Consider the following 71,056-nt stretch of genomic DNA (forward strand, 5'->3'; position numbering starts at 1 on the left):
ATTTGCCAAATCCAAGTTAAAATCCTTGTTTGCTGAAAGTGTATTGCTTTGAGTGTATAAACAGTCCTGCAGATTAAAATAATATTAGTTCAGCCATCAAAGTATTTATATATTTTCTTGCCATAGTTTCTTCTCACACATCAAGTCACAGGATTGATCTTTACAATTTTGACAAATGCTAAGCCTCAGGCTTCACAGGCCAGTGGGAACTTTTCAACAGAAGCTGCAGAACATGCTGTGGCCTCGACATACCAGACCCCTGGGATGTCCTGGGTGCAGTTAAGCCCAGCACTGCAGTGTCTCTCTTTCCAGGTAGACACAGAAGGTCAGCCCCCCCCCCAAATCAGTACAGAGTCCCTGAAGTGACAGGGAGGTGTCCCCCACGCCTCCTATGCCAGCTGAGATCTTAGCATGGAAGTATCACTGAGGCACTTGAAAGGTATTTCATTTGACCTGAAGTCATGGGAATAAAATTTAATTACAGGCAGAGTAAAGGTACAGTCACGGATATATGTATCCATACTAACACAAAATCCATCTCTGAGGTGCAGTGTTTCAGTCATGTGCCATAAATGCATCTCCAGGACACATTTCTGTCTTGTATCATAAATACAGAGTTGGCATGAATTCAAGCGAGGTACCCTTTCTTGATCCCCATTCCAAACCTCTTGTGATAATAATGGTAACAGAACTACAAGGCTACTACAAGGCCCCTCTTGTACTGAATTTTCCAGTACGAGAGAGGAGTTGGAAAGCATTAACAGCACCCCAGACACCGAGTCAAAGCTCCCACGTCTGATTTGCTTTTGCTAAATCCAGAAAAGGCTCACTTTGGCTAACCCGTGGCTTCTCAGCAGGAGATATCAGTATACACAATTGCTCTTATTGTGGGTTTTGGTGTTGTTTTTTTTTGAAAATTGAAAACTTTTGAGGAAACTATGAAGTCAGGTTTGGGAAAACGTCGTGATTCAAGTTTCCTTGCTCATACCAGGTATGACTCTAAATGTCTGGCATTTCTATATTAACAGCCCACCCCACAGCAGCGCACAGCCCAGATCCAGTGAAACTACTCAGGACAAAGCCAAAATTCCCCACAGAGCAGAAGCAAACCAGAGCTGCAGCTTCCCTGTATGCCATCATTGTCTTCAGAGCTGTCAGGCCCGCAACTCCCATGAGTCTTGGTGCTTTAAAGAAAACAAAAGCTATGATGTAGGGTGGCAAAAATGTTCGTTGTACTCTTACTCTATACTCTCCTACACAGGATGTGCAGGATGTTTATGTTACCACCTGGAGGTCTTTATCCTGCAGGGACTGGAAGTTTTTGAAGAACTCCTCTGCCCGTTAGAGCCAGGCCAATGGCAGCACAGCTGAGTCAAAGAGCAGCTCTCGGGGCTGAGGTCTGCGTGGCGTGTGAAGGATGTCTGGGCGGCTGTACGTGCTCAGCTCCTGGAAAGCCAGTGGGAGGCTGGGATCTGTCAGAGCAGCCCGGGCTTCCTAAGGGCCTTTGTTCGCACACACAGAGCTGCTCCCCTCTGCCGATGGCGATGGGACAAAGCCCAGCTCCACACAAAGCAAACACCCCAGCGGAAGCTGTGATTTTGCAGAATAGGTCCCACTGCCAAGATCTCACAGGAGATTGCTTGCCGTTTACTCAGTAGACAGAGCGTGTCATTGCCCGCTTGGTCTTCTGCCAGGCACACTCAGACACCGGCTGCTGCCCGTTGCTCTGACACGCCGACCGTCTTCCGAGGTGTTACAGGAACCCAGCTTGTATGGGGCCAGCTCCTTCCTCCCTAATTTGCCTTCTGCTTTGATCCTGAAAACACCGAGCAGGCAGCGCCTGTCTCATCTCCTTTTCCTCGTGTCTGGCTGCGATACTGGAGGGGCTGAGCAGCTAGGGGCCTTGCCCAGCCCGTGTGAAGGGACACTGTCCGTAGGCCACAACTGCAACGTGGTCCCCATGTCTCTCCCCACTGAGGAGGCTTTTCCTCTAACCCAGCAACCTCTCTCTCTCCTGGTTTCTCTCTTTGGACAAAGAATAGAGAATTGAGTGATTGAAACTGTTTTACCCTGTACTCACAGAGGTGTGAGGGAACTGGAAGGAGGCTGTGGTGAGGTTACAGGAGGCACAAGCATCATCTGAGAGTCTCAAGAGTGAGGACATTCAAAATGGGGATTTTCCTCCCCTTCTCCCGAGGAATTCTCTAGGAACCTGGTATTTCTTTGAGACCTGGACAGATGCAAGATGCACATGCCTGGAAAACTGACTGGAAATTCAGTCAGAGAAGCAGGGAGAAATGAAGTGTGAGCACTGTGCTGCAAGAGTTCCTTCAGAACCTGCTCCTTGCAGGCAGCACAACGTGGCTCCATGTGGTGCGGACAGCCAGGGTTCATGCATGTCACTGAGTGCTGGATGCAACAGACACTTAGAAGCACATCTCCATCAGCATCACACGAGGCAAGGGGTACTGCTTTCCCCTGCTGGCAGAGAGGATGGGGTGTAAGGATTGGTTTGGGCAGAAAGCAGGGCTCCTCTGTGCAGTTCCTGAGCTTGCAGCAACTCAGAGCTGCTGTCAGTCCTGTCATGTAGCGAGGGAGAGATGTGCTACGTCACCAGGCCTGGTGCCTTGACACTTCTCTTGGGAGATCTTTCAGGGAAACACAGCAGCAAATCTGCAAGTATCAGATAATTGTAGATAGGTCATTCCTGAAGCAGCAGGTACCTGGAAGCAATTGTTTTGACTAATATCCTGTTGCATACCGTGAAGCAACAGAGAGGAAAGAATAACAGGCACATTATCTGCTCAATCAGAAGTCAGCACAAACTTCTGATGAAGAGCTGGGAGCATCACCAGGAACATTCAGACAGGAATTGAAGGATGAGGAAAAATACTGTATAGCCATCCCCATTGTAAAAGCTACACTAAAAAGGTAAAAGCAGAAATGGGGGGAATTTCTCACTTCAGCTTTTCTGTTGCCTGCTGAGGTCACAGCAGATTTCTAGAGCAAAGGGCAGACGTGACTCAAGAGTCTACGAAACTTCACCAGGAAGTTGTCTCAAGACCCCAGTAATCACATCAGAGCACTTCAGCACAGAGCTGGGCGCAGCTTGGACACTCGCGTGCTCTCTGTGCATGGGAAGAGCACTCCTCTGCAGAGGGCCAACTCAGGGATTTGTACAGATGATGCAACCAGCCCAAGAGTGCACATCAAGAAGATAGCTTTGGATATAGGGTATCTCTTCTAAGTTGCCAGGTGTCTGACATATCTGCCAGAAGACCAGATGACTCCACGGGCATGCAGAGCACAGAATCACAGAATCATCTAGGTTGGAAGAGTCCTCCACACAACAAACAAGTGCAAGATGTGACACTTGTTGTAGCTGGGAGCCCTTCAAGGCCACCAACAGAGTGCCAGAAAAACCTAGCACTGCTTGCAGCTCCCCTCGGTAGCATCCATCATTCAGGAGATACTAACACAGAGTCCTCGAGGTGGCCCACAAAGTGGCAAAACTCCCAGCAGTTTGAGCCCCCTCAGGCCCCCGTCCAAACGCCATTACCTTTGGCATGGCAGCCAGGCCTGTGGCTTGCAGCTGCACATGTGCTTCAAAATGCTACGAAAGGCAGGTTGTCTGCGTCCTGCCAGGAAGAGCTGTGAGTAATCAGCCACCTGAAGCTGAGGTTGCGCAGGGTGGAAGCCTTGTATCAGTTGCCCAACCGTCACCCCCTTCCTTTCCATTGAAGTGCACAGCATGCGAGATAAAATCAGTTCCAGACAGATTATGACAAAAAGTGGAGTGTATAATAAAGTACATTCTTATCCAAGTGGATTTCCTGGCCTGATGAGTGAACCTGCGTGTTTCTGCTCTACCTTTGGCGTATGCCTGTGCAGCTGGGCTTGCTGACACAACCCTGTCTTTTCCTGCAGCAAAAGGATCAGTTACCCTGGCAAGTGGCCTGCTGATGTGTTCTCTGTCCTCGCCTCCGCTGGCTCAACCTCAGCACCAGCCCTTGTGAGCGTTTGCTGTGGGGCAGGTACACAGGAGGGAGAAGGGGCGAGCCAACATCCCATTTTTTGTATTTTAAAGCGCCTTGGCTACCTGTAACAAGATAGCTCAAACACTTTCACCTACTGCTCACACCCTCTGTGATCTCAAGCATGCTCATATTTCCGGTCAGATAAAGCATTTCATTCAGCCTGGGTGATTTTTACTAACTCCTTGATTTACTGCGTCCTAAGTAAACGAGCAGCCCTGCAGTCAATTTTGCAATGCACACCAGAGCAGCAGCTTAACAAAAAGGAGCTGGTGAGAGGGGAGAAGAGGGGACTGGATGGGCAGCTCAATTCCTGAGCTTGTCCCAGATCAAGCTACTCGTGTGCAGAGGTCACGCAGTGGTGCAGGGGAAATTTTAGGTCTTTTAACTTGGTCCAGCGCTCTTCCTCTGAGACTGTGTCACCTCTTCATCAGAGAATGGACAGACAGGCCTTCAGGTTTCCACAGACATCACCACAGGTTTCTAAGTCTGAACCTAACCTGACAAAGTGCTGGCATTGGCCTGATGCCTGAAGCATAACAGGATCCCTCCTGTTCCACCCAAGGAGCAGGGACAGGGGGACTGGCCATCCCACATCTCCCAGGGACACCCATCTTTACCGGAGAATTCAGCAAAAGTTCCATGTTTGCTGCTTAAGAAATACACAACAGAAATTTCTGGATTTCACAAGCTGGAAGGCAGGAGCACAGTAACAGGGAACCACTGCAGGAATGCAAAAAAGTTTCACTGTAGAGAAGGAGGCAAGGCTTTTCTGATCCTGGAGACAAAAGGGGATGTCTTGGCCTGTCCTCTACAAACCCAGGCAGTTCCGCTACAGGCCACAAGCTTAATGCCACACGGGCCTTCCAGAGAATGCTCTGCAAGAACAGATCAGAGGAGATGGGACAGGATGGGCCAGCCCTGAGCCTTGTGTGCCCACAGTGTGGTCATTTAATACAGGACAACCACTGAATGTCTGTGAGATGTGCTACCTTCTGCCCACTGTGTGAAGGCCCAGAAGCGTGGCCTCACACTGACTGCAGGGAAGCCCCACTACACCGTTTGCCTGGAGCTGCTAGCTCCAGTGCAGCAAGGGTGAGAACCTGCATCCCACAGGATGTCCAGCTATGCCAACCCTGCCCAAGGGCTTGAGCTCATCAAAGCTGCAGCCCTACAAGACATGAGGGGCTGCCAACCCAGCTCTGTGCAAGCTTGGAGACCGTCTCACTTCAGTCTTTCCTACAAACAGAGCACGGCTTTCTGTAGTCCTCCGTGTATGCTGAAGCCCAGAGATGTCCAAGGTTAGCTATGCATGCAGGAACAGTCTCCTTACCTCTCACCTAAGGTATAAAACCACACGGTGCAACACTGCACCAGTCACAACGAGCCAGCAGTCCCAGGAGGGAAAGCACGTGGGACCTGGTGCCTGGCACAGCATGTATCTTCTCCATGCATCCAGATACCTCTGGGGACTATAACAGCCAAGACCCACAGCAGCAGCCTGCAAGCAGAGAGTAAAAAGTGTGTGTCCGTGCGTTGCTGAACAGGGCCCCAGCTCCAAGGAAAGCCTTGCGTTACGACCTGGCAGTCTGTCCTATTTTTCCTCTTTCTGTGAGTACCATACTAGAAAAAAGAGAGTACGCATGTACACAACACACACACACCACTAACAACACTCCCACCAAATCTGTCAAAGCCAACTCTTCCTCAGCATCTGTGCTACCACTGGACAATGCTGTGCAGGTTTGAACTGGCAGCACAGCCCATGGTAAGCTGCTCAGCAGAAGATTAAAATTGCCTTTTTTTAGGACAGCAGGGCAGGACAATGCTAAAAGTTAGGCTGAACTGCCTAAAGCCAGCATGGTCATCAGCAAACACAAGCAGCACAGTAGCAGATGGCTCCGGGGCTCCACACAGCTACTATGGGCTGAGAATTGCTAGATTTAGGGATTTAGGTAGCATTCTAACAAGTTTGGTGGACTTTTTTATTTTTTTATTTTTTTTTAGTAGCGTTTGCCTTAAAGCTCTGCTTAAAACCAGAAGCTACCATCTAGCTGGCTCTGGAATGCTGACACTGGTTTAACCTTTGTAGCTCCTCAGCTCCGGTTCCCAGCACCCAGCTCAGGGCTGCTGTAGCAGGGTTTTGGTGCCGTCTGTGGGAACACCATGACCTCTGGTGGCCACGCTGGAGCTCGACGAGTGCTACCCTCGGCGCTGAGTGCTAGGCTGCAGGAGGATTCACACCACAGGGACTGAGGAGCAAGGATGAGCAAGGCACACCCTGGACTGCGCCCATTGTCCAGTGCCACTGGTTTGTGCAGAGGGGTGGAACTGGTGCAGACTGGTGCCCGCTGCCCCTTCCCCACAGAGGCACACACAGTGCCAGGGGAGCAGCTCCATGCTGGGGCTGCCGGTCACTGGAAGGGACTGGGCAGGAGCGCAGCCAGCAAGCAGCTCCATGCCCACGCCAGGTGGTTTTCTCCTGTTTATGAAAAGCAGCTCGCTGCAGCCCAAAGCAGAAAGGGTTATAACTAGGCTTAAAACCCTCCTTTCACATCTATTTCTTTGGCTAGCCTTCACCACACAAGAGCTATTCCTGCGTCGGCCCTGCTGTGCTTTTCTTTGTCAGGGGAGGTGGTGGCAAAGCGCTCTCCGGTATGGCTGTGGTAGGCCCAGACGGCTACAGAGACGTGCCTAAGGATAAACAACTTTAACTAATTACCTCAGCAGCTTTCTCCCTCCCAGCCACACGCACACCTTCCCAAGCCACCGGGAGAAGAATGCAGCCTGCAGCAAACCCGCTGTCCCTTGCATCATCATTTTGGGGCTGAAAGCACGCAGGTGAGAGTCTGGTGTCCCCCAGGAGGGCAAGTGGAGTTGGCGTGCGACCAAACTCTCATTACCAACTTGTTCAAATCATCAGGAATGACATGAAATCAATGTTTAGCTGTACTTTGGTCTCAGCTCAGTATTAATCTCAGTGTGTTCAGCATCCAGAGTCTATCACCAAATGAGGTCAGGAAGGCTTGTGCTGATAGCTTCAACCACTGTGTGTCTCGGGACTTCCCTAATTGCCAGGAAAGCCCCATTTCTCCTTTGCTTTTGGACTACATTTATCAGGGAGCTAAGCTGACTAGCCAGTGAAACATCCACACCTGATGCTTTTTTTTAGCAGCAAATGCAGTCATGCAAGTGCTGGCAAAGCTTTGCCCTAGACTTGTGCTCTTTTGCAGGTTGCCTCCGATTTTGTTGGAAGTTGGGATCCGGCCCTACTGAGAAGCATGAAAGCATCAACTCGGTCTTTGGCTCCTCCTTGACCCAAATGGGAGCCAAGAGGCCAAGGAGCAAGCTGGTTTCCTTTTGTGGCTGCAGAACTTTTCTTATTTGGGCTCACCATCAGCTGAATTTCTTGACAAGGCTTCCAGGCACAGCCAGGGACTAGCAGAAAAGTCAGACCATTCTGCTATTGCCTAACTGGAGATACAGCAACGGGAGAGCCAGAAATTGTTCATTCCTGCAGCCACGAGCTGCATGCTCCCTGTCAGCCCTGTGAGCTGGGAAGCACCCCTCTCACCCGCACTGTCACGTAGCCCCAGCACCCCGGGTCAGCCAGGAGATACAGATCTGGCTGGGGGAGTCTCGGCTGCCCTGTGCCTCAGGTCACCGACAGTCAGGGCAGGGCTGAGTCTTTTTTCTTAGGGCTGTGTCTTGGGGCCCAGCTGTTACAGGGGTCACTCTGAGGCCCCTGTATAACACTAACCCCAGAAAACTTGCTTTCTGAAGGATCTTCACACACGTGTATGCATCAGCCCCTTAGCAGTGGCTCTTCTTGATGGGCATTCATATCTCCCTCCAGTCAAGCAGGCTGTCCACCTGGTGATTTATTACACTGCTGCTAGCGAAACACGTGTGGCCTGGAGCAGCTGTCAGTGACCACTGACTGCCCTCTCTTTCCCCAGCAGTGAAATTTTCAGCTTTGAGGCATGACACTGTGCAGCAAGAGTATTTTCTGCCTTGGCCTGACCTTCACCGTTAGCCTCAGGATCCACGTCTGTTGCATCACAAAAATTTGTTCCCACTATGATGTCCTTTATCAAGAAAAGCATCAATGTTATTGCCTTCTGATATAAGGAGTAGGAAGTGATCACATGCTTGTGCAGGCCAAGAAAAGTGCACAACTCAGGCAACCACAGGGACTTTGTTCTTGTTTGATGGTAACCACCCCTCTGTACTGGGGCCCTTTTCCTTGTGAATGAATGAGGCTGAGGTAACCTGGTCCCCCACTTCTTTAACGTGAGGATGCTGTTTGGGCAGTTGAAGAACATAAAAGGCTGTTTTTCTCCTCCCCTTCCTCTTCAGACTGAGGATGTCATCTCCAGGCCCCATGCATTTCTCAACCCTTTGTTATCGTTTTATTTTCTAGGATGAACTTCACAGAAATAAACAGGATTTGATCATTTTTGAGCTTGCCCTGACCCCATGAGGGCTGGACCCTTCCTGAACACCCTTTTGCCTGGAATAGGTGCATAGAAATGAACCCACGCTGCCTGCTCTGGACACTCAGTGTGAGTTACAGTGCTTTAATATTACCATACAACAGTCAGAATTACTTTATTATTATTATTATTATTATTCACTCCTGATCCTCTCTACAACTTAGTGTCTCTTAGCCTGTTAATGTGTGCTGTTCTCACCATGTGTAACAATCAAGCTAGAAATCTTTGATCTATTCACCTCCTTGGTATCAATTGCTTGATTTGACAAAGAGTGTGGAAGCGCTTCACATCCTGCTCAGAGAGAGAAAAAATACCTGCATTCATGATGGCTTGATCATGATGGGACAAAAAGAGATTCCACAAAAATTAAAATCTCTTTGTATTCTTGACTGTGTCATGACACCGTCAAGTGAATACCTGCAGGGCAAAGGCTACCATGACAATTGTACAGTTACAATCTAGACACATCTACTACCAGGATGAAGAGGCACGGATGGAATGGTGCAATAAAATAATCAACAAAAACAGGTTTTCTAGTTGGGAAGAGAGCTTTGAATAAGCCTCTTTGAAACCTGTTTGTAACCTGTTTGTCTGTCTCCTGAACTTTCCACCTTGCCTAGTTTTTTTCCTTTCCAATTTCAAACATTTTCAATTTGCATCCAAAAGTAGAAACTTCCCAAGTATAACTGCAGAGAGTGGCAATAAAAAAAAAAATGTTGTGATGTACCATTCTTTGGGAGAGGCACTGATGCTGGGGTAAGGGTGCCTGGTTAACTGTTTCTCACTGACATCAGGCCAGACCATCAATCACATGCCTTGTGCTTTCTCATCCTGAATCTGCATTCATGTTGATTTTTCAGTGATTCCATCGCATCAGTGGAATGACCAGGTTTGTTCCGCCCCCCCCCCCCTTCTCCTTTCTTTACTCCCTTTCCCTGTAATTGAGAGGTACTTTTGATTTCTAGGGCATGTTTAGATAACATAGCCAACTTCAAAAGTATCTCTGCCCACAGTGTTTTTATAGACTTGGTGCAAGAAGCAACCAGAAATCAAAGTAGAAACATCTGGAAAATATAAGAAGTGCATAGCCTGGACAACAGGTTTGCAAGGCACAGATCACCCAGCAGGACACAGGGAGTAAAGAGCCAATTTCCCTGCTGTTTCTACTTCACAGGCCACATAAGTTACCAAACTTGTCATAGGTAACAAAGCCATGAGGCTTCCTGACACCAATCCTTCTCCATAGCTGCCTTTGCTCTCCACTGAAGGAGCCAACTTTTGCAAAGAACAGCACATGCTCCACAGGACAATTAACAGTGATGGGGAAAGGGTTTCAATTAGATAGACTCATTATATCTTCTCAAAATAGTAGGACAAATTGTCACCAGCACCCTGGTGGTGGTATTGCTGACAAAAGCAACCAGCAATGCCAGTGCTCACAGGACACAAGGGTACTGAAGCTGTCACTGCCAGCAGTGATAATGGAAAAAAAAAAAAAAAAAAAAAAAAAAAGCCACAACACTTAAAACTTGACTTTTACTTGATAACAGTTGTGACTGAATCACTTGGTGGAAGTTTCATCTCCTTACAAATTGAGCACGTCCTTCCTTTCCACTCCTCTGTTATGAAGGACCTATTCATAATGGCACATGGGCACAGTCAAATGCTTTGCAACTCCCATCATAGCTCTGGTTAGACTCAAGCCGATCTCTCTGAGCTCTGGGAACACCCAAATTACCATCTGGGCTGGAGTAAAAATTCCACCGCAATTCTTATCAACGCCGTTTACCTAAGGGACAGGGAAGCCATCACAACAGCTTCATCCTCAGCACAGATGAGTACCTAATTTGTGTGTTCCAGCCACAATGAAATAAAATCCAGCAGGCACAATCAGGACAGACAGTAAGTGGAATTATCTAGGTCACCAAATAAAATTCATACCCTAACATCTTGATTTAAGTTTCTGACACAGTTTACAGTCAACATTTTACGTCAAAGACTTGGTGGGTGTTGTAGCCCGCAAACATCCTGCCTGATGACTCTCATAACATTGTACCTGAGGAAGTACCTGAGGAAGAAACTGTCACATCCAGAATTTTCAGGGGGTGGTAGATATTTCACCCTATATCCGTGCACACAGTGGGAGTTAGGCACTTAGATTCTTAAGCTATTTTTAATAAGAATCCAATCCTGTGACAATAGTACCTTAAAGTAAGGGTGGTAGCGTACCATTTCAGAGACTTGGTGCCAAATTCAACCACAGAGCTTGGGCAGAAGCAACATATCAACTGGCAAAAGTCACAATATTTAGTTATTAGTGCCTCTAGTGATTTTAAAAGCCATGCATCCCTCCATCCAGTTTTTCATCTTCAAGAACTCCAAAATACTCTTGGCAAAGCAAATACTCCTCAATTCCCCCCATTTCCATAGAAATAAAAATACAGGAAAACCTGTCAGCTCTCAAAGCCACAATTGTGACTTGTGAATCCTCCTCCTTGTGTTTCATGTCAAGAGAGTTTTGGTCATACCATGAAGTGAGATTTGTCTAGGTAAATGGGGCTTAATTTCTACAAAGTGTTTCTTGGGAGGTTTTGCAAGCAGACAAAACCTCACTTTTAGAACTGTCACATCACTGAGCAAAGAGTAAGAGCACTTCACAACTTATTCTCTGGCTTTCTTTTTGTAATTTGTGCATCTCCTGCTTCCCCCCCCCCCCTTTTTTTTTTTTTAAGGAAGTACTGCCTACGAAACAAAAGTAAATTTATCAAGAACTATCCACAATTCTCGCTGCATAAGGTGGTAAAGCCATCTAAACAGCCCCTGGGGCCTGTATGCCTTCTTCCCTCATTGTTGAATTTTGTATGGCCAGCTGCATGGTCACAGCTCCTTCATATTTCATCACATTCAGCAGAACTCAAGTCACACTGATGACAACAGCCAGGCCATCATCTGTAGGAGTTCTTCTCCCCATACGTACTCGCACACAAACACAATTCAGCTCCTATGCTAACATTGTTTCCGCTGCTTGCTCTTCTCCCACCAGTTCTAAAAAAAACTGTCCAAGGATGCAATGCATGAGTGGAGCTTAATTTAACACTACTTCCAAACATTTCTTGTTACACAAACTATGACATGTAAAAATATTTATATTAACAAGCCAGTGTTCTCTGGTCTACATCAAATAATCTTATGATCAAGTAACTACTGTGTGTTTACAAAAAAAGTTCTAAGTTAAGCAGCTACTGAAGTTGATGCTTTTGGAAAAAGCAAAAACTGAACTACCCCACTATGTGCTCATTTGATTAGCCCCCCAGTTCAGTGTATTTTATTCATTTAATTTGTCACACTTGACTGGATTTTAAACCATTTCAAATATGTATTAAAATATATTTTATTAAAACAAGACAAGAGAATTAAATGCGTGCTAAGTGGACATACCTATTTTTGTTACCAAGAACGGATGCGTTTACTCTATTCATTTTTTTCTTTTAAAATTCAACCTTTTATTCACTCATCAAGAGCCAATAAGTTATATAAATCATAGTAGTTTTCATTTCCTTACTGAAGTAGTCAACAGATTTTTTTTAACTTATCTTTATGCTGACTTGGTAGCACATTAGATCCTTAGAATGAGTATATTGGTCTTTGTTTTTCCAAAGAGATTCTTCTTAAAAACACTACCTTGCTTGTGCACATTTCTGTGAAGCCTCTTCCACGTTATTAGCATAACGTTGCAGTTCCCTCGGGTTCCCTCCAGGAGGTACCAAATGCAGCTGTACCAGGCGTCAAGGCACTCGATGCTCAGGTCCATTCACACCTAGAGAACTAGCTCAGGAGGGCAGCAGAGTGGCCAGCGCACACCACAGCCACCCCAGCCCTTCCACCTCGCCACTGCTCTTTAAAGGAAGCCACAAATTACACTGAAGCTCCATGCTGACAGCAGAGGCAATGATTCCATTTGACAGATGTTAAACCAAATACTTCTGTATTTAATTACGTTAAGAGTTCCAGAAGGTTAAAATGGTAAACAAATGCACAGAACTCTTGTAATGACAATGAACAGCATTGTCATCCCCATAATTTAAACAGTGTCTAAAGCAACTTCTAAACAAGTAAAGTTTGGGATACTCACATAGAACTTAGTAATTTTTGTTTGCTTTACCTAGTATGAAGGGTTTCCAGACACTTCAGTAACTTATAACTTGTCCCATAGTTGCCACTTTCCCCTCTGCTTCTTGTAAGCAGATGTTTTGGGTTGTATACCAATAATGGATTTTTTTCCCCCCACTAACAATGCAATCTAGTTTTCATTGTAACACACAAAAGAACATTAGTCTTGCTCCTCTTCATCCCCATCCTCATCTTCATCTGCTTGATCTCCAGATTCAATATCATCCTCATCTTCAACCTGAAATGAATGAAGATCTGTTGTGAGCAATAAGGTCCTTTCCGTCAAAGGATCCAATCCTTTGAAGATGAAACAAATGCAGAGGGAGTGAAAGCAGGCTTAAAAGGTAACCTAAAATCATCATGCTGTATCAATTAATTCTTCAAATTGTCATCTTACAATCTCACAGTTTAACTTCTACACATGCTACAAGTACCCCCCCCCCAGACTAACATTTTATCCAGATATCAGAAGCTAGACCAGGTTAACTTAACTACTAAGAAGTAATCTTTAATACATAAATGATTTGCATCAGAAAGAATGATTGCTTTTGGATAAGAAACACAGGCTCAAGTCTGGCATTCAGCCACAAGAACTGCAGCATATCACCTAGTGACATCCACCTTACAGTCACAAGTTCAGCTGCAAGCCACAAGGGTTCTTAAAATCAACTGCCCAGAGTTGCTCTCAGATGCTGCAGTGACCATTTGCAGCAGAGCTAGAAAGCTTTAGTTGCTTGCTAAGTTATCACTTGGATTTTCTGCAGAGCAAGCCCTTGCTTGGATCATCACAATGCCACCCTTTGTTTTCTAGCTGGCAGCCAGGACAAGCAGCAGCAAGGGCAGATGGTCAGATAGCATTCCAGACACATGGATATAGTATAAGGTGTTTTCATCACAATGCTTATGCAGGTACCTCTGAACACTTCTTCCAAGAGGCAATTTTCTTGCTAGCCACCAACTTAAGTTCAGAAAGCAACTTTGGTAGATCCAACAGCCCTACATTTATAGGAGGATGCCTCACCAGATGTGTTGGATAAAGCACTGTCATACCCTGACTGCTCAGGCGAGCCTTGGACCTGAGAACTTACTTGAAACATTGTTTTGCTTACCGGTACACCAAGATCCTTCAATTTATTCTTCAGGGCAGATAGTTTCTGATCCTGGTCAGCCAAAAGCACCAGAAGATCATCCTGTTCTTTTTTTGATTCTGCAACTTCTTGCTGAAGTTTGCTTTTCTCATCTTGCAAGATGGCAACTGTACTGTTAGATGAATCTAGGTGCTGTTTTAGTGATGCTTTTTCTTCAGAAAGGGCTTGGACTTCATTCTGGCAACAGGAAAGAGCCCACACCAAGTCACACCTTAAGCAAGGAAAACTGCTTTGTTTCCTACAAACACTTCCCATACCCTACTTGTAACAGCTCAATCCCTACCAGCGGTCCTGTGGCCTCACTCCTACAGTTCCTTAACCAAACTCCCCCTATTACCAGCCAAGAGAAAGGTAGGTAGGAGTTTTAAAGAATGACTACCCTCCCCCAGTCAAGTCAGGTTGTCCATGTCACGGTAAAGCTATTTCCTAGACCCTTCTTACTAAATCTTTAAAGGCTTCAAAGGCAGGCAAGGCCTAAGTTCCACAAGTGAAAAACAACAGAAGAGATGCATTCAACTTCCCTTCTGTTGTCTAAAAGAGAAGATCCTGACAGCACAAACCCCCTCCATCCAAAGCGTTTCCAGTTGCACAAGTCCTAACTGAAGGCTGAGCGTCAAGTGACCTGGTCTGGCGTTCATCCACTACTGACCTTCAGATCTTTCACTTCTTGCACAAGTCGTCCCTCTAATTCCAAGTTCTTTGCTGCTGTTGCACTGCTGTCACCTAATGCAGGATCTGTGCTTGTGTTCTGTGCAAAAGAAAAAGCAGTGTCAGGAGCACTGAATGCCTCACAAAGTCAGCATGCCAAGACATTACACAATTACCTGTAGATGTTAAAAGCTTACTTTCTTGCTACAGCATAGCCAAGGTATCGTAGTTATTTACATCATACACTGGAAGGCATCAGAAAACAGACATACACTTTCTGGGGTCTGAATACATGCATATGCGTACACAAAAAAGAAGGTATAACCTTTAATTCACAGAAATTATGGTGTACAGAGTATTTTCTACGCCAACTCAGTCACTTACAGGCCACCAGCTCTCACCTCAAATGGTTCTTAAGTGCCAAAGGGTTGATTTTTTTGTTGTTGTTTTGATTTTTAATTAGGCTAAATATCCAGCATGGTTGAACCTTAAACCTCACCTAGTTGCAACCCCCTGCCACGTTCAGGGACATCTTCCATTTGTGCAAAGCCCCATCCAACCTGGCCTTCAATACTTGCAGAGATGGGGCAGTATCTGCATCTTTTATGTGACTACTGAAAATAGGAATAGTGTGGTGTAAGCCAGCCCTTCCCAAAATTGAGGTTACCAAAATGTGGCAGCTGTCTTTCAGTTAAAACTACCAACACAGCATGAACGTGCTACAACTGCTTCTGTTGTAGCACGTTCAAGTCAGAGCTCTAGGAAAGGCTAGCAGTCTGTTGGATGGCAATGAAATGGCCTGACAGCTGATGATAGCATGAAACACTTGAATGTGCCTTTGCCACACAAGCACACACAGCCAACACATGTTAAATGGAATCTCATGTGGCAGCTGAGCCTTTTTACACTGGAAAATATCAAAACCCTTCCTCACCAAGCTCATCTGTACATTAAACACTTGATCTTCTCCCCACACAAAGTTCTTTTCTTGTGATGTTGAAATCATACTGTGATGCGTAAGTCAGAACAAGCCAGCCAGAAGCAAGAGTTTCAGCAAACCCAGCTTCCTTATCTTTGTCATTGCAGAGCTACAAACAGGGCACACAGCAACTACTCCTGTTCTGCTTGAGCACCATCACTGAATGATCTCCTTCCAGTTGTTCACGTGGCCCACAGACCTACAGCTTGAACCATGAGCTCTGCTGCAGAAACATGTCAGTAGGATGTTCACACAACTCTCTAATGAGGTATGCAGGCTCAACATATGCTTTCTAATGCCATTAGCTAGTTCTGAGGACAGGATTGCCTTTTTTTCAAAAAAAAAAAAAAAAAAAAAAAAAAAAAAAAAAAAAAAACTTTCCTCAACAGCTTTCTTGGCCATTTTTTTCAATATATAATATTTAGTATTCAACATGTAACATATTATGTTTGGAGGTCTGCACAGACAGTTGTACCTGTTTGCCAAACAATTTTATCTAAGTTTCCAAAGTAGTATCCTCCAATAATTGAAAAATAATCATCCCTCTAATGTATACTATATCATGCATTGTGCTTCACAGAAGGGGTTTGTTTGTTTTTCCCCTTTGGTAACAGTAGAAACTTAAAACACTGAAGGACTTCTGTAAAAACACCAATGACCAATGGCTTCACAATTCGCAAAGCACTAACTAAAGTAACATCTACTCTTTCCTCAGGAAGGATTTGTCTAGGTAATACATTACTTCATTTAAAACAATATTGGAATCACTTTCTGACATGCATGTTTTAAACAAGCTCGGTTTAGGACAAATGCTACTGACAGCACAGGCAGGAAAGTTTGTCTCAAAAGAAAAAAATAAGTATTTTACTAGTACCATTACTTGTAGCTTCTGATTCTCAGCCTGAAGCTTAGCGATTTCTGCAGACTGTAGTTGTATCTGAGTCCTGAGCATTTCCAATTCCTTTGGAAAACAAAAAAGGAAAATACTTTCAGTTTTAGAAAGCAAAGCAGTTCTTCCCACTAGGTTTTTGTTAGGTTAAATGCTACCAGAAAAATTGCTTTGCACTAGCTACATGAGTGGAAGGGTGCAAATGTCTTAGTGACAACACAGCAACCATTTCTCTAGAAGACAAAGCTAGACAGCAACAAACATCACTTCCACCCCATACTCTGAAAAATTTATTCTTTATGCATTGCTCAAAGCCACTTGCCAGACTGATGTTTATAACAGGTTTTCACCCCACTAGCACTCCCACCGGCACCCTCTGTGGATATCCATCCACTCTGTGCAGAAAGTCACTAAGGCACATCAGCCTGGGCATTCTTTGTTTTCCAATCACAATTCTCAATCAAGTTTTTGCAAAACTGCTAGGTATTTTTTTGCACAACAGCTATCCTAAATCATTGAACCTACAGATACATCAGCACTCGTTCTGTGCTGTACATCTGATACGTGGAAGCTTTCTTATGAACACTTAACAATACTTGGCAATGGGTAAACACAAAAAGTGTGCACAAGTTGACATTTCTATTCCTGGCTTAAAACTGCTTAGCAAAAGCAAGCAATTCATTTTTGGATACATGATCTCCACGCTCCAAGATCACTCGTATCATCACAAAGGAAGGCCATGAATATTATCAGGAAGCACAGAAATCCTGACACTCCCTGAAACATGACCCTTCCCATCCCAAGCTACTGCTGTTCACTACAGCTTTGCTAAAGCAACACAAGTTCACCTTCTGTAGTTCATTATTGTGCTCCAAGCCACTGGATTTGCTCATCTGTGAAGACTGTTCTGTTCCCATTTCCAACTGCGAAGGCTTCTGTAATAGCAACAGAAAAATCAATCAGACAACTAAACAGACTATAGTTATGTTGTCCAAACACACAGTGAACTGTGTGCTTGAATCACTGTTCCCTGGTTAAAAGGTGAAAACAGGTTAATAAATGCATGTCATAAAGCTCTGATAGCAAGAGCGCAACTGAATCGTCTCCTCTAAGGTAGAAGCAAAATATATCTTTCACCAATTGAGACACAGAAGGCAAGCAAAAGAAGGCAGATTCTACACTACAGCAGATGAGCTAGAGAGGTTACTCCTGGGAACAGTGTGAAGCAGAAAACAAGTAAGGAAAAAACACACGCTCCCATTAAGCCATCCTGCACTGTATTTCTTATTATCAGCACGCAATCATAACTGATTGCATGACTGCCATCACAGTGATGACCTTTGCAGCATAAGGCAAATAAAATTTTAAAACAAAAATGGAAGCCCTGTCAAGATCTGCTGAGACAGTAGTTAGACCTTACCAATTTTTCAATCAAAGAATCCTTTTCCCTCAACTGCCCTTGCAGCAGCTCATGCTTGTTTTTCCATTCTTCCAACTCCTCTTTCAGTTTGCTCACTTCCTCCACCTGAATGCCATTCATCTGAACTGTATCACTGTGGGAGTTATGATGCTGATTGTCCTTTCCTAGGAGACAGATTATAACAAAGTTCACTAACATCATTTTCAAAGTTGTTTTTTAACACAAAAATCAAAGAATTCATTGCTCCTCCTCCCCTCACACTACAAGGCAATACAAGTTATTTGAAGTAAAGAGCCCAAGTACAGAGTTTTAAAATTCTCTATCAGAAGTCTAAGGACAAGGTCTAATTTGCTATTCCTTATTTGTGACTAATCTGCATGCTGCTCTAGCCATTCAGTTCAACCCAAAGAAATACATACACAGTTCATTCTATAATGATTGGCATGACTGGCAGTTGTTCCCTTACCTTATGTTTAATACTAACAAACCAGGTCAATGGCACACACAGCTCGTCAGGCATCTTGCCCTTGGATTAACTCGCATGTGCTGTCCTGATTTAAGCATTCCATTAGCCCCCTCTACTGACAATGACATGCTTCATCTTGTGCATCTGCCATACCACAGATTCTTCCCTGACTCAAATTTTCACTCTGAGACACAAGCTGTAGCACACATGGACTCCCTCTGTTTTAAGACTGAACAGGGCACAACGGTTTTGGAATAAGCTTCTACCAGCAGTTCCCTAGTAGCCACCACTTCCCACAGCATCAGCTCCAGCCCTTCACCCAGCACAGCTGCAGCTAAGGAGCTAGGGTTGCAAGGAAGGGCTTGTCTTTTCATGGCGGGCAACTGAACTACCACCACCATCAGATCAGAAGCTATTTCTAATCCCAGTATTTCCATGTGTCCACGGAAATGGATTGTCCGGGCTGTAGCCATCTTCTCTAGGTGCTTGTTTTCCCAGGTAGCAGCATGGCAGGTAGGCCCTAGCTCAAGATACGCTAACAGGCCGTTCTGAGAAAGGAACTAGTATTGCAAGACACCTAAAACTTGGGCACAAATCAAAAACAAGTGATACTTCCACCACATTTTCAGGTTGTCCTTTCAGTTCTCACTGCACATTATTCTGTAGTTTGAAGGCATTTAAAGTAAGATATTTTAAGTATTATTAACTTATGATTTAATATTTTATATTTATTATTTATATTTATTTCTATTTTATATTAAATTGTATTTTAATATTATTAAAAATATCTTACTAATATTTTTAGTTAAAGCAAATCTGATGCTTAAATGAAGTTTATAGCAATGCTCAACATCGACTTTCCCCAAAGTCTTCATCTCTATGGGAAATTTTCATATACTGTGTAATAAAGCAGCATGTCTGCAATGACAAAGGATTATTTGCTGCACCTGTTCTATAGCTTGGCATAAACTACATGCAATCTTCAGCACTAGCAAGGTTACTGTTATTCTTTCTGAAGCATACCTAGCTGTACTTTAAGGAGATTATATTGGTCTTTGTGCTGCTGGATCTGCGACACTTGCTGTGTAACAGTTGTTTGAAGCTGCTCATTTTGAGATTTTAAAGTGTTAACCTGTTGTTTCAATTCTTCAAGCTCCTGGTCCTGTGAAAGGAAAAGAAAGCACTTTCAGTAATAACATTTGAATACAATGCTCTAAGGTACAAAAAAAACAGATGAAAAAACTTGACTCCACCAGTAGACATCACTAGTTACAGAAATTGTCAGTGCTACCTATGACAGATTAGCAGAAAAGTTTCATACAAATGTAGATAGCTTTCCTAGGGAAAAAGGCAGGGGAAAGATAGAAGCAGTCTGTCACACAAAACCAACGCATTCTTAATCTCTCAGAGGAGAGCTCCACCATCTCCATACCAGGGACAGCAGGAAGAGTCAATGATAAAAAAATCTTTGAATTTTTCTCCCCACCCCACTGAATCCTGCACACATTTGGTCTGCTTACAAAGTCTTGAAAGAAACAGTGGTAATTGCAGTCATATGTTCAATAAAGCCTCACTGGAGGTTCAAAAGTGTCCCTTAATTCCAGGTATACTGCAGCAGGCTGTGTCCAGGAACTATGAAAACCTGCTGCAGTTCCCCTTTAGCTAAATTACTTAGCTTTGCTCCTTTACTTCTCAATTTAAGCTGTGGCAGGAAAAAAAAGAAAAAAGCAAACTACCATTGGAAAAGATTCACCAAGTATACCCAAATTTGATCAAGGAAACTTTGTTTCCTTTTGAGTCACATTTCATCTATTATCTTTTGAGAAGCAAGAACATAGAAATAAAAATTTCACCTTTTTGAAAAAAGTTGCTGCACATTTCTCAGTTACTTAGTTGAAGAGAAATAAACACAAAAGAGAAAGATGTACCTCAGGAAAGGAATTAAACTTAACCAGTATTCTAAACACTGACACTTGAGTTCAGCCAGTTATTCTTGGCCTTAGTGTTTTTAAAGCATACCCGCATTGCTAGAATCCTTCTTACTTGTTTTACTACATCTGCATTGTGATAGTTCCAAAAGCCAGTATAAACAGCTTCCAAAAACAGGGATATGGAGCGACTGCCTCTTACCTGCTCCCTGATGACTTTTTTGTAGTGAGTCACAATGTTGTCATGCTGTTCCAATGTCTTCTTAACCTCCTCCTCTTTTTTATCTTCTTCACTGGACTTGTAAATAGCTTTACTTATGACACCTGTTGACAAGAGTTTGTCAAATCTTAAAAAAAATAGTCTTAAAAATAGGAAAAGCAGTGTTTTTTTTTTTAATAGGAAGGTTTGCATGCTTACTGCTCGACAGTTTCAGAACAGGAAATGTGTGTTTTGAGTCCTTTCCATCAGCAAAGGTGTGTTTCACTTGCATTATGCTCCATTACAACTATTTGCCTAAGTGGCTGCACAAGTAAGAGATTTAGGACTGTGAAGGCAATATGTAGATGAAGCCTTATTAAGAATGGAGTCCCCATTATTTTCTAACAAGCCAGGAAATTCATTATTCATAATTTGTCTTAACAAATCTGCAAAGTGCTGGCTTGTGTACTTCTGTGAGTCGAGCTTCCATCACCACCCATTTCAGTCTGTGTGAACACAGACAAATACACTCCTTTGCCACAGTGTGGCAACTCACAGCACATAGTAAGAATTGTTTTATTTAACAGTAAGTCTAATTACTAGAAGTCCTGATTACGGATGTGTACTGGGAATAATTTTACAAAATATTTGAACTGCAAGTTTGGATTTATGATAGCTTAGAGCAATCCATGTCCCGTGCTTCTTAGAATGCTGTATTTTCATATAATCACACTACTTTTAATAGGACATTCAGCACGTTTGGTAATTCAGTCATCAGCTCATCACAAGGAAACCCACAAATTAAAATACATCTCACCTTCCAATTCCTTTACAAGCTTGGTAAATTCATGATCAAACATCATGTGGTCTGGGCTAGAAAAACTAGGCTGTGGTTTCTGAGCAGCTCTGGAATAAAGTTCATGTTTGCTAATGAAGCCAAGCTTCTCAATGAAGTTCTCCCTGCCAATCCTCTTCTCAATCAGCTGTTTCAGTTTCTCTCTAAAAAAAAAGAGGAGAAAAATCAACCACAGTGCAACACTTCAGGAAAAAAACATTCTTAGCTCATAGAATCATTCAGATTGGAAAAGACCTGTAAGGTCACCTAGTCCAACCTTTATTAACCTAGTAGTCAAGTTTAGCACTATACCACACTAAGTTCTCAAACTACACATTTTTTGAAGACCTCCAGGGACAGCGACTCAACCACTTCCCTGGACAGCCTATTCTAATGCCACACAACCGTTTCAGTAAAGACATTTCTCCTAATACCCAGCATAAACCTCCCCTGGCACAACTTGAGGCCATTTCCCCTCGTCTTAGTGAGGCTTTTGTTTTCCCAGTTACAATTTTGATTATCTGCCTCAAGTCTTATCTGCATTACATGCTTAACGTTCAACACCTAGGATTTTTCAGTGTGACACTGGCATTTGTTCACACCCTAGGAATACACAGGTTAGGACCTATGCAAAACAATGATCTGTTTTGCCTAGCTAAAAGTGGGGTCCAGTTACTTTGCATCCTGTAAGGAACATGCACAGAAAATATTCAACCAAGTATTTAAGAGACTCTTAAACTACTATCTGCCATTCAGACCTTTCCCTACAGTCTTATTTGTACATCATACTTACTTCCTATAATTTTCAAGAGAATTATCGTTGTAGTAGATGGAAATGCCAAGTAGAAGTGCACACAGGCCTTGCACGAGCTGTTCCTCTTCTCCAAGGTTCTCAGCTATCTGCCCTGTGAGCTAGAGCTCTTGTTAAGGATTTTTGAGATACTAAATAAGCACAAAACATACCGCATAATTCTGTGTTCCAAATCTGCTGTTTCAGTCTAAGTTTCCTCTTAAAATTATTTGCCCATCTAAAAGCAAGCTTAATTAGTACACCAACAAGCTATCTTACAATTCAAAGGATTTGAGAAACCAGTGGTACTGCTTAACCTAAGAGATTCACTTGTTCCCAAACAAATCTTTAGCTTAAATAACAGTTTAGCCTAGAGTACTGTAGTCAAATATTTTTCTCAAGAGTAAGCATAGAAATAAGCTTCGATACAAGTTAGAAACATGCCCCCTACTTCTGGAGAAGAGCCTAATTCATACTAAATACTTCAATGAACTTGTTAAAATGAAAAAGAAAAAAACACACAATACTTAATTGGCAGAATCCCTCCCCGAGATGGCCTAGCTTTCTGCTGTGCCTGAAGTTACACGCACATCTTACAGTCAGATTAGCATACAGAGAGCTCTGGCAGTAAAAGGCTGCTTCCATCTCCTGCCCTGATATATTTCCTTGCACTGCATGCAATATCCCTGCTAACTGATCTAGATTAGCATTTGATTTTAACATGGACAGTCCAAATAACTACTAGGCAAGTCATTCTAATCTGCTAACAAGTCAAGGATACAAAAGGTATATTGGCTGGATTGTGAAGGAAGTGTGTGACAGCAATTGAGCAGTTGCTTAGCCAAGTACAAAGCAACATCAGCAGTCCAACCCTGGTCTGTACTTTGCTGCCCTGGAAAAAATAACACCCCCCTTATTACTATCTTTCCACAATCAAAGGCTAAAATACCAAAAAAAAGAGCTGTACTGATTCAAAACTCACCTTTCAGTGCATTTTAGAACAAAAAGTAACACCTTTCAAAATACCCATTCGTTAGTTATACTGAACACAGCTCTAGTGCTTTGGTGAAACAAGTATTAAACCACTCATATTTAGCTGCTTTCAGAGCAAAAAAACAAGCAACACAGATGTGAAATATGACTCAAGGCAAATTAGCATCAATATCAACTCATAACAAATTAGTTTTGCATGTAATTAATACTAGGGTAACATAAAGAAACATACACACAACCCTTGCAAAGAAGGAACAAGGTGTAAATTAAGGCAGGTAAGGATGCCCTGTAAGAGATTCATCACTACAGCCACTTCCATTTGCTGCTGCCTACAAAATGCCATGTGTTCTTAACGTAATATTGAAGTACCTTTCTATTCAGACAAAAGAGTATGTACATTAAGCCAGGAAGGGGAAAGCTCACTACCATGATTGAGGGATTTATTTTTTTACCGGAAAAAAAAATAAGAAAGTCTATTTGTGGATGAAAACATCAGTTCTCTCCCCCTTGTCTTTGCTGCAGATAAATATGGACACAGCAGCATTAAGGCAGGCATGCATTCCTTCACAGACTGTCAGCGTTCACGAGGCAGCCTGGCAAAATGTTCCCTGCATGGAAAACCGCTTCACGGGTTTGGTAAAGTAACTGGAAGATTAAGTCAAGTCTCAAATACAAGACAAAGCATATGGACCTGTTGGGATGCCTTCAAAAGGAAGGCAAGAAAATACACTGATAGGAGTGGTCACAGGGATCAAAACAGCAGCAAGAAGTATTAGTCAATGACAAAGAAGAGTCCATGCCTGAGAATTATCTGTTCTTGAGACACTGGACTTCAATCCTTGCCTCTGGTAATCCCTACACTTTAGGGCTAAAGACAGTATTTTTTTTAAGCATTAAAGCACGACAAAAACGAGCTTCCCAAGCTCTTTAAATAAGCCTTTTAGCCACCGAAACAGCCAGTGAGCATCACTCTGGCAAGAAGCTTCTTCTGCAGCAGGCTCCCAGCAACCATCTGCCACTGTGGACTGCAGGACAGACAGGAACGGAGCCTACCAACTCCACTGGGACTAAAGACCATGCCCTGAAGGGACTGCCTTCAAGCACTATTGAGGTGCTGTGATCTGTTTTAAGATATCGTCATCGCTAAAATGAAACAGATATCCTCTAAGGGGAAAAAGAAAACACAGAATTATAGTCAGACTATGGCAGCCAACCATAATACTGCTTACATGGGAAAGGAGAGTGTTTGGCCCTTTGGCCCTCATCCTCACCTTGACTTCCAGAGACCCAAGTGAACAGTGTCAGAACAGCAGAGACTACAGCCATCAGCACCAACTGCACTTTACCACATTGTATTGCCAGAGTAAGTACTACATATGCTGTTAGGAGTCACTGTTCAGCTTCTCTGCGACCCTGTTGTTGCATTGCATTAATGCACATATTATTTTCCTTGCTGCTAACCTCCTACCTGAAACCCATGACTGGTTGCCACTGACCTGCATCTCCCTGCAGGCTGCCTAGTCCCAGTAAACTTTTCTCTTTTTTGCTCTTTCTGTCCTCAGGACCAGCCCACTGAGCTTTCCCCACCTGCACTGGGGGGTCTCCCCTCCCACCACGTACTTCAAAATTAGTTCATAACCTCCATGATCTAGAACACTTCTACATGTCTGCTCATGAGATGACACGACAGTCCTCTAACAACACGTTTCAACAAATATTCCCTCACAAGCCCTTACTACCCACTAGGTAAGAACTGTGTTCATGCTCCAATCCTCCGGTAAATCAAATTTAAACAAAATACGACATCTCTTGCATTTTTCAAGTTCTTAGAGAAAAAAGCTACCATGCCACACTGGTGCAGTGGATTGCACTAGTACTGCCTTGTCAGACACCATAGCTGATGAACCTGCTGACTACACTGGCCCTTCTTGCTAGACCAAAACTGATGTGCAGGTGATTTTCCTCACAGAACTATGGGGCCACTTAGATGCCACTACGGGGCCTCTGGGAGTCACCTGTTCTGTACATTGCCTTACCACAAAAAAGCTGTAAAAACATCAGTTCTTCCTAAATCCCTTCCAGATTAGATGCATTAACATCCTCATAACACAGGCAACTGCGTACCAGCCTACCACAGAAATGCCTGCAGAGGAACATACCCTAATACTCCCACCTGCCAGTACCCAACGGACAGGCAGACTGCTCATTTTTCCCCACCGAGTGTTCCTCACACTTTGGACTGGTTCAAAACTGCTGGCAATCTGTTTCCCCAGACCTCCTGCGCTGAGAGTAACTGCTTTAACTGGCAGTCTTGTCCCACAGGACATTTGCAGACTTCTGAACTGACACTTCCACCAGTCTTCTATTAAAATCTAGTCAGCAGCACAAGGCTGCCTGTGCTTGTGCAGGTTGGCATTTCCAGCACACACTCCCCCTGGAAGCAGCTGCACACCACGTGTACTCAAGCATGGCATCCTAGACTGAAGATTAAAATGCTTGGCCTAATCATTCCCACACAGCCCAGAAGAGCCTAACACACACCTAATTAACTAATACACACCCATTTTCTAGCCATGCCACGAGAATCACTACTCTAACAGGTTCCAGTCCTCCATGGTAGCTGTCCTACAATTCATGGCTGGTAACAATCCAACCCCACCCCTCTGCACAACTACAAATAAGCTAATTCAGCACACAACTCCACAGCAGTGATATTTCAAGAACTGTTTCTGCTCAGCTGACAACTACATCAGCAGTGCTCTAAGTAACACAGCCTGAAAGTCAGGCAACTCACTTCAGGGGTCATTCACTAGTAATAAGTAATTGAATGCTAGTAATTTGAATGCTATTCAAATCACTGGCTCCGTGGTTAAAACTCAAAAGCTTCTGCTGTTAAGTGTAACAGAGTGGCTGAAAGGCAGGTTAAACACCATCTTTCTTTTAGCAGCCAGGAAATGAGCAGCATGTTCCCACTTCAGATGGCACCAGCTGTTTGCTACAGGCCTGTCTGAGGAAACAGAGTTTCTAACAGTTTAATTTTTCTTAAAAGCAAAGTGCGCCTGTCAGGTGTACAAACGGCAAATGAGTACACCCCATTGGAAAGAAAGCACCCATGTTCCCCAAGATCTTGACCCCATAGTTTTATGGAGCACCCCCAGAGAATCCCCTGGAGACACAGAAAGAGGTGGTTATGCTAGGAAAAAACCCAAACCCAACTGCAACACAAAGCTGTGAGTGGAAACACATCAAAGAGCAGTTAAAGAAAACCTCCCAGCAAAACCCAAGACAAAAGGAAAAGGCCTGCTGTTGGCAAGAAAATGCCGAAGCTGTGCCAAAAAATACATACCCGTCTGTCGATCTTATCACCCTGCAAGTTACACACACGTTACTTGAGAACGTTTAAGATGAACACATTTCAGAAACATTCCCCCAAAGTTTCAATCCCCTGCATCATTTAAGGCTACACAGCCACAGGCAGTTATATCATCTCAAATTCATCTTAAACAAAAATGCAGGGAAAAGGATAAAGAGTTCTGCTTATAATCAGGGAAAGCAAATTAAAGAAGTCCCATCAATTAATTTAAAACTCCAGCATTTTGCCATTATTCCTAACTGCAGGAACTGCCCAGAGCTAACCATCTCCTTATCATTACAACCATTTGGGAAGAAAGGATGCATAACAGAAGTTAATGTCGCAAGGAAGTGTGGTCTGGAAGGTAAAGTTAAGCCACCTGTTTCCAAAGCCAGGTATTAAAATACTGTACAACTTCAGAACAAGTTTTTGGCTTCCATCAGCAAAACCAACAGCCACCAATAGATGACAGACTGTTCTTCTAAAGATGTTTCAGGTTTGCAGGTACAGGCTAAATGCCAACCAGGCACTTCTGCAGCAACAGCAAGATGTGCCTGAGGATCCTGCCTCTCTGCTTTGTCTTTTAAACCAAGTTTAAGTTCCATGTGCTTTAAAGCCCCCTGCCTACTGACAGCAAGCAAGATAAATGCTTGATGAACAATAAGATTTGCTGCTCCTCCCTCCCTTCAGCACAGGGTGCTCTAAGCAAATTTTAAACAGGAGGGGAGAGAGAGAATCCTTGTCCTTGGGCTAACACTAACGTCTTCCTGTGATGCACCTGCTCAAGAACATTTTTCCTGTACACCTGGATTTTTATCCCATTGATGGGCCAGTCAGGGCCATACCTGTGAGAGGATGTTGGTGCACTGCTGTAGCAGCGACACTGGTGGGTTGCCAATGCTCGTTGCCAGCTGAACTCTCAGGAGCTGTTCTTTCAGAGTCGCGTTTTCCTGTAAGGCGTGGGCCAGGGCCACGGCAGCACACCAGTTAGAGAGAGAGTCCGTTGAAAAGAGGCCCCCACAGAGCAGCTGACCAGCCGATACGGAGTTACCTGTAGCTACCAAAAGGGGCCGGAGGTACAAATGAGATTACAACACACCACAGAAACAGCAAGATATTTAAGGCATAACTGTACTGTAAATGAACAAAAAAAATAAAGGCCATCTATTTCAAGTCTTAGAGAAACCCTAAACCAAATCATCATGCTTGGATCTGGCACCCAGTAACAGGTAAATAGTTTTGGGGAAGATAACACTTGATGCAGTGAACTATTCCACTGCTTCACAACTCAGTGCAGAGATGGTAGTCTTACGTACCGTCAATAGTAGATGGCAAAAGTGTCGAAACAATTTCTCCTTGTCCTTTTTGGTTTTTGTATAAAAAGCACTGGAAACAGTAGAGAACAGCACATCGGAGCACAAAAGGCTGCCTTTCGTTTACCATTGACATCAGAAGCACTACAATTGCAGGCCTATTTGGTAATAAAAATAAAAGCTATTAGGACAAAGCTGTGCATGAATACAACTGTAGATAAACCATTTGGGGTGTTATAGACAACAATAGTCAAATCCTTTGGATTTGACTATTGTTGTCTATACCAATACATCATTACCTGACAAAATTGAACACTTGCCTTGGTGGATTAGAAGGTGCATTGACAGAGGCAAAGTAGTCTTGATTCATCTGGCATCCTCGAATGACCTCTGACACCGTATTAATGGTCTACAAAGAGGGCAGACAAAAAATGGAACAGTTAAATATGAGCAATAAAAAGACAAAAACAACAAAAGAAATAGACACAGATGGGAAGAATGTGAATTAGTTCAGCCTCTTTGGGATATCCTGAAATCCAAAAGAAAAAAATAAGCAAATGCAAGTATTTTCTGGCTGCAGATTATAATTCAAAAGACTCTTAAATGTGAGTTCTCCGTATAGGAAGCCAACATCTGAGATAAATGCTTAACAAGTACTGTAACCAGTTGCTGCAGAGACACTGCAGTCATCCCTGTAGATTCCTGTTTTCACCCACTCCCGTGTCTATTTGTTCCCTCTTACTTCTGTCAGGATATCAGCAGGAACTCCCGTTGCCATCAGGATAGTGCAGAGCTGCTGTAACAACCCACAGTGAAACATGGCCTTCTGACAACTGCTGGTAGCACCTGGAGGATTTGTGGGAGACACGAGTACCCGAACAAGCTAGAGGGGAAAAAGAAGTCCATATGTAAAGAGTCACAGACTTTCCAAAAGGCAGAACATGATTTATCCATAAAAAACAATTGCTCCTAAAAACAGGCATAAAAGACAACAATTAAACAGCATGTCCACCTCATTACTAAGTATGGTCAATTGATGCTGCGTTTAGTGTAACCCTCAAATTCTCAAGTACTGGACTCCATTGCAGAGGTTCCAACTAAGTTGTGAACAATCACACTGATTTTTTATTTGGCTCACAATTTGTCAGAGCTACATTTTGGGAAGCAAGAAACTAGCTTCATAAGTCTCAAGTTTCTACATGAAGTGTTCCGTAACAGGAAAATGTGTTTTTCTGGAGGGGTGAGCAGAAGGCAATGTGTCCTACAATCAATAATTATGAACCCACCATAATGGTAAATGCACCATAACTACACATGAATTCAGGAGGATTCTTTATAAGAACACCTCTAGTCATATATTTAACTCCGATCACTGTTACATCTTAAGTTACATGAAATGAAGTCACTTGATGCACCACCCGTTACGAGTTCAGCATTTAGAAATAGTACGTGCACTGAAAGGAGTATCTCTCATTAATACTGGCACACTAATACTGTGAGCTAAAGAAAGCACACATTTCTCAGCTGTCACGTGTTGCACATGTTCCTCACTGTAAGCAAAGCTGAAGAAGCCTTGATATTGGTACTAGCAGCTAGAAGACGTGTTTTACCTGCAGCATTAGATGAAGATTAGTTACTTTCTGTGCAGACCAACCGCAATTGTCATCCCCGACTTCAAACCAAGGCTTCATGCGCTGAATGTATGAACCCTCTTTAAAGAAATTCTGATTGGAATTATTATTCTTCAGTAAGTTTTGTAAAAGGAGGAGACAGTCTTCCACTACTATTCCTGGTGGAACAAAAAGAAGATTAATCAAAGGTGAGACAGAAGTTACTAGTTTCTCCACATACTCAGCAGATTCTAGGAGGCACAGAACACACAATTCTGAACTCTTTGTTCTTAACACCATCAAATTTTAATCAAGAACTGTGAACCTCAAGCATGAAAAAATAATCAAAGATCAAGTGAAATATATCACTGTTGATCCAGCATATTTCAAATGAAACCGGAATTATGGTTCTTCCACAAGTCTGAAGCAGAAACTGTATTTTCAAAGAATACATAGTTATAATGATAAGTTAATTGGTAGTCATGTGAAGGACTTGAAACAAAGCATCACGAACACTTGGTGTCTTGAAATATATGTACTTCAAGTTAAGACAGAGACAGTAGTGTTGCTTAAGTACTAAAATTAAATTCCTCTTAAAGTGCACCTAAATTTTAACTGATTATACACGCTTGTAATCACTAGCTACAATTTTGGCTCATTTCAGAGTTTCATTTTACTTTTTTAATGAAGAATAAAATGACAAGAGAAGCAATTCTTAGCAACATCCCTTACAACAAACCAATATAGACTGCGCTCCTTGGAGTTGAAGCAAATGGGTTTTTTGTTTGTGGGTGTTTTTAGGTTTTGCTTTTGTTGCTTTTTTTGTTGTTGTTTTTATTTACAGACTGCATTTGCTGAAAACAAACTGCAGGTGCTAATCAACTATGTGCTCTGAGAGAAGTCCTTGGACAACTTAGTCCAGAGGACAACACAAATAAAGGTAGCCTGCTCCTGGTACTGCTGGGCTGCCTTCTGGACTTCATAGAAAGGATAAATATTTAGTTCTTACACTTGTTAGAACACACAGACAGTGCCAGACTTGAGAGTGGGATAACCAAGAGACCAGCTGTCACATTCCCCCCTTCCCACTCCCACTGCAGAGCCACAGCTGGTAATCCAGCCCTCAGCAGGCCACAGGCAGGAGGAACACACATGTAAAAAGGAGAAAAGAAACAATTCTTGGCACATGGGAGTTTACATACCAAGTCCCCTAAAATTATTAGCTGCCTAAAAATAGCAGCTTTAACTTAAAGGATTGCTTAATCCTTCCACGCCAAGATACCTGGAATAGCTCGGCTGGGAGAGCAGCAGTATGTTAACTGCTGCTGCAGCTTGCAGGAAGGTCATCTTTTTACTCAACTAGATCCTGCACCAAACTGCAGCCGGTGGTAAACTCAAGTTGCCAAGAGAAACAAAGGAAATACGTAAGAACATCATTTTTGCTCATTCTTTTTCTTATCCTTCACCCCCAGGTAAATGATTTGCCTAGGAGCTGACCAGGAAACTGAAGTCACCAGTAATGCTGAAGATACACAGCAAGCTGTTACTTCCAAGCATCCAAGGATTTTGCAGGAGGAATGCCAACACAACTCAGTAAGTGACAAAAGGGGACACTGCCCAAGTACATGCACTCACAAATATAAACCAAACATGAACACTTATGCACACATGCCCATACAAATTAACTGTTATCTTAACTCAAATATCTCAAAGCTGGATTTCAAAATATGCTGAGAACCTGCCTACTTGCTCATGTTTCTGCTTAATTTGTTACAACCCAGGTATGCGTTTTGATCCTTCTAACCATTTAACAAGCTCCAATTGCACACTCATGTCAACTTTTAAACAGTCACCCATTAACTTGTGTAAAAACAGAAGGAACAATCATGAAAAGAGCCTTAGACACATCTGTACCTCCATCACTGTTCCCTTCTTCTGTTATGATATCCAGAAGTCTCTCAAAGGCATTTTCAAAGGCAACAATCTTCTGTATGGCTGCATTACTTTTTGTCAGTTGCTGTAACAGCAAGACTCCCTTGGTAGAAAGAGGGAAGAAGTGATTAAAAACTTAGTTTTACTGAATTTTACTAAAGAACACCAGTTGTCACAAGTCACAGCTCTCAGAAGAATGCTAAAAGAGCAGCATAAGCCCTGGCCAGGATCAGAGAACAGAATTGCATATCCCCCGCATTCTGGCACAGGTAACCAAACCCAACATGGACATCACCCAGTATTTACCACACGCCTCACCACACTTGAAAAGAGAAGCACAACACTGCCAAAAAGGATGCTAAGTGGCTATACACAAGAACAAAGAGTAAACTTGTAAGACACCTCATTTTTTCTGTACTAAGTAATTTGAGCTTTCTGCTGTTTGATGAGTAAAGAGGAAAAAGACAATTGAACCTGACAGAAGGCCACGAGAAAGATCAGCTAACACAACAGGAATACAACACTCGATGCTTGCAAATACACAGGAACAGCTTGTCTTCATTATCTGATTTGTGGCAAGACATGCAGAAACCACCTGACTCAAGGGAAGACTCAAGTATTTTTAATTAATAATCATGATGCTTCCCTCACATGCATTCTTTTAACTTAATCCAAATTCTGCACAAATATTAAGCAGCTCACACAGTTGACAGCTGCTAATTATGAAGAGAATCAACAGCCTCTGTTCTATACTTACATCATTTCGTATAACTTCCCTCGAGTCTGCTAATAAATCCATGAGTCTAGAAACGCCTGCAAAAAGTACACAAAAACAGGCATAAACATAAACAGGCATCTTTTCTTGCTAGAGGTCTTGATAACACCTCACTCAAAACTGCTCTAGCTCTCTACCTTCTGCTTGGTGAGCTTCCAAGCTGAAGCTCACATGCAAACAACGGGAGCACTCACCCATAGGACTGACAAGAATTATCTGCTGCACCTGAGGTCCTTGCTGCTTTAAAAGTGATGTAAGTAGTTTCACTCCAGGCCAACGAACATGGAAATCAAATTCCTGCAAAGATAGAGAGGTAATTAAGTAGTAAATTCCTCATTATTCCACTTCCTCTTGGAGACAACAGTTATGAACAGACACAAAACTGGCAAGGAATTTTTATCTCCTGTCCATTTCTTTTTCCATTCATCCTACATGTATTACAACACATGGCCGACAAATCAAAACACTGGTTCTTGATTTTATTATACAAGCAAGACGAAGTCCCAGCAGTTTCCTTCCCTCCCTTCCCCCTCTCAGGGGTTGCTTTCCTAGCTAATTCTTCTTTCTAGAACAGACAGCCCAACCCTCATGGGATCAACCCATGTTACTCAGAAATTTTGGGAAAAAAAACAATGCCTGTGGCTCTTTTTTATCTTCTCCCCGTTCCCAAACAACAACAACTTCTGTTAAAGTAGGATCTTGAAAGAAAGAGAAAGCTCAAGAACTAATGAGTCTACACACTGGCTTTGACCACCACCACCACCACACCTTTGGGCTCCCCAGGTCAGCTTAAACTCAGGAGCTGGTGACTGGGCCTACATCTCAACTGAGTCACCCCACAGAGCTTTCTGTACTTCTAAGTCTTATGGTTTTAAGGCGTCACCTTGAAGTCACCCACTGAATCACCAATTCAGATGACAAATATTATTTTAACTCTGTACCAAGTTACAGATGAAGACTGAACGTACATCATCCCTTCCTCAGCATCCCCTCCTCCCTCTCAGTGGTATCTTGTTTTAAGGTTGAAACAAATGGCTTTCATCCAGGTCATAGACTTGGCTCATTTCCAACCCCAAACTTGCTAGGCAGTCAGGCACTTGACATTTGACACGTTTCCATGGAAAGGTGAAAACATGCATTAAGGTAAGCTCACTGTGCAGCACTACATATCCTTCAGTATTCCCAGCACCAAGCCGTTGCTTACCTCCACAAGTGTCAACAAGAGTGTGACATTTTCTTGCTGTTTAATGAAAATCTCTGTGAACTGACTTCCCAAATCATCAACTTGTTTAGGTGAGTTTTCTTCTGTAATAGTCAAAAGCAATGTATTACAACACATGAACAGAGTAGCTTTGGTTAGTTGTATTTTTATTCTCACTAAAATAGAGCCAAGGGTGACAGACAAGCTTTTGATCACTGATACGGTGTTAATAAGTTTAAATAATTTTCAAAAACCAAACACAGCCACAAGCTGTGCACAAAAAAAAAAAAAAAAAAAAGCAGCAGCTTAGGCTACTCTAAATTTTTATTGAGAGCTGTTTTAAAATCAAGGAAGGAACTAACAATCTACCAAACAGAAACCTAATCCAGTATAAATATTAAAAAAATCCTCTTCCCATTGATCACATCCACATTCACAGTTCTCAGACCGTCACCTATTTCAGATAAAACCAAACAATTCTATGGGACCAGAGAACTCACGACAAAGAAAGAGCCCTCACAGCATAGGAGGAGCAGAAAGACTCAGTATTTCCACGAAGGTCACCTAAACTGGTACAGGATTCTTCACCTTTCACCTTTTTGCAAGGGTCATGTTTATTTCACACCAAGAAGCTTCAAAAGAGAGTAGTGAAGAAAGTAAGCCACAGAATCACAGAATAAATAACCTCAGTTATATTTTGACACAGCAGTTAGACAGGACTTAAACATCAGGAAGAGAGAATAATTGTGAAAGAGCTAAGTATCAAAACTTCCCAGCCTTGGCATCTAAATTAATTTCACAAAGAAAATCAAGTGTCATTCCATTTACTCTCTGGTTGTGCGCAATCAAAGTAGCGGATCAATTCAGTCTCACAGAATTATTTGATCATTGTTGCATAAATGGATAATAAGCAAAAGTATCCCACAAGACAACACAAAACATGCAAACTAAATCTCTGCCTCACTGCTGGCTTTCCAGTCTGAGTGACAATTTACAAAACTCTCTCACAAAACTATCTTATTTAGGCACTAATGGTTGGCACAGTTAATGAACTTCCACTGACATACTCACAAATTGCAATTTTAACTCAGAGGTAGCTTCAGATTGTTTTCGTTTTGGACAGGAGGAGAAGGTATTTTCAGCTCCAATACAGTTTCTGGGACTGGAGCTTTTCAGCCAAGGTAGTTGAGCAACCCAGTCCCACTCAAGAGATGAGAATTCAGTTCTGTGACACCTGTGGCCACCTCTAAGAAATTAGTATCTCATTGAGTTAAAAAATCACATCAGTTCCTTGCTCAGCTGTGTTTCTATGAGGTTTCTCAAAGCAACATAACAAACCAAGGGGCTAAATGCACATTAATCAGCCACAGGGGTAGCAACACAACACAGCCACTCACATTCCCAACTCTGGCTTAGCACTTTTCTCCCTACAAAGCTTCTCCCCCCACACGTATCTCCTGAACAGTTTCCTTCATTGTTCCTCCTTTCTCCATAACCTCAAAGCAACTCCCGTCCCACAGAGCATGCTGCCATCAGCCCTGCCTCTGTCCCATGTGCCAGGTAGGACAGACCAGAAACACAACAGGTAAGGCCTGCAGCCAAAGCACTGCCACTTACCTTCTAAACTAGGTTACCCTACCAACCACACACATACATTCAGCACTGCAACGCCATCCCATGCCAGCTGATGAAACCACAGGCACAAGAATGGCTCGAAGCATAAAACACAGGGAAAAACAAAAACAATTTCTGACCAAATCTGAATTTGGGTAATGGAAAGCAAAGAAAGGATTTTTTTCCTTTCACTTGAACCATAAGATTCACAGCCACCAACTGCTGGCAGCCAATCTCCTATAAATAGGGTCAAAGACCAGAAATAATCTTGAAACTCTGTACCTTGTTAGGGGCACACCAAAACTGAGAAATCAAAGGACTACCTATTTGCTTGGACTGGCGCCAAGAAAAAAATTTAATTCAGTCAAGCCAATTTCCTTCAAGTTGAAACTGTTCCTAACCATAAAACACTGCAAGCTGAGTTTATTATAACATCTATTTTTAAGGATTTCAGTACAGTTAAGAGGTCTTTTTATGTGGCCTTAGAGTAATCAGACTGAAGCTGATCATTCCTGTAACATAGTCTTATTATAATCCTCCCAATGAGGCTGAGATTGGTAGGTAGTTTACATGAGGGACAGAGAAGCAGCACCAATCTGCTGCAAATTTTTAAGAGGACAAACTATGAAATACAGAAGGTAGCAAAAGGGAAGACAAATCACATGCAAGATTAACTCTAGCCCTGACATCTAGCAAAATGCAAGTACACCCTCTCTGAAGAGGAGGGGTCTTATCAAGTCTGGGCCACTCCCACAGTGCATCAATAAAGAAAAAACACAACAGACAAACCAAATCCACAAAAGGGCAGTTACCAAACTTGCTCCTGTAGAGTAGGGCAGCTGAGCCCTACTGAATCATATATGGATTGTGCACACTGTAGCTTGCTGCAAACAAAGCAAAGCATAAACCTGAACTTCTTTGCCCTTTATTTAAAAATACGGGCTTAGATGAAAATATTTCACTTGGAATTTGCCACAGGCTGTGACTGCTCGTCTCCTCCTCCAGCCACGCTCAGCTACGAATAGCAAGAGTTTGAACTATGGATTCTTGCTAATCCCAACCCTCATCCTTGCACAAGTTCTGGGTGCTAAGGCAAGAAGAGAAAAAACCAGCAGCCATCAGTATACACAACTTACACAGCCTCTTACTAGCTTGCCAGAGATCTACTTTTATTCCAAAAGCTTGGTTCTAGTTCAGCATGGTTTTGACTCTAAGAAAAGGAAGAATTAAATAATTAAAGTGAAGGGACGGGGAGAGAGGTATTTGTTTTTTAAGCTCTTGCTGTTTCCAGAATTATACCTAAGATTGCTCTTAAAAATCTACATGGATGTGGCTCAAATGAGGAGAACAGTTTCTATTTATTAAGATTATCTTTTGAAGATGCACCAATATCCAGCACTATCAATTAGAATGTAATCTTTAAATCAACACATGAAGTGCATTTTAATAAAAAGTTGAAGAAATAAGGAAGAATAAGAATAAGCGTTAGTGGTGAACTTACGGCAGAGGTGAACACTATTTTTAACATGCATTGCTTAAAAGGGACACTGTGAAGGATTTGTGTCAAACTTCAGGGCTTCTTGAAAACAAAAAACTCTGCACATCCTTCTTCCCATTCAAACCCTACCAGAACTGAGGCTGCACTTTCATGACATCCCAAACAAGAATTTATTATTACTATCTCAACAAGTCTGCCAGCATTCAGCATGCCCAGATCACATGAAATAGTACCTTGGGAAGCCACTTCAGCTCCAAAGCAAATTTGTACTTCAGAGCAGAACACAAAATGCACTCAACTTTAATGCAAGTCTTTACAGTGTCCTTTTTAAACAGCAGAGTGTGTTACGGGTGTGAGTAGCAACTACATCTATCAAGTGCCATATTTATACAAGTAAAAGGGTTTTTACCTTCAGAATCATCTGTCAATGCAGATCAAAGAAAAAGAGAAAGAGAAAGGTTCACAAGTTGAATAGTTTTTCAAACAGCACAACCAATAGTAGCATAAGCTCAGATTTCCAAGGCAGCCATCCTCATTTCTGTGGCAAATCACTCCTTCAGGCACCTGTACAGAACCACCCTGTACCCTTTGCAACACCCATCATCTCACATACAGAACTCAAATTTGTCAATTCTTTGCTCTTCTTAAGACTGCTATTAACATTCTTGTTGAGTCAAGAATGAAGGCTACTACCACGAGCAGGGAAAAGGAGGGCAAGTAAAGCTAACTGCCAACTTCAGAGAAAGTTAAGAGTAATGCATCACACAAAGGATTTCAGCTTACACATCTCTTGCAGCCTCCTCAGGTAAGAGAGAGCACGTTGCTGAAGGTACCTCAGAAGGACATAACGTGATGCAAACATACTGGCAGAAATGCCTACATATCAGACAATCCTCGCCTACTTCCCAACAGGACATTTATCAGTTGTTAAAGCAGGAAACGCACACAAGCTCAACACCTGATGTTGTTCCCTGATGAAAGCCTCCTCCCAAGCTAGCGCTTGCGCAGCCCTCAGCTAGACCCCATCCCTATTCTCTGCACACATCCGAAAGGCTAAAGGTGAGGGAGCTTGGATCATCCTTCCCTCAGCACCATTCAAGAGCCTGAACTCGTTATGATCAGCAGCTATTTTGCTTGCCAGAACATCTGGCTCTCTTGGATCCAGCTCATCTATTAAATTTTTAAACCATTCTTCTTGCTCAAGCCTGATTTGGGTTACTACTGTCATTTTCGTCAGAGCATCCAAGTTTTTGTAAAATAAGGGGTTACTTTTCATGGCTGCCATCATTTCATTGGCCTTTCAGACCAGATTTGGTGCCTGACCAACAAATAAAAATAAAGGCTGGAGGGGCAGCAACCACAAAATATCAGTGTTGGCAAACTGTATAGGCCTAGTCAGTCTGTGTGCTGCCCTTACTTTTAAGGGACTAGCATAACGAGCCTCGGAAAATAAGTTCCACAACGTAACTGTCAACTGTGTTTCTAAGTCTAATTATCTTGCGAAGTCTTTTCATAAAATACTGTAACAAGGCTGGCAAGCAACATATTCACACTTACTATAACCACCTTATCAAAGCTACCTGAGACTTTATCTCTTGGTATCGTTAAGTTCTCAGAACGAAGAGTCCTATTTGACAGTAACAGTCCGAACTGTCCTTTCCCAATAGCAGAGTATGACCTGGCGATATTTACAAACTAGAAAAAACAGAACCTGGGTGCTGTTCACGTAACATTGATTTTAAGATCAGCACGAGATCCAATATTGCTTTAGTGCCAGCTGCGTCAACAGATTTTCTTCACATCATCTTAACAGCTATGCAATAACAAAGCAAGTCTACATATTAGTAAACTGGATATTGTTACTTTCATAGCTTGAGCAAAACCAGCAAGGAAAGCACCCCCGAGTTAATACAACTATATCCATCAAGAGCTTACCTTGTTCTTCCTCTTCTAGGTCATTCGATATTACATTGTAGAGAGTGTCCAAAGCATAGCCAATTATTTCAGAATCTGAACTGCAAATAAAAGAACCACTTTGCTTTAATGACTTACTTATTTGCAACTTCTCTTACAATTTCTTGTTTACAATGTTGGTTTTCTGCTCAGGCAGTTGCCTTTACAGCACTACTGCAAGAGAGAACTGACGTGGATGGGTATTGTATAATGCCATGCTTTTACCAACCATGAGCTTCCCAGTCCCTTAAATGAAGTCAAACTCCCTTTGCCCGTTCCACTCCCTGAGGTGGCCACATCCACAAGGTCTGGTGACACAAGACAACCACAGGAAGCTTCACGGTGAGCATGTCTCCCATTTCCTGAGTCACACCTTCCAACCTGTTCCTGCCAGGAGAAACCTCGAGTAGGGACAAACGTAGCAGCTATTTTCATGTCTTGTCCGAGCATTGGAAGGGCACACTGTCAAAACTAAAACCTCTCATTCAAACTTTTAAGCCTTTGTTTTCACTAATCTCCAAGGCATACAAAGTGAGGATTCCACACCACTGAATATTCATTCATATTTCAGGAAGCTACTCGGCCAGTTCACAGCAAACCCTCAAAACAACCTGTCCAACCAGCAGCGTTAAGAGCCAAGCCCTAACTGAGGCCAGCTACCTCTGCTAGACCACTAATTAAAGATGACAAACTTACAGCTGCTATTACAGCCAAAAAGCAGAGCTGCCTTAAGGTGATCCACCAGCTTTGAGAAGACAGAATGGAGCAACCCACTCCTACCTTTCTTGCATCACTACAGCAAGGACTTGAGTAGGCTCTCACAGCAACAACTCACCCCCCTTATATGACACACTAAATCCAAAACTAGCAGTTATCACAGCTCAGCATAGTTTGTCCCTTCCCATTGGGTTCTGAGTTGAATCCTTGCCCTGCTTGTTGTCCTAGGCAGACACGTGCACTTTTTTTTCCTCAGAGTCACACAACTCACCACCTGTGTTTAAGCTGTGTTGTAAGGGAAACAACAACTACAAAAAATCTGCCAAAATCTAAGTCAAAGCAAATAAAAGAAGTTTTTAGTCTACATAAACCTTCCCATCCTGCAGGTATGATCACACTTCCCAACTGCATGTTTCGCCCTTTACCTTTAATGTAATTTTAGTTCAACACAGTATTACAAAGCCTGTGGCTTCCTTTGCATGTAACTGAAACAATTCCACATCTGAAAAACACATAAGTGACTTCCTGGAGACTTTTGGGGAGGAAAAAAAAAGTCTCAGCCTTGCTTTTCCTTTCCTCTCCCAGGCAAATCAGAGCTGCTACAAAAGAATAACCAAATTTTATGTGCATATGGAAAAAGCTGGCCTTGTTTTTCTTGTTGAAAGAAGAACACATCACAAAATGAGGACAGCAGCACCGTATCTTTGCGACTCACTGCCTTGCTTCCATCTGGTCTTCATCACACACAACAGTATTTTCCTGATTATTCTGTTCAGACTGAAGCTGTGCAATTTTTGCTCTGTAGTGAAAGCCTTCAGCCAAGAAAAAGATTTCCAGTCTCTCACACATCCATAAAAGATGCAGTCTTTCTGAAATGCAGCAATCCAGCGTAAGCCACCTGGGGCATCCTCCTGCTGCTAGTGGTGCTTTTATGTGGCATTCAACCAAAATGGCAAGTCAGCACTCCCCGAGTTCACAAACAATAGCAGAGAAGAGTCATATGGAAGTGAAAGTATCCACATATTGTGCTGCCCAGGTAGGGTGCCTCAAAAAGCTTTTACCTCCTCTTCCAAGCATGATCTATCCTGTCAAGTGAAGTCTGAAATAGCTGAATGTTTCTATCATGTCATCAGTGATAGCACACCTGGAAAGGAAGGCAATTTTTTTTTTAACCCTGAAAACTCAGCTCATGGAAGAGTGATCAAAGGACTAACAAGCAACATTACCTCTTACAAAAGCTTTAATTAAAAGCATAACACAACTCTGAAAATTTGGAAATACGAGTACAAAGCAACTGAAGCCTGTACTTTAAGCAAACAAATTCTCTCTCTCAGGTTCATATTAGGTTTTTAACTACTACAACTGCCACAAGTAAATTTAAAAATTCTTGTTTTATATAAATAGAATAAAACAAGTCAAAGGTCAAGTTAATTTTTTGCTCTTCTGCCTTCCTCCACACCAACAGTTAAGTGGTGCTGATCTGTGCTACAGCCCATGCCAAGCTTTTTTGAAAATAGTCCCTGGTGGGATGTGGCAATATCCAGACAGCCAGCAAGGAGAAGGAAAGGTCCTCCTGTAGATCACAGTTCCTTCTTCATATTACAAAATAAACATATGGCCAAAGAACGCTGGTTTGTATAAGGGTCTGGAACATTTGAAGGCTGACTCCGGAGTGTTTTCAGGCTGCAGGATGGCTGATATGCATAGCTGAAAAGCTAGTCAAAGAAGTCAGTGTTCTATAGAGCCAGTTTCAACACTTGTATCTCAGCCCAGGCAGGAGATGGAGCTTATGGTAATCTACAAGGAAACGGGGTACCAGGTAGTGCATCTTGTACACTTAAAAGAGAAAAGGAGTTTATTTCTATTCCAGATAAAGGCTGGGGAAAAAAAAAAAAAAAAAAAAAGGAAAAAAAAAAAAAAAGGAAGCTGCCAGAAGCAGCCATGAAAGATCTGAAGAGGAATAAGAAAAGGAAGAAAGAAGTACCCAGCACTTCCACACAGCCATGCAAACCAGGACCTTTTCCTAAGGAAATTAGGAGATGAAGCTGTAAATCTTTCTTTCTTACTTTTCCTGCCATATCAACTTCACAATGAGGAACACAGGAGCATGACTTGCAGCTGAACAGAGCTAAAAGGCAATTGACAAGGCAATGAGCAGCACAGAGATCAGGCAGAAAATCAAAGAAAAACTGCTACATAGCTGGTGCAGTCCATGTGCTTATCACATCAAGTTTCAGGGGAAGAAGCAATTGATCCACCACAACCAAGAAATGCACTGGAGATAAAAGATGTTCCCGCTTTTACTCCAGCTCTACAGAAATAACAGTTAACTGTTGTGCTGCCATACTTGTCTGAAAAGGCCTTTAATCCAAACAACTTTTCCATTAGATCACAATTGCACAGAAAACTTGTTTACATTAGGAAAAAATAACTTCTTATCAGAAAAGTTGCTTCAGCTTTTCCATGCTGCTGTTAGCACCAGCAAGGCAGACTCTGCTGTTTCAGTGACCCCTGCCTGTTGCTGGCTCCTTCCCCCAAATTCCTTCCACCCAAACATCCCACCCCTGCTAAAAAAGACCAGAGAAAATAAAAAAAAAAAAGGAGCCTCAGCCGACAAAACTCAAGCAAGACCCACTTCTACTCAACTAAAAACAAAGAGGAAAATCCCATGGGCTAAGATCATATTTTGATGCAAAAAAAAAAAAACAAAGCAGCTGCAGGCACACATCTGAGACAACTGCCTGATCAGCAACATCTCCTGGCAGTGAGGCAACAGCCATCAGCAGCTTCCCAGCAAATAACCTGCACCTCCGGAGCTCCCTCACCCATCTTCAGGGCAACCTAATGATCACCAACAAAGTATACCCTTCTAAAGCTAAGCAACAGGAAAAAAGAAAAGAAGAGAAGATTCAGCATACTGTTTTCCCTGCTCCTTTCATATTACTAATCATATTTCTAGACCGTCTGTGAACTTGAACTTCACCGCAGCCAGTCAAGGTACAGAAGCAGCACATGCAAGTGAGTTACATCAACGCAGTGCCATGTGAGAGGGCAGTCTGAGTCAATCACAGACTTCTGTTTTCTGAAAAGTTGGCTTGCTTCTTAAATAATCTTAAACAGCTACAATCAAAAAAAAAAAAAAAAAAAAAAAAAAAAAACTAAGGAGGCCAGGAGGAAGAAAAGGGGCATTTTTCACTTCTGCAGAAAGCTTCAGGGCAGTTCGAGTGGGCACTGCAACGGTCCATCACAGATGACACGCAGGGGTGGCCCCTCACGTGGGGATGACAGCACACCAGCTGTCCCCCACAAGACACCACCCTGACAGCTGAGCCTGCGACTCATTTCTCAACCCTCTGTGCAGATCAGCTGGCAGCCACCTGTACTCCCACAGCAAGAGCCCCCAAAGCCTCTGCTCTGTTCTCACTGCTACCAAACAGTGTGCTCCCACAGCCCATAGCCACGGCTCTAAAACAAGCCACAACGTACAGGCCAGCTGAGGCACCCGTCCACTAACACCATGCCATAGGAAATTGATCTAGGAACTTTTTTGTGGAAGCCAGTATTTTTCATCTAAAGACCCAAGACACAAAGATGTACCTCCCGGTTTTTGAGCTGCTGAGTCACACAACACCCCTGAACAGAGCTCCAGTACACTGAATTCTGAAGGGGCAAGTGGAGGTGAAAAAAGCCCAGAAAAGCTCCAGGTTGATGCCCAGCCAAGTTCTCTTTTAGCATCTCAAAGAAAAGGAGATCAATGGAGCCCCGCCCCCCTTCTCCAAGTTCAAATCTGGCCTGAACAGCAGATAAGTGGATGAACCAGGCTCCTTGACCTCATTTTTTTAAGGGCTTCCCCTTGGGGTGACTGTTGCTCCTGCTACCTCCCTTGTCCTGTTTCCACCATTTAAGCTGCATGCAGCCCACACGTGCAATTTTAACTCTAGCATGGACTTGTTTAGACAGCAGCCCCAAACCTTCTTCACAACCTGCCCGGTAAGCAGGGCCACCACCAGCCTTTGGTGAGCACAAATGGCTTTCTTGTCCTGTATACCTCAGCAAAGCAAGATGCCACAGTCACTTAGATCCCTGAGGCCTCCTTCTAGACCCTGAACCACTGCTTAATTCCTGTCCTGACATCAGGAGACACTGCTGCTTCTGGTGTGTGGGCATGCACATATCCCACATATCCCTTCTGATATATCCTTTTTTTAAAAAAACAAGTTTGACATTCAATCCCAGACTGAAAGCACGTTACAATACACCTGCCTAAGAGCCAGGAGCAGGCAGGGTTTGAGCGTTAATCAGAGCCCTGCCAATAGCTTTGAAGTTGCGACACACGACTGCTATCAGTGCAAGCAACTGCAGAAGGAAAACACAGCCAAGATAACCAAGTTGTATATTGCATAAATGTTGTATTCTAACCCCTCCAAAGCACCGAGACTAGCATTGTAAGAGCAGGTCATTCAACATGAGGGGATCCATGCTTCCTATTTGAACCCTTCAAATAATATTCCCCGTGACAAAACTATTCTACTCATTCATTTAACAATGTGAGGAATGTTTTAACATTTATAACAACAACATACACAAGTCCTAAAAACACATCTGCTGACTTTGTTAATTTACTCTTAATTCCACCCACATCGCCTTTTGTCCAATCTCAGGTTGACATGAGTTGCTTCAAAACCTTTTTAATTAATACTGCAGCTTTGGATTCACCCTCCCCTAATGCCACCTGTAGCAGCAACAGGACAGTCGGAAGCACGAAGCTGCACCTTACGCAGAAGGGACCTCTGCAGCCCATCCAGTCCCAGCCAGTGGCATCGCCTACGGACCACGCTGCGGGACGGCCTCCAGCTGGGTTGTAAGTACTGCCGGACAAGAAGCCTCCATGCCCTCTCCGGCCGAGCTGCTGCAGCGCTGTCCCCTCGCAGGCCTCCAGCTGTGACCGCCGACCCTACAGCCGGCCCCGCGCTGCCCACCCCACACGGGCAGCCCCAGAGCCCCGGCGGGCAGGCCTGGCGCTTACCGGTCGGTCTGCAGGACGCGAACCAGGTGCTCCATGGCCTGGATGCCGACCTCGAGGCGGTATTTCTGCGGGACACAAGGGACACACGGAGCCGTCAGCCAGCCCCAGCCCCAGCCGCAGCCCCCGCCCCGTGCCCGGCCCGCCCGGCCCCGCCGCCACTCGCCTTGGACAGCGACTTGAGGGCGCGCACGGCGTCCCGCCGGTCGTCCAGCAGCGTGGAGGAGGCCACCCGGTCACACAGCTTCTGGATCTGGGGGACGGAGGAGGAGCTGTCACGGGAACCGGCACGGCACCGGCACGGTACCGCTACCGCTACCGCCGCGCCCCGGCCCCCCCCGCCTCACCGTCTCGGCGCCCGACGGCTGCGGCCCGGCGCTGGGGCCGCCCATGACGCCCCGGAGGAAGTTCATGGCCCCGCCACCGCCACCGGCCCCGACACGGCCCCGCTGCTCACGGCCCCGGCCCCGGCCCCGCCGCCGCCCCCGCCACGGAAGCGGCCGCCGCGCCTGCGCCGCGACGTGGCGCCGACGTGGCCGCCGGGGGGCGGGGCCTCGCGCCGTGCTGGGCGGGGTCTGCCGGAGCCCCGCCCCCCTCGGGTACGGCGCTGCGGGGTCGGGGTGCAGCGGGGGAGCCCTGGGGGGGCGGCAGAGGGGGGCTGGGGCCGGCTCGCGGCCAGCCGGGAGCTTGGCGAATTTCTGACTTGTTTTTATTTGAATTTCTGGGGCGCTGGGTCAGCCGGTTGCCTATTAGCGAGGAAAGAGGTTGAAAAGGGAGAGGAAAGGAAGAGAAACGGTAAGAACACGAGAAGTGTCCCTAAGTAGAGGTTCAAAACGTTAAAAAAAAAAAAGGAATTATAACACGAGCAGTGTCCCTAACCGCAACCCTTCTGGGTGCCGCAGAGGTTGAGCAGCGCCCCTGCCCCCCCGTATAAGCCCAGCGGGCCGAGGGGCGCCGTTACCCCAAACATTCCCCCCTCACACCCCGCCTCAGGGCAGCGCTGCGGGGGGCAACGGGGCTGCAGCCCCACAGCCCGGGGGGCTCTGAGGGCAGCGGGGCAGGCCCCAACGGTCGCCAACGGCCGCTCTCCCCCCCCCCCACTACGTCACCGCCGGGGATTGGCGGGGCCGTGCCGCCCGGCGCACGCGCAGCCGCCCCCTCCCCTCCGGTGACGCACGCGCGCAGCGCCCAGGCCCGCGCGCACGGGAGCCCCGGCCTGCCCCGCCCGGCCCGGCCCCTCCCCTCCCCCCCCCGCCCGGCCGTGCCGCCCCCGCCGCCGCCGCCGCCGCCGCCGCCCCGCTCCCGTCAGCGCCCAGCAGGCCCCGGGCGGGACCCGCAGCCCGCCCCCAGCGCCGAGCCCCTGCCCGCGGGTGAGCGCGGCCGTTACGGGGTGAGGGGGGGGTGGGGGGGTAACGGTTGTAACGGTCGCGGCGCTGAGGGGAGAGGGGGAGCGGCGGCGGCGGAGGGGGACGGGGAGGGGGCTGCGCGCCCTCAGCTCGGCGGGGGAGCCCTGAGGGGAGCCCTGAGGGGGCCGCTGAGGCACCGGGGCCTCCGTGCGCGGCCCCCCGAGGGCTGCGGGGAGACAGCGGTACGGAAACGCCGCCCGGAGCCGGGCCTGGGCGTGCGCTGCGCTGCTCTGCCCGGCCGGTGGCACCCCTAACGGGGCTGGGGCTGGGGCTGGGGCTGGGGCTGGGCAGGAGGCCTGGCTGCCCGCACACAGGGGCTGCTCCCAGCCCCTCTCGTTTCGCTGCTGCTCCTCCGAGCACCCCGGTAAAGGTCACTGCAGCCCCAGCCCGGGGGCACAGGAGCAGCCCCCCGGCCAAGCTTTTAGCTCCCTGGGGCCCGGAGCTTTGTGCCCAGCGGCGCTGCGTGAAAGAACTGACACAGCAGAGGGTGAGGGAAGATGAGATGATGGCTCGCTTCCAAGCAGGAAGATTGGCTTCATTTTGTAGCGTTCCTGATTGCGGTCTCCTCTGTGGCTTTGGCAGTTCCTGAGCCCTCTGTGCCTTGTAGGTGCTGCAAGTTCAGTGTGCAAGCGTTCTGCTGGGTTGCAGAAAGAAGCGTGAAGACGCCAAAGGTATTTTTGATCCGTTGAGAAATGGAGTCCGTTATTTTGTTTGTAAATCAATTCTTGTGCAGGTAGGCTACTTACGTGTAACCAGTGCGCTTAAAGCCAGCTCGGTGCTCTTTGACCTGTGATCTGATGGAGGAGTACAAGGGGAAAGATGATTTCCCTTAATAAGCTTTTCTTTCTAATGTAAAGCACATCTTCTATCTCAGGGTTTTCTCATTTCTCTTATGAGTAGCTTTAATTAGGGAGCAGTAGCAGAAGGAGATCGGTGACCAACTTAGCGGGATGGTTTCGCTGCAGTGTCGGCCACGCTGCCCTACTCGGTGCTGTGTGGCAGTCATCGAGTGAAGTAACATGGAGCAAGCTCTCTGATGTACACGTGAGTCCCTAACAGGAGGACAGCTGCGTTATCACAGCGTTCTGACCGGGTATGGCTTTGTCAGCTTGCCTTCTTACCTGAGAAGGTGTTATTGCTGACAAACCGGCGTTGTTTTAGAAGTTCATTTGTCATTACCAACGCATTGTGTGTTCATTGTGTGTAAGTATGCCTGCAGGGCCATACCTGCATCAGGAAAGCTTTCTCATTCCTGCGGGAACATCCTGCTCCCAAACTTGTTCTGGACTCTGGTAGCTTGGGTTCAAGAGACGTAATCCCTGTTTACCATTTGAAGTGTTCTTATAATATTCTAATTGGCAGATTTTGGCTCGCTGTGGAGAAGTATGATCTGTATCATATGAATTTTTCATTAGCAGAATAAAATCTTCTGTGATAGTGAAGCTTAAACTGGAGAGAAAATGGAATGAGCCGACCATTCAATCTACTTATCCGCTGGTGTCCTTATGGATAAAATGTTTTTCTGCATGGAACTGAGGTTTCAAATTATGCATCTACAGCCACACTTAAAGAGTATCTTACAGTGCTGAAAACATGCTGAGGAAACAGCATCTTAACACTCAGTGTTGGATTTGATTTTTCCTTCTCATTGTAGCAGTTGTGACACTGGATGTCATTCCTTTTGAGAGTATTTGACAAACGAAGAAGTGCTTTGCAATTTAGGGAGCACGTGAAAGGACTAACGTGTCAGACTAATTGGTGTATCTGCAGAGAGCCCAGAAAAAAGGCACCAAACCTGGCACTGGATGGCAGCACCCAGGGAGACGCAGTGTGGTTTCCCCACAAAGGTGGTGCCGCTGCCTGTGATTCCTGGGGCTGTCGTGCAGGTGGGTGTCAGCTCCTGGAGGACACAGCTCAGCTGCCCAAGTGCTGGTCCCCTGTGGTACTCACGCACCTAAAGTACATGGGGCTGCTAAGCTCTTCTCAAGAAAAAAAAAAAAAAAAACACACTACCACAGAACAGCTTGATTGGAAAGAACTGTACGTTGTGCCTTGGGGCTCGGCCAATTCAGATGGGATTGGATTAGGTAAAGGAGATCATAAAGTAATGTGATTCTCTGAGATTACGCGGGTTTGCTGGCCCTCGCTTGCAGACAGAGGATGATCTGAGCACTTACCTTGCAGAGCACGAACAAAAGAAGGTGGTTTCGGTAAGGAACTGGGTTGCTGGCGACTTTCACTTGCTCTTTCAGTATTTTTCCGGTGTAGTTGCTGCTTGTTTCCATCGAGCCCAGATACCTACTAGCCTCACAGGGCTTTTATTGCAGATGCCCCAGCTTGCACTGTGAGCTGCAGTTTGCTTCTGGAGCCCGATTCAACGTGTTACAGTAGTAGGATCTCACGTGGATCCCAGTAGCAAGCACACCTTTGTAAGGCAGTATTTGGCCTTGACACGAGCTGCAGGAGCCTGGATTTAAGAACAAACCATGCTGTGGCAGGTTGGTGTGAAACTGTAGCTTGGTAGCCAGGTGCCTGTAGTCATGGAAGAACTGCTGTAGTCACAGTTTGGAGGATGAGACTTCCATGTCAATAAACCAAAAAAAAAAAAATCAATAATTTCTCTAAGGGAATAACAGAAAACTTGCATTTATTTTGGGGGAAAAAAAAAAAGGTTTCACTAATGTGAGAGATCTCACGTGAGCAAGATGCATGCTGGTGGACATTTTGACTACCCAGCACTTGGTGGCCTTCAGTATTTGAGAAGCAATCGCTGCTGCCTTCCTGCACCGACTGGTGAGTGAGTGGTAGGTCTGTTGATTTCCACCACTCACCCCCCCCCCAGGAAGGGTTAACAAACACAGTTTAATAAAGGCAAGTTTTGTGTCTAAAGAAGATTGCAGGCTGAATGAATTTGCACACTATTAATTCAGTGTGCATTGGAGAAATTATTGCAGCAGTAGATACCCGGGTGTTTGAGCACAATAGTCCCAGTGTCAGCCGTGTCTCCATCTTTTATCTCTGAATACTTTCATCTAGTTGCAAAGGCTAACTCCCTTTGGTTGTCATGGCTGACATTTGCTATCCTAGGCCATCAAAAGATACTTTTTTGCAGAGCTGACCCAAGTCTGTAATAATCTTGTACCTGAAATTAACCAAATGTAGCTTTGGTGCTGTCACAAAGTTACCCTAACATTGCTGGTCATTTCAGCGCTATCCTGCAGTTGCTTTTCAAAAGAAAACCTCCTTTCTGTTTTTGTTCATTTGCTTATCTTCACGTGCAAATAACAGTTCGTCTCTGTGGTAACTCTCTGTTTGCTTTTGTTTTCTTGCAAAGAGAGCACGGACATAACAGGAGTTTTTCAAGATAGGGCTTGGTTGTTTGAGGTAACGGTGCCGAGCCTGTCTGGTCCTGTCTGCAGACAAGCAGTGATTGCACGAGCGTTCATGCGACTTCATCTGGGTAGCTCATGCCTTTCCTCAGTTTATGGCATGGAAAGGGGTCCTTTAGCACAACAGTTGTGCTGTCAAGAAACCAGCAGACAAATTTTTGTAATTCCTGGTGTTGCCAACACTGTTTCAGTGTTTTCTTTTTGGCTAGTACATTCTCTAGTGCCTCGAGCGCTAAGTTCTCATTAAGACGCTTTCCCAAAGACAGCTCGGGCTAATCTAAAAATGTTGTTCGTTTTATTCGAGTGAGAAAAACGCTCAGATTGCTTCTTAGCTGTCATTCCTCAACTCGCGAGTACATACATACCTATGAAAACTGGAAAAAGAGCTTTTATACAGTGTATATCTGTGGGCCTTCCATCAGTGCCCAGCAAAACATGGAGATAACCATGGGTTTTAAGTTATTTAAACAGTTTTCATCCGTTTTTAACTGTTTAAATCGTTGGTACAGATCCGCAATTGCCTTCGCTGGCAATTTAGCTATTGTTGGAAATTTGGCAAGTTAAGTTTTGGCTTAAATTTCCCTTGGGCATTCACTCTAAAACCCTCAGGCCTGCTTAGACTTGGGCTTGGAGGAGGCGTAGTACTAACTGGGACATGTGGAGATTGAAATCTTTTGAAAAAATGGAAAGCAAGCAGTACCTGCATTTTTATTTTACTGCCTTATCATGACTTGGAGACCTGAATGCTTTGTAAAGCCTTTGGCAGTTCGGTGGGGATGTCTGAAGAGGTGGTACAGGAAATAACACTGAGACAGCTGAAGAGTTGTAGTGAGACATCCTGTAAAATACCAGCATCCTGTGATGTAAACCAGTCATGCTGTCACTTGAACCATGGACAGAGGGGGACTGCACCCATCTTGTTTGGGATGTAGACCCAGTTCTCCCCCAGGTTGTCAGGGAAGAATTGGCTCGGTGTGATCATTGCGTATTTGCCTTTCTCAGATCTTCTGAAAGGTTTCGGCGGCCTTTCCTGAAATAGCACAGCTTCCAATGAAGAAAAGATCTAGTGTGATCTGATGTCGTGTAATGACTTGTCACAGATTATTATGTTTTGTACCCAGAGGCATTTTCAGTGTTCCTTGTGGTATGCCAGCAATTTGTTAACATATGTACTTTGCCTAATGCTATATTCATAAGAATGTGTGCTGCCTGTGATCTGCTTTTTAGCAGGTTCTGCTTAAAAAAAGGGAAAAATTTCAAAGCTCTGTCCTTGTGGGCTCTCAGAAATGCTTGTGGTGATTATTGTTCCGTGTTCATCACCTGCTGGGGGTCAGGGCAGCAGCAAAACTTGTGTACGTACAGAAATCGCTCTTTTAAGGTTGGTTTCTCAATAAGATTCCTGCATGTGTGCCGTTGCTGTAGGATGAGTCAGGTCAGGAAGATCCTCGAGCTGTTCAGGTTTTGTTTATTTGGAGGATCCAGCCCTGGACATGGGCAAGGCTCAAGCTGTTGGCATCCCGTAGCATTTGGTCCGATGTTTTTTAGATCTGATGATCAAAATGGCTTCTGACCGGGGTCGCTATGAGTCTTGGCTAATGCTGTGCTCCAGAGTCTTGGAAGTTTACAATTGAGATTTTGGATAAGCCTAAATAAGTTTTCTGCTTCCTTTTCTCCTGGTTTGAAATTTGTATTTCAGGCTTTGCCTACTGCCTTGCCTACACGTTTGTGAGGCCGCTCCTTTGGGTGTGATTCCTGCCAAATGGCATTTGGTAATGGATCTTGGTGTTGCCTTGTGGCTCTGCTGGAGAGCTTGAGGTTATTTTGACAGTCCGTTACAAGTAAACTTCTTGAGCTAAGTATAGTTTTTATTTTATGTTTTTGTTTGTTTGTTTTGTTGTTGTTTTTCATCAGTTCCCTGTTGATGGAGGATATGGTGTGTTTGTGGTGGCGCTCCCATGTACGTTACCTTTAATTCCAGGCTCTTCTGAGCTGAAGTGAACTTGCAAATTTCCCCATGTGCATTTTGTCCTGGCCAGCTGTGACTGGGAGCAGTCCTTTGTATTGTCCCTTGGGCTTAGGTTATTTTGATAACAAAGCAGAAATCTCGTTTTAGGATTATCTCCAAGTTCAAAAATCTGATCGCTTGGTCATTTTTGCCTGCTGTACTGCCTGCAGGTTTGCTTTCTGAAAGACAGAAAGTAGGCAAAGCTTTCCTTCAGCAGCTGGGGGCAATCTCATGGGGGACTTGAGGCACCCTAATGTGAGCCCATGAGTAAGAACTGACCGCACTGTCAGCGTCTGAAGGTTGTGCTCAGTGGTACAAAGTCCAGCACAGTACCAAACGTTTCTCCAGGGGCAACGCTGGGGCTGTTCAGCACCTTGCTGGTGATGTGCATGATGGGCTGCAGTGATCCACAGCAAATTTTTGGAGGGATAGGCTGGGGAAGGTGGCTGACAGTAGCGTCAGGAAGTTCAGTAAGGGGAAATGACCGAGTCCTGAATGCAGATGGAAAAACTCCAGGGACAAGTCAAGGCTGGGAGATGACTGGTTAAGAAGCAGCTTTATAGAAACAGACTTTGGTGTCCTGGCAGAAGAGCTGAGCTCGAGTCAGCGCGCTAATCTCGCGGTGATGAAGGGCGATGGCATTACGGGCAGGGTGAGCAGAGGTGATTTGTCCTTTCCAGTTGCCCCTCGCAACATCCAGACTCATCCAGGACAGGAAAGGAGCCGATGGGTCAGAATGGGGCTGGCCTAGGACCACCAGGACTGCTGGGGCTGGAGCACCCGGAGACAGGAGACTCGGAGGGCTGGGGAACAGAGACCGGGCTGATATATGACTGCTGCTTTCAGCTACTTGCTGGGAGGATGTGGAGCTGTGCTTCTCCCAGTTGGACCATGTTAAAATAACGGCCAGCTTGTCCAAATTGCAAGCACAAGTTGCATATTGCAAACACGTAAATACTTGTGCAGAACTTGTTTGAGCAGCCAAGGTGACACAAAGAGGTTGTTCTGTGCTCAGGGTGTTGAAGCAGGTGACCTCCAGACGTCCTTTCCAACCTAAATTATTTTTTCTGAACCTAAGGCTTTGGTCATCTCTGCGATGTATTGGTTTCCCTTCCTAGTCTTCATGGAGTGTGAATCCAGCCTATGGATTCACAACTTCATTCCAAATTCACAGTATCAGTGCTACCTTCTTTGTACTACGTATGTGTCAGGAGCTTTTTGAAGCGGATCTGCTTTGAGATAAAGAAATGTTACTGGCTGACTTAAGAAAATGTGTTCATGTTCATTTTGTAGTGCTCTTGGTCTTAGATTTTCAGTTTGTCTTCAGTTTATTGCCAAAATGTTAAATAAATAGTGCTAGACACTTAAAAGTATCGTTTTGGGGCAGGGGGTGGGAAGTACTTGTTTTATAAGGGACTTAGCAAGAATTGATGTGTTAGTGCCGTTCCCTCTTAGTCAAAATAGGATGTGAACTGACAGACATCTTTTTATTCAAAGGGAGGTCAGGGTGAGTTAAGTTCCTGAATTAAGTTCCCGTTCATATAGTTGTTTCACTTCTAATTTTATTATGCTCATCCTTTTATGAGGAAGATGTGATACACAGCCTTCTTTTCAAACTAACACAAATATTTTTAATTACAGCATTCGACACTGTGTACCAAAGAAATGGTGATGGAGAAGCCAAGTCCCCTGCTCGTAGGGCGGGAGTTCGTGAGACAGTACTACACTCTTCTAAATAAAGCCCCTGACTTCTTGCACAGGTAATGCTCTCACACTGAAGTACCTCATCTTTTGGAACAAAAGTGCGTACTCTTCATCAGAAATGAGATACTCAGAATTTCTGAGTGTGGCAGGAAAATGACCTGGTTAACCTCTGGGCTTTTAGAAAAGAATTCATCTTAAAAAAACTCTTCAGGCTCTAGAACCAAATGTGGCCAATGTTTACAAGGTATTTTCTTTATGAAAGAGAGAGCTATTTCTTAACTGATGTGATGGTAACGTGGACATATTGCAGAAATAGTTTTATAAGAAGATAGGAAAGGAAAGAGCATGGCAGAGGAGACACTTGTGTGTAGCACCTAAGATGAGCACAATAATAATTTCAGGATACTGTATATTTTATATTGCCTCTGGGGAGTTTTTATCCAGATCCTGATTGGAGATATAAAAGTTAGGGCCCGGACAAGGTAGGTGACCAGTTCAGTAGTTTTATTTACCTGTGTCCACTGTTTAAGCAGTACCCTGGATGTGTTCCTTCCTATTTTTTCTTATGATGTTTTTCATTGGCTACATGCAGTTTGTCACTTAATATTTTGCATTTCCACATCTGGACTTAGAGCAGCACTGACTTGTAAGAACTAACATTGAAAGTAGTGTTTCAGGTGTTGGTTGTGTTCGGTTTTGTTCCTTTTTCTTTTTTCTTTTTTCTCTTTAAGCAATCACTGCTTGGATTGCTCTTGTCTCGGAACTTGACATAAGGTTGATGGTGAAAAATTGAGCTGTTTGAGAACAAGTTGGAGCTCCCTGACAGCTAGCTTAATATTCCAGTCTTTTGAATGATGTCTCTTTTCACCTGTAGCTTTGAGATGGGGAAAATGAACTGGTTTTGTCTTAAGTGACTGAAGTGCTGTAGAACCATGTTTGTTCTGTGTTTCAATTTAGATTTTAAGGTGTGGGGTTGTCCAAGCAGTGGATATTGGGCTTTCCTTATCTGCGTTGCCAAGTCTTACAGAAATCATTAGTAGCATTTTCAGTAATGGCAGATTTTTTTTCCCTGTTGCTGAAATTTCAACAAAATGGTTGGATCAGATCAACACCTGGACAGACATGTCCATGTCACACATTGATACCTGATACACTAACTTGCTGCTTGCTCTTAGCAAGGATTGCGTTCCTTATGTACATGTCTTTTCTGGGTGATTTCCCCAAACAGCCTGCAAAAGCACCTTGGAAAGCCAAAGTTGGTAAGACAGCTTTCTTGGGAAGTGTGCTGTCATTTTACCTCAATTCCCAGAAAGTGTTTGCATAACCAAAGGGACAGAGAATTATCATGTAAGGGATGATTAGGCTGTGCTTTGCAGCTTAACACCAGAGGTAGAACTCTCACCATTGTACAGTGAGGTTGCCTTTTCCTTTTTGTGACATTTCTGTTTCGGTGGCAGTTGAACGTTGGGTAAATCACCCATGCCTCAAACGTGGTGTTGAAAATAATCTTTGATTTTGTTCACAAGAGCGTTTACCTGTAATGATAGTGATTATAACCTTGGCTGGACATGGAGGGGAGTAGATGTGTGTTTTGATTTAAAAAGCAAAATACTGCTGCTTTGTTTCTTTCCTAGCTGCTTCAAAGAAAAGCAGGCAGCTGTTCCAGGCTGGCCTTCCCTCTGCTTCCCCTTCATATTACAACAGTAATTCCGTTCCATCGATATTAACGTGTGCTATGAGAGCATTATGGAGCTGGTGTTCCCAGTACATTGGGGATGTTTCCACTTTGGGGTGACACAAAATTGGCAGAAGGCTACATATGAAGTAAAAATGTGTCTGTGGAGACATGTAGCATGTTGAGGGTGACTTGGGTGCTTTACAGAAGGCAGTAGGGTAGGCAGTACTCCCAGCCCTCTGTCTCAAGCTGCACTCTAAAAGTTCTGAAATGCGGCTCGCCAAATTGTGCTGTGTGTTTGGTACGTTGAGTGGGAACAGGCAATTCCGTAGCCTCCAATTGTCCATAGAGCCCTTTTATCACAGGCTCTCAACCAAGAACTCGACAGAATTTTTCCTCTCGTTTAAAGTTGAGGGGCTGCGGGTGACTGGCTGGTTACCTGCTGCCTGGAGTGACCCTGCTGAGGTTGGGGAGCTGCAGTGGCAGCCATCCTACAAGCTACGCTGTGTCTGAGCACTATCCTCTGTTCATTTGAAAGGTGACACGAGTGTCACCAAAAACAGCATTTGTGAAATTTCTCTTAAACACTTCTGCACAGATTGTCCTAGAGGTTTGATCTGGTTTGGGTGAACAAGTTAGCTAGCTGTTTGTTGTCCCTTTTTCAGGGCTGCATGGGTGGCTGCTCCTGTCCAGCAAGGCTTGGATAGGGAGGTCATTTATTTTTGTGTTCTTTGGCTGTATGTTGTGTCTGAGTGGGGCTCTTCTGAGAGAGCATCTTATCTACGATCTTTCTCTTGCTGTTAGTCTAAACAACGATTTGTTCACTGCCACAGAAAGGTTTTGGAGTCAGGGCTTCCCAGAGCTTGATGTCAGAAGAAAAAGGATTTATTCTTGCAGTGAGTAAGGGAGTTTGGCAGCAAGTGGTAATGTGCTTGGTTTATCCTACTAAAAGCTTGAGAAACGCACCAAGTCCTGTCATTATTCTTTATCCAGAGCTTATCCACAGGTTTTGAGTATGAAGAGATGGGTTCACCCTCCAAATGGATTTTAGTCAGTGTAGTTGCCATGCCTGGCATGCTTCAGATGAATTTGTGTGGCTTTACTGGCTTCTTAACTTAAAGTGGATATTTCCATGTAACTAGGGACACAGTGGGTGCTCTTTTCCTAATTTGCAGATCCTGCTCATGTTTTCTGCCTACCAGAGATTGTGAACAGTTCGTTAAAAGCAAGTTAAAACTCCTGGTCTCCCTCTGAAAGCACTTGGTAGGATGTGCTGCCTGTCAGAGGGCTTGCTTCGAAATTTAAAGAGTTGGTAGATGTTTTCCCATCGGTTTGCGAGCTGGTGCCACAGAACTTTTGTTTGTCTTTGCTGTTGGAAAGTGCTAGAGCACGCTCAGCAATTGGGTTATGCAACTGGTACCAAAGAAAATAGTCAAATATTTCCCAGAATTCTTTCTGGACACTAAGGACATCATGGGAGTTAAAATCTTGGATGGGTATATTCAAGCAACTAGAATTGGAAGGAGTTTCTTGGTTTAGTGGGATAAACCAAGAAATGGCAAATGCCCAAGTTCAAGTGTTTAATTCCGTATTTTAACATAGCCTGTGTGCTGGCTTGTTTGGCTAGGTAGAAACAGTCCGTATGCTTTCTGTTCTGTGTGAGAACGGGCTGGTGGAAACACTTCAAGGAAGTGATATTTCATATATAAAGTATAGGGGTGGGTCATAGTGGTATCCTGTAGAGAGAGGTGAAGTACAGGAATTGAGACCTCCTGGCAGTCATTGCCATGGTAAGGCTTCCTTCTAAATAAGAAAGGTGTAACATGATGTTTTTGCCATATCTTTTGCTATTTTGCCTTATTTTGCTACTTATGTAATTTTACAGAAGCTGTTAAACATTTGTCACATGCTTTAAAAGCTGGCAATAAATATTCAAAACAGAACTTAGACTGTTCTAGGCCCAAAATTTGTTCAATTGTGGTGCCTAAAAGAATTTATTCTTCTCTAATGCCTCAGAGTTCGGTAATGAGCTCTTTGGCCATTGATTCTGAGAAATGTGAAGTGTAAAATTGCAGCCATGTGTACCGGAGAGATGGGATGGATGGGCAGGTGGGGTGGCTGGTCTGCATAGGCAGCAGCCAGGTCAGAAGTCCTCAGTGCTGCCAGAAGTGATGAAGAAGACCAGGGTCCAGAGCAGAGGTTGTTCCTTCCCAGGGTCACGTGTTGGGGTGGGTGTGACTAACCCAGGCAGGTGACTTCAGTTTTGGGGGAGCCTCTAGCTGAAACAGCCACCTTGACCAGAGTGGGCAAGCTGCACTTCTGAATGTTCATCTTCTTTGTTTCTGTAGCCTTGGAGCCTGCGACATAGTGGGTGTATCTTGAATCATTGTTTGCCCTGACATTCCTACTGCCTTGAGCTCTGTAATTTGTGGCTAAAACACTTGTTGGATTTTGTTCTTGTTTTTTTTTTTTTTCATTGGCATGAATTTCATTACATCTCTTCACTTGCAGGTTTTATGGCAGGAACTCTTCTTACGTCCATGGAGGACTGGATGCCAGTGGGAAACCGCAGGAAGCAGTGTACGGTCAAGCTGTGCGTATCCAAACTGGTCCTGAAGTCCTCACTAACGTGCAGAGCTTAATGTATACATCGGTCATTTTCTGTAATCAGTTAGTTGGACTTGCTTACCTGGGCAATAGTGTATTCTGGTACTGTCTCCTCTTCAGAGGCCTAAATGTTCTTGGTAGTTGATGCTGTTACTGTGGGTTGCGTTTGATAGATCAGCTTTGCATCTGGACTGCAGAAATGATATTTAGGGTGGGAAACAAAATCAAGAGGACCTGTTAGACTAGCCCTCTAGGTGTATTGTGTTTCAGTTAGACATGGTTTCTGGGTGAAAGGACTTTGATCTCGGGGAATTAAATTGAAATCTGTATGGTACCAAATTCTTCTCTGGGTGGATGTGTCTTGTAATGGAAGATAACTTCAGAAGAAACAAACTAAGTCCAGAAAAAAGCATTTCTTTTTGCTGTGGCTGTAGCTTTTTATCAAAATGTCTGCCATCTAGGAGCATCTGTCCATGTGGTGGCTGCATCTTTGAGCAATGTTGCTTTGAGCCCAGACCAGGTTTTGTTGCTTCTCTTTTCAGCAGCAGAACCTGGTTTGGCAGTAGGAATGTCATGACGGTGCAGATGTTACTCACTGCTGTGATGTTTGGGTACTTGATAGATGCATAGAGGTGTGTTTTGTTTTGTTTTGTTTGGGTTTTTTTTGGGGGGGGAGGAAGGCAGGAAGGAGGGTTGTTTGTTCTTTTTTTTTTTTTTTTTCTTTTCACTCTAAGCACAAAATCACATGAGCTCATGTAGATTCCTCACAGTGAAAGATGGTTCAGGGTTCCTGTATTTGCCTTTGTGCTTCAACGGGCTGCTTTTTGATGTTAACAGACACATTACAGCTTCTCAATAGGTACAGAACTCAATGTAGTTAATATGTAACTGTCTGCTTCTAGGAGATACACAAGAAAGTGATGTCACTACAGTTCAGTGAGTGCCACACCAAGATCCGTCATGTGGATGCTCACGCTACTCTGAGCGATGGGGTGGTTGTGCAAGTTATGGGGGAGCTGTCGAACAACGGGCAGCCGATGAGGAAGTTCATGCAGACTTTTGTACTTGCTCCAGAAGTAAGTATCAGCAAGATTGTTTTTAACTTCTAAGAGCAGTGATGAAAAACTGGCCTGTGAGCACAAACTGCCATACTGGGACAGAAGATACTGTCGGGCTTTTAAAGCTTAGCCCAGAGGCTATCATTAAATAATAAATAAATAATAAATAATGCCCACCAAACCATTCTGTGATTATGTGCGTGCAGAGGAATGAGTGTATGGGACCTGTCCTGAGCTTTTTTAGATTTGAGTTATTGTAGTAGTAATGCAAATACAAATTGAAGCTTGCTTTTGGCAACTGCTATTTGCACAAGTGAAAAAATACTGGTCAGCTCTGCAGATCATGTCTCCAGCGTAGTTCTGTACTTGATTAAAGTTTGCTGTCACATGTAAGCATGTCACTGCTTTGCAAGTTACTGCTCAAATTCAGTTCTGAGTGAGAGCAGAACTGTGTTGTGATAGTCACTTCTATTATATTTTTTTTCCTACATCCTTCCCCTTTTTCATCACAAACTATTGTGTGGCTGGTTGATCATTCATGTTTTAGAACCTTGTTGATTTGCTTCATTGTTTTTCTGTGCAGCAGTTTAAGCATACAGTCACCCTGTGGAATTTCATTCCTTTTTTTTTATTAAAAGGCTTTAGCAGTACAGAAAATTCCATAGGTGACTTGATGAGATGGAGGGGCTTACCTTTAGGCAGTACCTATGACTGTTGTGAATTAGCAAAGTGTTACTTTCTGCTTGAAATACTGTTTTTAATTTGGACAGAAGTTACCATTCAGTCGTTAGCTTAAAGAAAAGGTGTCACTTGGAAAATGCCATTACGAAATAATCCTATTCCAAAATGTTGGCATGTATCCCCAAAGCTTAGACCTTTCATCCATAGGAGTTGCTGACTGCTAAAATATTGTATACGCAAAAAAAAACGCATGTTGCTCTTTTACAGGGGTCTGTTCCAAACAAGTTCTATGTACATAACGATATCTTCAGGTACGAAGATGAGGTATTTGGAGATTCAGAAGGAGAACTTGATGAAGGTGAGAAGAGCTGTACTTGTGGTGTTAATTTTGTGCTGTTCTATCCATCCAGTACCTTCAGGGACTAAACTGGCTTAGGGCAGGTGAGGCTTGGTACAGAACAGAAATAGTGAGTAATAACACTTTGCTGCAGCTCAGTTTCATTCCATAGACTTGGTTTCTCTGCTCAATCAGATTTGTAGGTACAGTGCTCTGAATAAAATTTAACTGGCCTTTCACTCTGAGCTGTCTTTCTCTTTTATGTCATCATCACATTGAGTAGTTCATTTCAATACGTTGGCTGAACTTGGCTTTATTGTTCTGGATGGGTTTTTTCCCCACCTTGTCCACTGAGCCCAAGAGAGTACAACTGGAATGTATGTATGTGTGCATTCTGAAGCTGGAATTTCTATTATCTCAATAGAATAAAATGGAACAAAACACCTTAGGTAAATCATTACTCTTCTATTTGAGGTTTATCTTCTTAGTTTTAGGAACTGTGATTGAAGAGCTAATAATACAGTGTTTCTCTTTTACTGCCAACATATGAAAACCATCTGCGCTTTAAAGATCCTTAAACCCTCCTCCCAGAACTTAGCAGCAGTATGTCATTAGTGTCTCCTTTTTGTGAAAACAATAAGAAACGAAGCCTCTTGAAAGAACAGAAGGGTCTTCCATCTCTCCTTGCAGCTAATTCTCGCCTTACTTTGTTGATGAAGCGTTCTTTTGTTTACTACTAGTTAAACATGCTTGTATTTTAAGTGCAGCTTGCATATGCTTGCAGAGGTGCTCAAGGATTTTTTTCTCTTGTGTCAGAGTCTGAAGAAGAGGTGGAGGAGGAGCAGGAGGAAAGACAACCATCTCCTGAACCGGTGCAAGAAAATGCAAGCAGCACTTACTATGAAAACCACCCTGTAACGTAAGATGTCCATGTTATTATGTAGCAGTGCTTTTTTAAGGAAAAAAATACATTGTATGTAGTTTTATTGTATGATCTATGTATGCTATGTTAACATTATTTTTTAAACATTGGATATCAAATGGAGGGAGGAAGTAGTGGATGTTCTCATGTTCGCTGGTTGTTTTCACTTCTAGTTAAAAATGTGAGGTGAAAAGGTAGTAAATACATTTATGCATGTGCTTAGTGTAGTTTTCATCATGTAAAATGTAATGTAGTCTTCATCTATTGAACCAAAAAACAGCAGCCTGAGGGGCTCCCGGGAGTCTCTGAGGGAGACAGACAGGAGGTGTACACCTGCCCCTGCTGATGCCCAGCAGTCCCTCCGAGGTCCCTACATGGGGTAGTAGCTGACCCAGCTGCTCACCTGTAGGACAGAGGGCTTGACTGCCTGCAAGAGGAAAGGGAATGGACCCTCATCTCTGCTCAAAGCAGACTGCCCCTGACACCCCCGGTGCCACCAACCCCCACAGTGTCCCTGGGTAATAGATTCAAGGCTCTTGGGCAGGAAAAGGAAAAGGTTGAGGGTCTGGATGGCAATCAGAACCCAGAAAGCAACCCTGAGAAGCATGTCAAGGTTGGGGGAAGTACCAAGCATAGGGAGCGGGGCGGGGCAGGGCACTGCATCAAAACCAGTGCCCCCAAAAAAGGGCGGAGAGTCTTAGTGATTGGAGACTCCTTGTTGGGGTCCCTACCAACCCCTACAATTCTGTGATTCTGTGATTAAACTAAAATAGTGAGTTGGTGGTACAACGGAATTTATATAAACAGATGACTTAACAAAAGGGTGTTTAATGATATGTTAGTCCTCAAATTTAGCTGGCACTTAAATCTGAGAGGAAAAATGAATTTTTGAGAAGTTGCTTTACAGTTGTACTGGAGTAATAGGCTTCTGCCCTGAGTGTCTTAAAATCTAAACAAGACAAGAAAAAAAGAAGTTTCCTTATGTTTTTATGTGAAAAATATTTTTTGTTATGGTTTGAACTGCTTTTTTCAAAAGTTAGGTATGTGTTTCAGACAAGCAGAACTGACTGACTGGATTCCTTATTCAAAAAACATGTATGTTTATGAAATTATTAGAGGATGTCCATTAAGTGCATCAGCAGTAATGCTACTTTGCTGCTGATGATGTAGTGCTTTTCATGAGAAATCTTATGGGAGAATGGGATCTGCTGAAATTTTGGCAGTGGCTTCTTCAAGATTCTGCGGGGAGTGTTTGAGGCTTTAAAGAGCTACGCCAGGTCTTATCCTTAGGTTACTGTGCCAACTGGAAAGAGCTTAAAAATGCAATAGTCATTATTTAGGCATATGGTAACCCATGGCTGGAGCTGCATAGGCAGAAGTATGTGGAATTTGGTAAACTTTGGGGGTGACTGAACAGAGAAGTGAATAACTTCAGGCCCCTTATGTTTCGTGTACACAGAGTGGAGAAGGTGCGTGTAAATTTCAATAAGTAAGACTTGCAGCTGCTTCTGTAATGAACTTTTATGGCACTTCTGTAAATAAGCTGCTGATAGCCTTCCAAAATCAGCTTCATTTCTGTGTATAGCTTAATCTTCTGCTGGTCTCTCATTGTGCTGCTTTTCCTTTTTTAGGAGCAGCAGCTCTTGAGTTTAGTATATATTCCTTTCAGGGCTTATATGTCTGTGTAATTTTCAGATTCTTTGCAGAGAAAAGTATAATGTCTTCACTTTAGCAAAAATAAAATGTGATTTAGTATGCAGCTACAGGGGTACAGCTTAACTTCTCACAGTATCATATATGTAGGTACCATATGGTCGCAACTGGAAACCAAATAATTTTCAAACCAGTCATTACCATAGTATAACTGAGAAACAGCCATAAAATGTGAACCAATTGAAAAGCTGCATAAAATGCATTTGATTATTGTAGCAATGGAATAGAGGAGGCACTGGAAGAATCGTCTCACGAACCTGAGCCAGAATTGGAATCTGAAACAAAACCTGAGGAACTGAAAGCTGAAGCAGAAGAAAAGACCCTTGAGGAGTTAGAAGAGAAGTCTCCTTCTCCACCTCCTGTAGAACCTGTTTCATTACCACAAGAACCACCAAAGGTTAGTTACAAGCCGTATTTGTGCTTCTAGGTGCAGGTGGTAAACCAGGAGTCTTGGTGTTGAACTTAGTCTTTTCGAGTGGCCAGACTGGTATCTCTTTTCAGGGTCATGCTGTATGAACAGCTAGGCTTGAAGCTTGAACTTGTGAAATTTCACCGAAAAAAAGAATGTTATTTTTCAGTGTTGCTCATTACCTATTGTAAATGCAATGTTTGCAGAGTGTGCGTGTGGTTTTATGCATGTGTCAAACTTTTTAAATGTGGAGTTAAGATACGTTTTTAAAAAAAAAAAAACTCAGGAAATGGAAACCACTGCTCTTCCTAGGGGAAAATAAATAAATAAATAAATAAATAAAAACACAATGCATGGACACTTGGAAAATTACAGTATAGGTCTAAAAACAGTATGAGGGCTTTGACTGTCTCCCTTAGAGGCAGGCTGCCTGTTCCAAAAAACACCATGAATGCCACGCGTCGTCTGGTGTGGTAACACGTAGGGAGTTTGACAGAGATGGGAGGAATGGATGAAAGCTGGAGAGAGGTTGTTTTCCAGCTCCAGTATCAGTCTCCCGTATCTTTCCAATTCTGTTTCTCTTTTGCATTTTTACCTCTTAACTCCTGGCACTCACTTTGTTCTGTTGCGCAGAGGACGCTTCACGCAGCAGGGTTTTCAGTCCTAGGTTTGGTTTCATGATGGAAAGCAGTGATCTGGGGATGCTGAGGGAACCACGCTCACCCAAGTAGCAGTAGCGAGTATGGTACACCACCTGCTACATGCTGACGAGTTCATAGACAACTACAACTGCAAATCCTTCTGTATCCTCGTTGTAATGCTAGCACAAATGTTATTTAACAGTCAGATGTGAACCAAAAGTGTATTTTCAGCGGACAAATTTCCCTGTAGGATTGTCAGTGGTTTGCCATGATTAGTAGCCTAGGTTTGTTGCATTTCCTGCAGGCTTTCTCTTGGGCTTCAGTGACCAGTAAAAACCTGCCTCCTAGTGGTACTGTTTCTTCCTCTGGAATTCCACCCCATGTTAAAGCACCAGTCTCACAGGTAACCCATCTGTGAACACCTTGGATTGTCTCATTACTTCTGCAAACTGCTTCAGTTTTTAAATTAACAGATCAATTTGTTTGACTTACGTTGCACAAATGAATTGTGTCTTAAATGTTACTGCACTCACCTTCTTGTTGCAAGTGAAGGCACGTACACTTACCTGGTGTAACTTTGGGTGATGGTAATTTTAAAAACTGCTGATGTGGAATCAGGAAATGACTACTGATATTTTGACCTATCTTACTGGGATATGGTTTGGTTTATGAGGAGAGAAAAAAAAACACTTCCCCTGTATGACAGTAGTTTCCTAAAGAATGTTTAGAAGGGGGAATTTATTCTGGCAGAAGTGCCCCAGCAGTAAAGGGGATTACATCAATTTTTGAGTACAAGCAAGTTTGCCTTGAAAGGGTCACATCTACAGAAGTATTTTGGACTCCATTATCCATTTACAATTACTTTGTCACAGAACCCTGTACCAACTTATGACTGTGTGAGGAATGGAAGGATTCACATTTCCTGGCTGGGACAATGCTGTCTTCCCATTCCTAGGCTGACTGGGGGAGGAGGGCAAAGAGGACAGACAGTTTGACCGGGTGATAGCTCATGTTCCACACATGCCAAGCTGGTGCAAGATGGCCTAAGATTCTGAATTCAGCCTCCTCTATGCCTACCAAACCCCCTCGATATAAAAAACAGGTGCTTTAATCTTTTCTACTGATGCCATATTCCAGAAGTACTGGATGTTGTGAGTACCTCATGTCCACCTTTTTACAAAGACTGCCATTTCAGTAGAGCAGCTGGGTTATTGCAGCTGCTGTTTTTGCACTGATTTCCTTTTTTTTTTTTTTTTTAACCAACAGAGGAATCTGTCTAGGATTGCCCTTCAGCTAAGTGCATGTGTAACAAAACAACAGCAGAAAACCAGGAAACATTCCTTGTGTGGTGTTGCTTCTGGTCTTACCGCTGTTGTGGAAATCAGATAATGGCTATGTGATGGGTTGGGAAACTCATCTGTTTTCATCAGCTTCAACAGGGCTTTGAGTTATTCAGGTGGTATTTGAGCAGTAAAACTCTTTGTTCTAGTACAAAATAGATTTTCCTTAAGCAAAACCAAAAACCAGCTTTGTTTTGTAATGATGATTTATTTAAAGAAGCGAGGCTGGATTTTTGTTACATGACTGCAAGTAGCATTTAAAATTATCCATGCAGGAGAGTCATAGAACACAGCTTATAGACGTCCCCTTAAACTCACATGTTGCCTCTGCAGCTCGTCATGCTCTTTACCTCTTAGATTACTTGTGCTGTGGTTTCATGTTTAAGTAGTTCTGCATGGAATTTTCTGAAGTAGGAAGAGCCTACGCTTGGCTCTTCTGGAGACAGAATTAATCTGTTCCTAGCTCCTTAGTTTGCGTTCTTTTCAGACAAGGTGTTCAGAAAGCTGGTGGAAAAGATGTCTAAAGAATTTCTGCAAGGGGTTAGTAATCAGGGGCAGCCTTGTCCCATTCTGTCCGATTCCTTGACATTGGATACTGTGCATGTAAATGAGGGCAGAAGATGGCACCAGTGGATGAGTGACTCCATTGGGTGCTGTTCGAACCAGCAGCAGTGATGCTACAAAGCAGCCAATAATTGCCCTTTTCATTCTTTTCCCCAACATCACCTCAGTTTGCCCTCATAAATCAAGTTGAAAATCAAGCCCCTGTGGTATAAAGTCAGAACCCCTTGAAGGACTGTGCGTGTACTCATTTGGAGGTGATCCAGCTGCAGTTTGTTCACACCTGTGAGGCCAAACAGCTCAGCATTCCTCGCTCCTGTTTCTGTAGTCATGTTGAGAAGCTGATGGGGAATGATGCCTGCCCGCACTGATCAACTGGACCTTCCCTTAGAGCATTTTTGGGTAGTCGGACTCTGTCACTGGCTGTCCTGGAGGTGCCAGGGGGTGGAGGTAGGCAGGGTGCTCCTCAGCTTCTGTCTTTTGACGTGGAAATGGTGAGTTAGGGAAGGATCTGTTTATGGAAGATGCGTTCCTTCAACTCCTGAAATCTCTTGGGATTCTGGATAGATTTTCTGCAGAGGGGGTTGTGTGTTAGACATAGCCACACGTAAATCCCATGTATTTTAAGGCAGACTCAGATTTTATGGACTTGGGTCTAAGAGGACAAGGAACTGAAAGCTGTTTTATTGTTTCATGCTTCAGGTGCTTTGGGCATTTTTAGATCTGTAATGCCCTTGTGAAGGTGACTGAGTGCCTCTTAGTGGGTTTCATGGACCACATTTACCTCAGGCAGGGTGGTAGCAGTTGTGTGATATGCATCTAAGCTAGTTGCTGGTAATTAGGTGAGACGATCTGCTTATTTTCTTGGTTTTGTTTCATTTTGGGTTTTTTGTTGGTTTGCCTTGCTGGTAGGTTGTTTGTGTGCATGTGTTTCCACCGTGGGAGGCATCGCACTGTAGAGAAGCTTTTAAAGCACGTAAGATTGCAAAACCAGACATGTACCAGCCTCTGGAGTCTCCTGTTCTCTCGCTCTTCCTTCCCCATCCTCCTGTCCCTTGGGAATGATCACTTCCAAAGTTTGTGAGTGAAGGCTGACCTGTGGTTGGTTTTGCTGTGGTTGCCAGTAGCATTGCTGTAGCATCAAGAGGCTGCTTTCCCTTCCACTGTGAGCTCCAGAAGAGAGTGGGGACAACATCTTCTTTTCCTTAATTGTTCTCTATGCCCCAGTAGGCTGAGGTTTGTGGCATACTTGGCTCCTGGGCTTGAGAACTCCTTTAGTCCTGCTTGTCTGCTAAAAATCCTTACTCTGTGGCTTCCACTCCAGTCTCTGTGCTGTCTGCAGTCAGCTGCTTTTTGGTTTGGAAATGGCAGCCCATAACAGGCCTCTTGTGAATGCTGACGTTAATGACAGTAGTTTGGGGGAGCACAGTTTTGCAGCAGTGTTTTCCCCTTGAGCAGCACCAGAGAACTCCGCAAAAATGGGTGGTGCTGATTAGGGAGCAGCTAGTGAGGTCAGCTGGTGGGCTGGGAGAGAGAATGCGTGTGGTAGGTGAGAGGGTGAGCGGAGGGCAAAGCAAGCAGGTAGAAGTTACCCATTTCTTGGGATTTAGCAGAAGGACATGAGGGATTTAGCAAGTGTTTTGCTATGGGTGGCGGCAGGAAGGAGTGTTGAAGTCTGATAGTGTTAAGTCTCTAAGAAGTCATGGTCTGAAGGCCTCGAGTTTTTCTTCTGAAGTACAATTCTTCATGCAGTAAAAATGTGTGAGTAAAAGATGCCAGGGGAGCTCCAGTGACCCACCAGGAGGTCTGATGAAGGAATGCTTTCTGTAGGAGACAAAGCTGATTTTTCCAGTTTATTCTTAGAGCTGAAAAACACTGTAGAAACATAAGGATAAGCTAATGCCTAGCTAGGTGAAGCATGAGTGATACGAGGGCTGGAACGCTGATTTGGTGCCGAATAGCAGGGTGTTTATTGTAAAACATCGTCTCTTTACCCTGTGAGCTTCTCTGACTGTAACTGGCAGTTGTCTCAAGTCCTCAAGGAAAATAAGGGAGATGTTTAACATCAGCTCCTTTTCTGTAGTAGTCTGGGCCTGTAGCCATTGGCCTTGTAGTTAACCTTCCTCAGAAGCTCGTGTTCATCTCCGTGTTCCTAAGGATGCGTTTGTTTTTCCAAGATAAGCACCCCGTGCAGCAGCAGCTGCTCCACTGTCCTGCAGAAGATGGAATTTGAAACATGTTATACGTTGCGTCAGTAGCCAGCAGGCTACATAGAAATATTTTTGTTGCTTTTGTCTTTTGCAAATTATCTTTACAAGCAGTATTTGGTTGCAAAAGTTTGAATGTATGTTTCCTAGTCCCTGAGAATTTTAAGGGTGTATTTTGTGGTTTTATTATATCAGAAATAGCATAATTTGAAAGGCTTTTTTTTGTTTTGTTTTGTTCTCTTTCTTTTGGGCTACCTCCTAATCCATGAAGTTGGAGCTTGGCATGAGGAAGCTTTATTCAATCCATCTATTTCAGTCAGGTTGAGGGATTCTTCAATTATGGGGCGTCGGGGTCTCAATGCCTGGTCAAACATGGAAAATAAACTTTAGCCATGCTATGGGGAGACGTTCTGATGGAGAGATGCTTGCTTTGCACCTCTTAGCAGAGATTATTAACACTGCAGTCCTGGATTGGTACAGAGGAATTTAAAGAAATGAAAAAATGTATTCCCAAACACGTTTACGTGGATGTGTATCTTGCAGAGTTTGTGTTGTGCATGCCACTTACCTGTGTCTTGTGTTGTTGTTTTATTTTTTGTTGTTTCACTAGGCCTGTTCTTTAAGACATGGTATTTAACAATGTGTGTTCTCCTGTTTCAGCCAAGAGTTGAAACTAAACCTGAAGCTCAGTCTCAGCCTCCTCGTGTACGTGAGCAGCGCCCAAGGGAAAGACCAGGTTTTCCACCCCGAGGACCTCGGCCAGGTAACGTGGGACAGCTTCTATGTCTGCTTGGGGCCAGTCATGAGAGGCATCTCCTTCAGGGATCTGGCCTGCAGCTGTGTTGTATTTGGCTGATAATAAACTGTCCATTCCCACTATCTTCAACTAGAAATGGGGAAAACGGTTCCCTGTCCAAGTCGGTGATGAATTGATGCAAAGATTAGGCATTAATTCCAGTCCTCTTAGTTGATGAATTCTTTTTTAAGTCAGGCCACTCACTTACGTGCCTGAACACCTTTTATGCAGCTCGATACAATTCTGAAAAGGTAGTCTGCACATAGGATGTGTTTTGTTTTTTTTTCCCCATGTTATCTAATTTTGCTGAACTTCGAAAGTGAGAGGTCTTAAATGGCTGTTGTTGTGGCCTGCGCTACTCTTTGTTTTGGAGTAAAACCTTTCCACCATCTCAACCTCAGTCAGCTTATAATTTTAGATGCATTTTTCCATCTTGTATAGTCTCAAATGGTGAGCAATCTTACCTTCTTAAGAAAACCATTTAAGCAAGCTAGTAAGCTTTTTGTAAATGGGGAAATGGAGAAAAGGGGTACATATGACCCCTGTCGTATCTGAGGTCCAGAAGGGGTGACAGTGTGCTGTTGTCACACTGCAAGGCAGGAAATGGTTTAGTAGGGAGATCCCAGGAAAGATTTTCATCTGGTACGGTGCTAAATAAACTTCAGCTGAGTGTGGGAGAACGTAAGGAACTCTGGCTTTTGTTTGGGACAAAATGGTGGAAGATGAAAGACAGAAAAGGTGACTGGCAAACACAATTTTTAATGAGTACAAAAATACAGATACTGTTGTTAGGTTAAGGAAGTGATGAAGAAGTGATTTAAATCCAAATATTAAAAAAAAAAAAATCAACCTACATTATAATAACTAGAAACTCCTTTTGAGCATGATTGCAGATACAACAGGAACATGACAGAATTATTAGGACTATGTAAAGAGGAAGGTAGTATCCCTCCCCCCCCCCCGTCATCCATGGTAAACAGGAGTTGGAGAGCTTGAAGGTACAGAAGTGTTTGAGCACATTTATGTGTTTGTTGGAGTCCACACAGAACTCTAACCTTGGTGGCTCTCCCTTCTTTCTGTTCCCGGTAGGGAGAGGGGACATGGAGCAGAACGAGTCGGATAATCGTCGAATAATTCGCTATCCGGACAGTCACCAGCTCTTTGTTGGGAACTTGCCGCATGATATAGATGAGAGTGAACTGAAAGAGTTCTTCATGAGTAAGTAGCAATTTCAGCTGCAGAGACAAAGGAGAAAAACAAATGCTTGTCCTGTGTTGAAAAGACATGTAGCACTCGCTGTGGCCACACGGGGGAACTCTACGTGACGTAACCCCACGAGTGTTACCTGAGAAGCAGGAGAGGTAGCAGATCTGACACTGTAAGTTTTGGTAACGTGGCTTTTCCCTTTTGCTTTCACAGGTTTCGGAAATGTGGTAGAACTTCGCATAAATACTAAAGGAGTGGGAGGAAAACTGCCTAATTTTGGTTTTGTGGTATTTGATGACTCTGAGCCGGTCCAGAGAATTTTGGTTGCAAAAGTAAGTATTAATCACTGAGCATCCATTGAAGGATACCCTAAAACTCACGTAGTTAGGCCTATTTAGGCCAGGCTCGACATCAGGAAGAGGTTCTTCACCAAGAGGGTGGTCGCACACTGGAACAGGCTCCCCAGTGAAGTAGTCACTGCATCAAGCCTGTCTGAATTTAAAAAGCAATTGGACTGTGCACTTAGTCACATGGTCTAAACTTTTGGGTAGACCTGTGCGGTGCCAGGAGTTGGGCTCGATGATCCTTATGGGTCCCTTCCAACTTGGGATATTCTATGATTCTATGATTCTATTCTAGTTCATGCCACTGTTATTTCTGACATTCATTCATAAACACGAGTTGTAAGAAAAACAGGCACTCCATATGAGTAGTTTGGGCCTACTCAGTCTGTCAAGAGTGCTCTGTGGCTTACATGAGCTGTGCCAGCGTTCCCCCAGCCGTGTTGTACCGAATTCAGGGATTTTACCTCGCACTTAAATACCACATGGAACCGAATGCTTACTGTTAGAGACCCCTGTAAGCTGAAAGCTCAGCATGTGAATTTTTGAAGGGCATCTTGAGGACATGTAAATTCTGTGTCCTGGGGCTGAGAGAAAGGAGCCAAGTTATTTGCAGCTGTGACTTGAGGAATTGGAGAGGAGAAAACAGCCACTGCCATTTCTAGTATGCAAGTCAGACCTGGTGGAGCAGTTCTTCAGGAACTTAAGCTTTGAAGCAGAAAGGTTAAAGACAACCCCTGCCTGTATTAAGGAAGATATTTTAATTCTTTGCATGCCAGATGAATTAAAAAATGCTGTTCCATTGACTGCAGGCAGTTAGGGCTAATGCTGTGTGTCGCAGGGAACTGTTAGCAGTTAGTTTTTGTGTCTGACTTGTAAGTGAAGGTAGCCTGATGTGCGCAGCGAATGCTGTGTTTTCATACGCGTTGTACAAATGGACTTTGTGAAATGGTGACTAACGTGTGCCTTGAAAACTCTTCCCTATAAGCCTATTATGTTCCGGGGTGAGGTGCGCTTGAACGTAGAAGAGAAAAAAACAAGAGCTGCTCGTGAAAGAGAGACCAGAGGCGGAGGCGATGATCGTAGGGATATTCGGCGCAATGATAGAGGCCCTGGGGGTCCCCGTGGAATAGTGGGTGGTGGCATGATGCGAGACCGGGACGGAAGAGGACCCCCGCCGAGAGGTGGCATGGCACAGAAACTCGGCTCTGGACGAGGAACCGGGCAAATGGAAGGCCGCTTCACAGGACAGCGTCGCTGAAATCTCCACTGTGGGCAGACAGTCTTGGCAGTGGTACATTATCCATCGTGTTTGCATTCTTGTTAATTTTTTTTGGCTTTGGAATGTGACACAGCCCTTCTGATCATTTCTTTGATGTGAAAGCATCCTTTGGTTTCCGGTTTAAATTGAGGTGGACGTTCTTTCCCCAGTTTCACAACAGAAGTCATGCTGTTAATTTATAAATGTAGACTTGGAGAATTGAGGACTGGAAAATTAAAAAAAAAAAAAAAAAAAAAAAAGACCAGTAAACTATCTGCAACAAAAGTGAACTGAAGGACATGCCCAATAGAATTCAGGTCCTTGCAGTCAAAAACCCTCTGCTGCACATTTTGTGTAAGTGTTACTGTTTCTGCCTGTTACTGTTGGAAACACAAATAGTGCAATTTGTGCAATTGGAGAAGCTTGCCTTTTTTTTTTTCTTTTTTTTTTAGAACACTTGGCTCCAAACAAACTCGTGTTTACGCACTCATCAAAATGCACTAATGGGTACTCTGAACTCATTTATATTGACATCTGCAGGAGGCATCGGAGGAAAAAAAAAAAAAAAAACCTTCATCCTCTTATTCAGACAGAATAGCTTGTGAAACGATGCGGGCATCTGATCTGCTTGCTGTGACCAACATATGTACACACACAAACCTTAACAAGACTACAAGTTTATTCCAGAAGGAATCCATTTAGCTGTAAACTAAACAGAACCCAGAGTTTCCAAGTCGTAGTCCCGAGTACTAAGCAAGTTTGATAGCTCACGTCAGATTTTTCTGTCTGCCCCTCTTCAGTACAGGGATGGCTG

At 44.0% G+C, this 71,056-nt stretch overlaps 2 protein-coding genes across 9 annotated transcripts in view; one reads left to right on the plus strand and one right to left on the minus strand.

Annotated features, from left to right (window-relative positions):
• Positions 1-11,903: 11,903 nt before the first annotated feature.
• Positions 11,904-44,483, minus strand: USO1 (USO1 vesicle transport factor). The gene is made up of 25 exons (XM_084516546.1): positions 44,331-44,483; positions 44,150-44,236; positions 43,987-44,051; positions 38,226-38,305; positions 33,182-33,282; positions 32,172-32,274; positions 31,960-32,015; positions 31,185-31,305; positions 29,271-29,449; positions 28,403-28,543; positions 27,981-28,069; positions 27,664-27,818; positions 27,193-27,404; positions 26,342-26,362; positions 22,784-22,894; positions 22,006-22,124; positions 21,195-21,376; positions 20,381-20,502; positions 19,274-19,412; positions 17,785-17,948; positions 17,213-17,299; positions 16,350-16,436; positions 14,498-14,596; positions 13,810-14,025; positions 11,904-12,938 (listed from the first exon to the last, which is right to left on the minus strand). Exons 1-25 carry the CDS (start codon positions 44,394-44,396, stop codon positions 12,861-12,863), a joined length of 2,880 nt encoding a protein of 959 aa, XP_084372672.1. The 5' UTR covers positions 44,397-44,483; the 3' UTR covers positions 11,904-12,860.
• Positions 44,484-45,240: 757 nt separating this feature from the next.
• The window catches only part of G3BP2 (G3BP stress granule assembly factor 2), a 27,691-nt gene continuing 1,875 nt past the window's right edge, over positions 45,241-71,056 (plus strand). Inside the window, exons 1-13 of one of the 8 annotated variants that reach the window (XR_014692146.1) lie at positions 45,246-45,353; positions 52,425-52,543; positions 56,674-56,755; positions 57,672-57,845; positions 58,776-58,866; positions 59,662-59,764; positions 61,697-61,877; positions 62,835-62,933; positions 67,299-67,401; positions 68,524-68,652; positions 68,854-68,972; positions 69,970-70,596; positions 70,695-71,056. The exon at positions 70,695-71,056 is cut by the window's right edge and continues 1,875 nt beyond it. Coding sequence is in view for 7 of the 8 variants with exons in the window: in XM_084516540.1 (XP_084372666.1) it covers positions 52,449-52,543; positions 56,674-56,755; positions 57,672-57,845; positions 58,776-58,866; positions 59,662-59,764; positions 61,697-61,877; positions 62,835-62,933; positions 67,299-67,401; positions 68,524-68,652; positions 68,854-68,972; positions 69,970-70,242 (1,449 nt within the window). In the remaining variant the exon portion in view is untranslated. Of the gene's footprint in view, positions 45,374-45,996; positions 46,061-52,418; positions 52,544-56,673; positions 56,756-57,671; positions 57,846-58,775; positions 58,867-59,661; positions 59,765-61,696; positions 61,878-62,834; positions 62,934-67,298; positions 67,402-68,523; positions 68,653-68,853; positions 68,973-69,969 lie in introns of those variants that run through there. The other 7 variants (XM_084516541.1, XM_084516540.1, XM_084516539.1 and 4 more) reach the window with 7 other exon arrangements.

The sequence above is a fragment of the Aythya ferina genome, assembly GCF_964211825.1.
Source record: "Aythya ferina genome assembly, chromosome: 4".
Taxonomy (NCBI): domain Eukaryota; kingdom Metazoa; phylum Chordata; class Aves; order Anseriformes; family Anatidae; genus Aythya; species Aythya ferina.

What these genes read in the sequence shown, in the direction of transcription:
- USO1 (XM_084516546.1), bottom strand. Translation starts at nt 44,396, where the DNA reads ATGAACTTCCTCCGGGGCGTCATGGGCGGCCCCAGCGCCGGGCCGCAG. An exon ending in GCACCTTCTAATCCACCAAG is followed by an intron (nt 27,819 to 27,980) that starts GCAAGTGTTCAA and finishes ATTACCAAATAG; the next exon opens with GCCTGCAATTGTAGTGCTTC. An exon ending in ACAATAATGAACTACAGAAG is followed by an intron (nt 16,437 to 17,212) that starts GTGAACTTGTGT and finishes TGTTTTCCAAAG; the next exon opens with GAATTGGAAATGCTCAGGAC.